Below are 72,089 nucleotides of genomic sequence, written 5' to 3' on the forward strand. Positions count from 1 at the left end.
TTGCCTCAGCAGTCCTTTGGGAAACGAAAACACTGGGTCATAAAGCAAACCTCAACAAACTTAAAAGAATTGAAATTACACAACATATATTCTCTAACCGTAATGAAATCAAATTAGAATTCAATAACAGAAAGATAATGGGAACTCACCAAACACTTGGAAATTAAACATATATTTTTAAACAATCATAGATCAAAGAAGTCTCAAGGGGAATTAGAAAAATAATTTGAAGAGTCCAAAAATGAAATTTCCACCTATCAAAACTTGTGGGGGAAGCGGATGTGGCTCAAGCAATTGGGCTCCCATCTACCATGTAGGAGGTCCAGGGTTCGATTCCTGGGGTCTCCTGGTGAAGGCAAGTCAGCCCACACAGTGAGCTGGCCCATGTGGAATACTGGCCCTTGCAGGAATGCTGACTCTTACAGGAGTGCTGGCCCACGTGGAGAGCTGGTGCAGCAAGATGACGCAACAAAACGACACAGAGGATAATATTCTTGCATCTATGCCAAAGACATACTGTGTTGATAATGGGACAGTATGGAAAATGTGTGCCAAATGTACACAATGGATGTGGTAACAATCAGATGATTATCTTATCTGTAACCAATGTTCCACCACAGTGTGGTGTGTTGATAGAGGAGTGTTGTTTGAGAATTCTGAAAAACATGTGCATGATTGTTTTATAAGTTTACAACTTCTGTCATAAAAAATATATTTAAAAAAATGACAGGGTGGGTTTGGGGAAAATACACCAAATATAAGATAAGGACTATAATTAGTAGTAAGATTTTGATATTATTCTTTCATAATTTGTAACAAACGTCTCACGACAATGCAAGGTGTTGGTGGAGAGTTGATGTATGGGTCTCCTGTATGATGTTAGACATGTTTACTTTGTAAGTTCACAACTTTTACTCTATACTTATTGTTTATGTAGGTTTGTATATAATGAGATAAAGATAATAATAGTAATGAGGGGTTGGGGGAAAATACTTTGGTTAGTAGTAATATGTTGACAATGCTCTTTAATCATTAGTTAAAAAGGTTTAACAACAATGCAAGGTATCGGTAATAGGGTGAGGTGTGAGAGTCCTGTATGATGTTACATGTTGGCTTTGTAAGTTCACAACTATTACTGTACACTTATTGTTTATGTATGTTTGTGTATGAGTGACATACTTCAATAAATTTTTTTTAAGTTACCAAAAAAAAAAAAAAAAAAAGACACAGGAGAGACAATAAGAGACACAGCAGACCAGGGAACTGAGATGGTGCAAGAGATTGAGTACCTCTCTTCTACTCCAGAAGGTCTCAGGATCGGTCCCAGCACTGCTTAAAGAGAAGATAAGCAGACATAGAAGAACACACAGTGAATGGATGCAGAGAATCGATAGCAAGTGCATAAACAATGAGGGGACAGTGGTGGAAACAAACAAACAAATAAATAAATCTTTTTTAAAAACTTGTGGGAGGAAGCTGAAGAAGCATTAGAGGGAAATATATATTATCAAATGCTTATATGAGAAGAGAAGAAAACTCCCAAATCAATAAGCTAAGATTTCACCTTAAGAAACTAGAAAAAATAAGAGTAAAACAAATGCAAGATGAGAAGAAAATCATAAAGAGGGAGAAATTGATGAAATAGAAAAAAAAATTGAAAAAAGCAATGAAACAAAAGATTGACTTGCTGAAAAGATCAATAAAATTGCTAAATCTCTAGCAAATCTGACAAAGTTACTTAAGTTGTTAAGAAAAAGTTGTTTAAGAAAAATAACAAAGATTACCAATATCAAGAATGAAACAGGGTATATCACCACAGGTCCCACAGACATATAAAGAACTTTGAAAAATGCAACAGAAAGAAAACAAGCACCCAATTTTTAAAATCGAGTGAGACTTGACCTTGGCCTTGGGGTCCTAGTTGGGACTCTTTCTTGGGCCAAAGGGAGGTCCCAGATATTCCAAACAAGCCTCACCATTGGCCCCACCATTGGTGGGATAACCAATAACAGCTGGGCCCCTCCCCTTAGTATTACCAAGGGAAGGAATAATGAATAACTTAAAAGGTGACCACAGAAGCCAAAGCCCTCTCTGCCTAGAGAATCCCGCACTAAATCTCAGTGCCTATTTCCGTCCTTCTCTCCCATTTCTCAGCAAGCTCTGTTCTTTCCCCCCATTTCCCAATAAATTCTTTTTACTGGTCTAACTAAAAAACAAATATTGAGTGAGAGACTGGGAACAGACACTTCCCCAAAGAGTATCCAGTCATAGCTTGGTACTCAACCGCTTTGAAACTCATTAAATTTGGTACTCAATGCATTTTGATGTAAAAATCTTGTCCTGATACTTGTTGTTTCTTTGGAACACAACACATAAGCTAGGACTGGATATCAGTTGCCTCATGACTCAGTACCCCTTCCAGCTGAAACAATGGGTTATGAGTTAGTCAAATGGTAGATCTTGCCCTATGAATATCCCATTGCTGTCTTATCTTAGCTTCTATGGTCATTTTGTGTATTTTTTCATTTTTTTTCTCATCATGGGTCCCAAGAAAATGAGCAGTGATAACACTGAGCAGAAAAGAAAATCACTTTGCACCATCATTGAGGGAAAAAAAAAAAGATATAATGAAAGTGGTATTCGCATTACTGATCTTGTTAGGGAATGCCTAGAACAATGGTCTCTACCATCATTAAGAATAAAGAAATGATGAAAAAGGCCAATGTTGTGGTAGGAGTTAAAGCAGTAACAAAACAGCATTCCCAAACACTGGAGGAAGTTGAAAAGTTGTTATTAATTTGAGTAAATGAGAAACAGTTAGTGCGTGACAGTGTATAGGAAGCCATGATATGTGAAAAGTGAAAGTGTTGCATGCCCATCTTTTGAAAAACAAACCAGAACTGATAGCTGAGAGTGTTGAAGTATTTAAGGCCAGCCAAGGCCGGTTTGATCATTTTAAAAAGAGGGCCGGCATCCATAGTATCATGAGGCATGGTGAGGCAGGGAGTGCTAATAAAAGGCTGCTGACAAATTCGTCAGTGAATTTCAAGATGATGTAGAGGCTGATGGTTTTATTCCCCACAAGTTTTTAACTGTGATGAGACTGGAGTTTTTTGGGGGAAAAAATGCCTAGTAGAACCTGCATCACAAAAGAGGAGATGGTATTATCAAGCCAGAATTTGTGGCCAGAAGCTGTGACTCAAGAGAGACCTTGAAGGGTTTGAGGCTGACCCCAAGCCTGCAGGTACAAAGGGTACAGTTGTGCAGGATATTGAATCCTTGGATCAATCCATGGGGCTGGAGGCCGATGCTGCTGATGTAGAGGAGTTAGCGAAGGAACATTGTAAAGAGCTCAGCACTGAGGAGCTGCAGAAACTACAGAAGGAGCAGCAACAAGAGGTGGCTGAAGAGATTTCTTCAGATGAGGCAGAGATGAGGGAGGATGTCTCCAGTTCCTTGATAAAAAGAAAATGTGTGCAAAGTAGGCAGAAGTTCAAAACTTTGTGGAGAAGTACTGTGTTAGTCAGCCAAAGGGATACTGATGCAAAATACCAGAAATCTGTTGACTTTTATAGAGTATTTATTTGGGGTGGAAACTTATAGTTACCAGGTCATAAAGCATAAATTACTTCCCTCACCAAAGTCTGTTGCCACATGTTGGAGCAAGATGGCTGTCAATGTCTGCCATGGTTCAGGCTTCCTGTGTTCTTCTCTTCCCAGGGCTCATTTCTCTCTGGGCTCAGCTGCTCCACTTTCTCCACAAGGCCAGCTGTTGACTCTCAGGTAAACAGCTTGTCTCTCTTTCTGGGGCCTCTGCTGTGTCTAACAGAGCCTTTTCTCCTTCCTCACATATCTGCTACTCTGTGTGTTTACTTCCCACACTCCAGGATCAAAACTCTGATCTCCCTTCTCTACACTGTGCTGTGGTTTCTCTGTGAGTCTCCGCCCACCAAAGTCCTACCAACTCATGTCCTACGGACATGGCCCAATCAAAGCCTTAATTCTTATTGTTTAATCAAGTAAAAGTGAAACCGCTGAATCCAATCCAATCTAAGATGCCCAGAGGGACAGACCAGTTCACAAACATAATCCAATATCTAGTTTTGGAATTCATAAACAATATCAAACTGCTACACTCCACCCTCTGAATTCCAAAAAGACATTACAGTATTCAAAAAAATCTTACTTCAGTAACAAAGTAAGTACAAAATCATATCATAATCAGTTTAAAGAAAAACAGTTTTTCTTAGGGCAAAGTCCTGTCTGGCTGTAGACCTTTGAAACTTATAAAGTCATTTATCTGCTTTCAATATACAAATGGATAAAGGATAAACATTTACATTACAATAAGAAATTGGAAGGGAAACATGAGTCATGGGTCCCCTACAGTTCCATAAACCTGCACTTCATTAGATGTCAAAATCTGGGAGTCAGTCTTAAGATGATGGTTTCTAGTGATAAACCTGAACTTCAGCCATGTGTCCAGTTACAGAAAGGAGGACTGTAATAGTCATGAATCTTTCGTCCTTGTTTTGTCGTGAGTATGAACGTATATGTGCACAAAATGAATTTGTTTTTCCCTAAATTTTTCCCTTATCAGATGACAAGTTGTATTAGTTTCATGTCATAATATTTAAGGATGTCAAATTTAAGATGAATATTATCCAAGGACTTGCACTCTATTTTGTAGGGAATTAATGAGTTTCCAGTTATATGCAGGAGAGTTGGACATTGTTAGGTGGAAATTTATATATGTATATGCATGTCTGTTATTGTTTTTACTTAGAGACTAGGTATGGTTTAAGGTAATGTGTATGGTTGCCGAGTTGCCAAGGGGTGGACTGTGATGGTTAGGATAATGTGTCAACTTAACCCGGTAATTGTGCCCAGTTGTTTGGTCAAGTAAGCACTGGGCTAACTGTAATACAAGGGCATTTATGGGCTTTAGTCTTCAGCGAGTTTACTGCATAGGTGGCTGATTATATCTACGATCAACCAGGGCGATTTTTGTGGCCAATGAGAACACTTTATCCAATCAGTTGAATGCCTTAAAAGGGGAAGTGATTTCAGCATTCAGGGAGAATTTTCCAGCTTGACTTTGGACAGCCAATGTCTCCTGGGAACTCATCAAGGACCTTCATTGGACTTTCATCCAAGGATTGCAGCCTGCCTGCGGAACCTGGACTTGTGCATCCCCATGGTGATGTGAGATACTCTTATAAAACCTCTTACTATTTACAGATACCTCCTGTTGATTCTGTTTCCCTAGAGAATTCTGACTAATACAAGTACCATCTGGACAAAGCTCTGACAAGCAGAAATGTGAATTTATTGAATGATCAAACAATTTCATATTTTCAAGGAATTGTGAAAAGAAGACAGAAGCAGTCCTGATTGGATAAGTTTTTAGTGAAGGTGACAACAAGTGTGTCAGAGCCTGTGGAGCAAGTTGAAAAAAGGCAGGAAAGAGAAAGATCACCCGAAGTGCATGCGCCGATGTTCTAGTGGAGGAGGACTCTCCTTCCAAGCAACACTCCATGTAACTTCTCCTCTTCACCGCTCTCCTCCCACCACCCCATTAGGCCATGGTCTCTTCTCAGTACAGGTAAAGTGGAAATTTTATTTTATTTAATCTAAGTATTTATTAATTTTTAGGTTTATTTTTCATGTAAAGTAATGATATACAACCTTATCTTCTTACATATTGCCTTAAAAATGTGCATTGTCTTTGGTTTGGGAACACATTAAATTTATTTACATTATTCCTTATGGGAAATTTTTTTTGGTACTCATGGTTTTTGGTACTTGTCATGCCTTCTGGAACCTATTAACAAGTACCAAGGTACAATTGTATATGGTTGGCAAATAAGTACACGAAAAGATGGTCAACATCACTAGCCATTAGGGAAATGCAAATTAAAACCATGATGAGATACCACTTCCCATCAATTAGAATGAATAAAAAAAATATGGACAATATCAAGCATTGGTGGGAATGCAAAATGGTACAGCCAGTCTGGAAAACAGTTTGGCAGTTTCTTATAAATTTAAATCTACAACAAATGATTCAGCAGTGCCACTTTTAGAGTATTTACCCTAGAGAAAATAAAATTCATATTCGCACAAAAACCTGTACATAAAGGTTTATGGCAACTGTATAGAGAATTACCAAAACCTGGAAACAATCCAAATGTCCTTCAATGTGTGAATGGGTAAACAGACCAGACTGTGGGTACATCGTACTATTGAATACTACTCAACAATTGAAACAACAACAAAAACACATTAGTTATACACAAAACAACTTAGATGAATCTCAAAAGCATTATGCTAAGGGAAAGAAGCCAGTTTCAAAAGACTTCATTTACATGGTACCAGCAAAAGATCAAAACTGTAGTGATGGAGAACAGATCAGTGGTTGCCTGGAGTTAGGGAGGGGAGGGGGTATAAGTAAAAAAGGGATCGCACAGGGGTTTTTTTGGACTGGTGGTTCTGTTCTTTACCTCGACCATGGTGTTGGCTGCACAAATCTATACATGTATTAAAGTTCACAGAACTTTACACAGGGAAAAAAAATCAATTTTACGATAATAATTTGAGAAAATAGCATTTTAAGGAGATGAATTTGGGATTATTTGCCTAGCCCTCTCTCAATGAAGTCATTTTCGACGTGTATATTCAGTTTCCCTATCAAGACAGGAACCTCAGGCCTGTGGCTTTAGCTGAATTTTCAAAAACACAGCTTTTTTTTTTAAACAAAAGGGAAGGGTGGGGAAAGATGTGATTTCCTGCAGAAGAGAAAAACAAAAAGCTGGGACTTTCTGAGGCTGTTTGGAAGGAGGGCCATCTGGGGAGAGAGAAGTGGAGGGTTTTCTGGGGGGAGGAGTTGCGAAGGGGTCAGAGGGGAAGAGTCTTCTCAGAGACTCAGATCCTCCAGATGCAGTAAACAAAGGAGGTTGCCAGACTCTGACAGTAAAAGACCGTTTCTAAGCAGAAGGACACTAAGTTGACATTCGTTTATTGGAATGAAGAACGGAAAGAATTTATATTCAGTATAGCCATGAAAGGACAGATTTAGAAACACAGAAGGAGAGAAATGAATACCATCTTTAGCTTGAGGAAGAGAGTCATTCACCAGCGGTTTTATTTTAGTTTTACTCTGCAGATGTTCTTATGACAATATGTTTATTAAACTTGATAATTAGCAGAATTCGAAAGCGGAAATAAAACGAAGAGATTTAATTTAAATCCAAAAAGCCTGGCTCCCTAACTGAATCCTTTCTTACAAGCCATCTAGTTGTGATTAACCCCGCCACCTAGTGGCAACAAAGGGTTTTCTTCTGAGAACAATAGAAGAGGGAAAAAATCAAGTTTTTCACGCAATTCTTCGAAAAACTATTTATTCATTGAACAATTATCTATTAACACTGTCCATGCTGGAGGTATAACTGTGAACAGGTTGCCTTCCTTAACCCATGGTGAAGTTGAGTTATAAGGGCTAAGAAATCACAACACCTTCTCTGTCCTCCCTCCGCAATCAGGGATGCCCCAAGCTGCCTGTTTTGCCGGAGTCAACTGTTCAGAATCATATCATGAACCCAAAGACCTCAGAATTACAGAGGGCAGGTGGGGTCTTTCTTCTGCTCACTGTCTACAACCAGTTTTCTCCCTGTCCTGCCTCATCTGCTCCAGAGACACACAGCTCAGGCACAGAAGTTCCCCATTCTGAGATGGGGTCAGATATCAGCAATTTCATGTGGTTCTAACATGAAGAATCCTTACGAACCATTAAGACAGACTACCCAATAGGAAGGTTGGCAAAAGCTTTACACACGTTACATAAAAGGAAATCCAGACAGCAAATAAATATATGAAATATGCTCAACCTCATCAATGTTCAGGAAAAAAGCAAATTAAAACCACAGTAAAATAACATTACCCATTCACCATATTTGGCAAAACTTTTACTTTTTTCTCTTTTTAAAGATTTATTTTTTATTTATTTCTTCCCCTCCCTACCCCGCCAGTTGTCTGCTCTCTGTGTCCATTCGCTGTGTGTTCTTCTGTGACTGCATCTATCCTTATCAGTGCACTGGGAATCTGTGTTTCTTTTTGTTGCATCATCTTGTTGTGTCAGCTCTCCATGTGTGGTGCCATTCTTGGGCAGGCTGCACTTTCTTTCACACTGGGCAGCTCTCCTAATGGGGCGAACTCCTTGCGCGTGGGGCTCCCCTATGTGGGGGACACCCCTGCATGGCAGGACACTCCTTGAGTGCATCAGCACTGCACATGGGCCAGCTCCACATGGGTCAAGGAGGCCCGGGGTTTGAACCACGAACTTCCCATGTGGTAGGCAGACGCCCTATCCATTGGGCAAAGTCTGCTTCCCTCCAGTGTATTTTTATTTTCTTGCATTGTGTCTTTCATAGCAATCAGATGTTATCTTTTTATGTATGTTTATGATTTCTTCAGTATTCCCCCCCCCCCAGTGTCTTCTTAGTATCATTTATCTCTTCCTTCACTTCATTAAATTGATTCATGATATTTGTTGGACATTCTTGATTAGTTGTTCCATGTTCTGCTTCTCCTGCTGTTTAGTTGTTCATTAGATTGAGCCATGTCTTCCTGTTTCTTAGTACAGCTTCTAATTTTTTGCTGGTGTCTAGGCATCTGTTTATCTTGATGGGCTTATTCAGTTGGTTAGCTTCTCTTTCTATTCTAGGGTTTTGTTTCATTTTGTTTTGTGTTAAGTGCCCTCTTTGACACTTGGTTCCACTTATTCTATATCCTTGTAGTTGTCCATGTTCCCCTGAAAAATATTAAGAACATAAAAAAGGAAAGAAGAAAAGAAAAAGAATAATTTTTTAAAGGATGGGAAAGGAACCATGAAAGAGCTGGGGGGGGGGGGATAATAAGAGTGAAAAATCATGAAAATAAAAGGAGTAAGAATTTAAAAGTTGGGATTAAAAAAAAAAAAAAGAAACAGAAAAAAATAAAAGGCCTGAAAGATGAGAAGAAAGAAAATGAAGACCAAACAAGAGAAAGTGGAACAAAAGAAAAACAATGGAAGAGGGAAAAATGAAGGAAAAGAAATAAAGAAAATAAGGGGGAAAAAAAGAAAAAACAAACCAGACCTCCTCACAGGCCACTAGCAACTGTCGCAGGCTGTCAATACTCACCAATCAATCACCCTGCAGCCCGCCTCCCCACAGGTAAGGTACTCGGGTGTGGAGGCAAAAAAAAAAAAAAGAAAACAAAGAAAAAAAAGAGTTACATAAAATGCAAAAAATAAAGAATAAAAAAATTAAAAACCTTAAAAAAAACCCACCTCAGTCTAAGTTCCCTGTCAGAGGCTGTTTGTCCCCAACTCCCCAGGGAGCCGGCTGGGTACCTGACAAGCTGCTGGATGGCTCTCTGGCTCCTTCTCCGGGGTGGCTTGGCACCTGGCAGCTAGTGGCCTGCCCTCCCCGCCCCCTGTCCCGCAGGCCGGCCGGGCGTCGACAGCTCACCAGCTGCGCTGCCTCCCCCCATTCCCCTCTCTCCCGCTGTGGAGCGCCTGTTAGCCCACCTCCATCTAGCTCCTCTCTCCCAGGGTGGGTGGGTGGGACAGCGCCCCTGATCAGCTACCCGCTCCCTCTTCCGGAGCTGCTTCAGCACTGGCATCATTCCTGTTGCCCGAACTGCTGAGATCTGTCTGCCCACCCTATCCTCCCCACCCCAGCCGCTGGGTGCGGGTCCCACAGCTGTTTCCCGGCACCTCCCCACCTCAGGAGCCCGCCGGGCGCCAGGACACACCTCTGGTGCCTGGGGGGAGGGGGTACGGGGGTCGAGGGGGGCGGTGGGGGGGGAGGCCTTTCCTCTCTCGGAGTGGGCTGAGCGCTCGTCTTCCAGTCAAATCCCTTCCCTGGCTTCCCCCTCCCTCTGAGCAGGCTGTGAGCTGGCCTGCGTGCTCTCCGGTCACGGCTTCCCTCTTCTCCCGCCAACGGGTCACCCCTCTCTCGCTGCCCTCTCCGATTGCTCCTGTCGTTCTACAGTTTCCCCTCTGCCAGGTAAACCTGCCTACCTTCCCGCAGTTTCTGGAGGAGGCATTCAGCCTGCTGTTCCCTACTCTATCACCCTGGATCTCTCCTAGGATGGATATATAAATTGTTGCAAACTCCCAGAGTAGAAAATAATACAGCAGTGGACAATCCAGAACTACATAAAACTGAGCAAAATATGCAAGACACAAAAGAAACATTCAAGAGTCAATGTTCAAAACAGGCAAATCAATCTACATCCTTTAGGGACACACACATAGATGGCAAAGCACTAGACTAGGGAAGGAAAGAAGTGATTTGCTCAAGACTCACTACATGGGTGGCTTCTGGAGGAAGGGAGAGAGGGGGTCAGGATTGGGGGATTAGGGGTGCTTCTAGAGCAGTGAGCTATTTCCTGGTAGTGGTTATCTTTGCTTTATAATTATTCATACAGCCATGCTTATACGTTTAATATTCCTTTGTATGTAAGCTATATTTCACAATTAAACAGAAAAATAAAGAAGTCAAAATTCTGTCAGTTCAAAGATCTTTAGAGGAATATTAAGGACCAAAGGAATGTGAAGTACATTGAAGAGGTGTAGTGACCTGGGTAGGTTTAGAATCTGACTTGAAAATTTCAAAAGGTATTGTTATAGACCAGCGATATCGACCAGACTCAGACTCTGAATAAAGTTCCAATTGAGAGCTTTATTAGCCGCGTGGCGACTGCCTCTCCTACGCAGAGGGGAGAGCAGCCCCGAGTCGCGGGGGGAGTTTGCTTATATAGGCTTTTAGGTTCAGGGCGGGGGGCAATAGCTCAACAAGCAAGCACGTACAGAAGCAGATGTTTGCGGTTAATCAAGCGCTGGGAATTCTATGAGGGGAGATAAGTGGTTGGGGAGTTTTTGTTATTTATAAGGGTCTGAATCAAGTTGGTCTAGGGGCTGACGACACTTTCTACTGGAGGCGGCCTTGAGATAAGGTTTTACAGTCGAGCAAGCTTGTTACTGAAGCGAGATACAGGCGGTTAGGGGGCTGTGGAATTTTCCTCTCGGGTGGGGGTGGTCACAGGCTCCTATTTCTCCACAGTATGACCCAAATCTAGACAGCCAGCTAAATGCCAGCCTCCTTTTAGTTGTAAAGTCCCTGTTTTAGACTAAAATAGGGCTCAGGGCATCCCATTAGTATCTCAGACTAGGATGCAGACACATCCCAGACAATATAGTCTAAATGTTATGAAATCTCCGCCAGCTGGGGATGCATTCCCCAAAACTGTGGGACTACAATTTAATTTAAAAGAGCAACCAAGTACAAGCAGCACTTACACAAAGAAAATAAAACCAATATCAAAGCTGTCCCTAATAGGTGTGAAGGCAGAAATAGTGGGAAACGAAGTAGGAGCAGCTAAGACTCGATATAAGGAACTAATTAAATGAAGAAATTCAGTAGTAGCTAGAAAAGCTCTGAGAGACTGGGTGAAGTCCCACTGCGTTACCGTCTTCATAAAATATTGCGTGGGTTGGGGGCCCGGGAACAGGTGAAGGCAATTTAGAACGGTGACGCTATCCACAATGAGCTTGAGTTTCCTATCTGTCCCTGCCATGTAGTGGCGGTTGCACTGAGTAGAGGGTCTGCACACAGAAAGTATTTATTGAACTTCCTCTGAGTGAATTCAACCCACCCTCACCCAACGCTCAGGCTACCAGGACACAAGGTGGCGCTATTTCAAACACCGGGCGGGAAGGAGGGACTTAGAGATACCCAGAGCAAAGCTCCCCCCTCATTGGCTATTAGAGATTAAAGGGCAGGCCGATTGTCCATTGGCTACGTGTGTATAAGACCCACCGAGTGAGCGGGCCCTACCTTCCCCGCGGTAGACCTTGAATTGGATTGAAGACTGCCTTCAGCAGGGCGGCTGGGGAGAATATCCACCAGACGGGAATTGGACGCTCGGAGCCGAAGCCAAGCTGGCGGCTTGGCGACTGGCTCGGGCAGAGCGGTGACTGTCCGCCCAACGGCTCCCCCAGGCCGGCGCCGCGGGACGTGGGCCAGGGGCGGCGCGCGGGGAGACACGGTCCTCACCTGGTGCCTCTGCCCTAGGTCCCCAACGCGCCTGCACGACGGCGCCACCTGGTCCTCCTCACTGCTGCAGCCCGGAGGTCTAGGACCCGCCAGCGCCCCCTCTGGAGGCAGAACGTGCCAGAGCTGCCCCTCCTCTCCGCTCCCTTTACATGGAACCACAGCACCTTAGGGTCAGGCTGATGAAAGGACAGGCAACTCTGCCCTGTCAGAAGTGCCCATGAAGAGTCAGGTGTAAGCAGCCGTGGGTAATCACTGTGCAGCCAGGCTTGTTTATACAGTAACTTCAATCCCACCTCGATGATGGAAGAGCTAGCTCTACAGTTGTTTCACAGACAGGCAAAGCTTTCCTCTTTAATCAAAAACCAGTCTGACACTCTTTCCTTGTAGCTGCCTTACCTTCCCAAACTAGACGGTAAACTCCTTAAAGCCAGGACTGTCTTACATGTATTTGTATTTCCCGCCACAACCTTGCCTGCAATGAGCGTTTGTTCTTTACCTGAGGACGTCACAGCTAATGGGTCTATTCACACATTACCCAACTCAACCTGAACTCTAGGTCAACACGGTTTCCCTTTGCCAGTTCAGAAAAGAGTAAGGCTTTCTCTTCATTCCATTACCAGGGAATAGGAATTGCTGAATTTCAGATGGTACAGAATTCCTTAGAGTTTCCAAATTCTTTCTTCAGATTAGTCTTGCTGGTGATTCTGGGCCTGAAGTTCGTTTTCTGCCTGAAGGCAGAGCACATGGGTTAGATTTATGTGCTCAAAATAGAGGATGAGGAAACCAATTAGGTTCTGCCCTAGAGACTTGATTTATGAGCCTTCTTCCTAATAGAGCATGTGGCCAGATCAGGAGACAAGAATAAGAGACATGTACTTAAAGTTGACTCTTAAGTTTCAGTCGATGATGTCCTTCCTCATTGCCACCGTGAGCAACAGAGCCAAGGCCTGGATTTCTTACGGTTTCAGGAGAGAACTCTGTCTCGCCACGGTGAGGTCTCTATGGAATAAGCTAAGAACATCAAGGAGAACTGGAGGGTTTCTCTCAGTACACCAGGGACCCTCATGCCAAAGTCAGAGTGTGTTCTTGCTTACCATTATTGCTTTTCTGGTTCCAAAAGGTGAAGCTATGTTCTTACTGATGAGTGCACTTTTCCTCTTCCATGCTCAGATTGGGGGACCTCGACCCAATCCTTGGATGGGAAACCCGAATTTGTAGATGTGCTGGATCTTTGGTTTGTCCCTCCAGATCTCCTTTCCCCTTCTTCATTCTGCCCTCTGGCCTGGCAGGCTGATCTTTCTGGCTTACCCTGGCAGGTGCCATTTGGGGGTGGGCAGAGAACGAGGTCAAAGTCTATGTTCTTCTGGCTTCCTCTATGCCATTCGAGAGTTTGGCACTGCAGCCTTCTTCTACCGATCTTACCAGGTGCCTCTCTCCTATAGCTGTATGTCTCCCTCTTGTTCTAGCAACCACAACTTCCCCTTCCTTCTTCAGGTCTAGGGGTGAAAATGACTTCTAACTGCTGCTAGCCTTGGGGTGCTTCACTGTCACTTGTTGGTTTCCCTTAACCTGCCCTCAGGTTTGTAAATAGTCCCTTCTTCAAACTCTCTTCAGTTCCCCTTTTGAGAGTGCCATTTGTTCCTGGCAGGACCCTGACTGACATGCTAAATTTTCTTTTGTCTTCAACTTAACTCTCCTTTGACCCTGTATAGTGAATCTTCATTCACTATACAAATATCTCTCTATCTATCTACCTACCTACCTATCTATCTATCTATCTACCTATCTATCTATCTATCTATATTTTTTTAGGATTTATTTTTTATTTATTTCTCTCCCCCCCAGTTTGTCTGCTCTCTGTGTCCATTCACTGTGTGTTCTTCTGTGACCACTTCTATCCTTATCAGTGGCACCAGGAATCTGTGTTTCTTTTTGTTGCATCATCTTGTTGAGTCATTTCTCTGTGTGTGCAGCACCATTCTTGGGCAGGCTGTGCTTTCTTTCATGCTGGGCGGCTCTCCTTATGGTGCGCACTCCTTGTGCAATGGCATTCCCCTACGTGGCAGGGCACTCCTTGCACACATCAGCCCTGCTTATGGGTCAACTCCACATGGGTCAAGGAGGCCCGGGGTTTGAACCTCGGACTTCCCATGTGGTAGGCAGACACCCTATCCATTGGGCCAAGTCCACTTCCCTAATAACTATATTAATATCTATAATATGCCAATTACTGTGCTAAGCACTGGTGATGCAGGCATGAAAGACAAAGTTTACAGTCAATAAACCGGCTATAAGTGCTATGATGCAAGTCAACACCAGGTGGGAGCAGAGCCTGGGGAGGGATGTGATCAAGAAAGCGTTCACAGAATGAAAGACAGCCAGGCAGAGATGCGGGTCAGGGGTGAAAATGTTCTAGCAGAGGGATGGTGTGCAGTGGCATCAGAGGAAGCTGTAAGTAGCTGGACACTGCTGGCAGGGATAACACAATTGGGCCATGGAAGTACATGCAAGTCAGTTTATCAAATTTATCAAAGCCTTCATATCCCAATGGGGAGCTTCCAGAGGACTTTGGCAGGTAAGTGATATGATCAGCTGCACATTGGAGAAAGGTCATTCTGGCAGTGGAAGAGGCAAGGGTGGACCAGTTGGGGTCTAGTGCAGGAATTTAGACAAAACGTAACAAAAGCATCAAATAAGACAAGAGCAGTGGAAGTGGGGTGTTGGGAATAGAGGAAAGATGCTCAGGAGTGGAACTCGCTGGTGCATGGGAAGAAGTCCATGCCTGGCAGGGCTCTCAGGTGGCTGGCTTGAGCTTTTGGGTGGACGGTGGTGGCATTCCCCTTAATAAGGGAAGCACAAAAACCTGTGGGGGCAATATAGTCTGCTGGGGATTTGCTGAATTTAAGGAATCTGTGGGATAAGGAAGTAAAAACGTCCATGAGGAAACTGGGGATATAGGTCTGAAGCTCAGAACAGTCTGACCTAAAGATCTGGATTCAAGAATCATTTTCAAGATATTGGAGGCATTTGCCTTGGCGCTATCACCAGGTTCCCTGTGGACACTCTGTAATTACAATCATTGTGTCGTCTTCATTTTCCTCTCTTTAGCTTTGGAGCCTGCTCGGGGTGGGCCTGGCTTGTTCTTTTACCAGGATAAACTCCTGGGGCTTGAAGCACAACTAACTCATTGGTACTCCTGGGCAGGGACAAGGGTCTGAGATTTTAGAGGTAACCTCTGGTGAACGGAATCTGAGTTAATACCAGAGAGATTCCATCAGCTTAAAATCAGAGAGTAAGCACCTAGGTACAAAAATATCTAATCGCTACAAAAGCTAAATTTTCAGACTGGGGGTCTACCTTCTAGAATAAATCATAATAACATTGAGATGGTAAAAAGCATACTCAAGTTCTAATATATTTTTGGATCTCTTTTAAAGTATGTATAAGCAAGGCATAGTGGTCTTTTTTTCTCAAACACCCACTTTCCCCCAACTTATTTTAAAGGAGTGCCTGGACTGGGTAAAGAGGGCAAAGGAAGTACAGGGCTCAGGACATGTCATGTTTGTAAAGGAAGGTCCCTATTGCCCTTTGAAAGACGTGCCTCCTTCTATTTCTCGATACCACCTTGCCACGGGAAAGCCATGTCCTTCAGAGAATGGCTGCTGATTTTGGAGCCAGAGAGACCCAGGTTCAAATCCTGGTTCTGCCATTTACTAGCTGTGCAACCTCAGAGATGAAGCCTACCTTGCAGATGTATCTTCAAGAGTAAACAAGATAATGCACACAAAGTCCTGGGCACAGTGGTGCCTTTGCTCTCGGGACATGGTGGGCATGGTTGTTAGTGTTCATTCCCTAGTCAAACCCAGAGCGTCCCCACTCTCCTCATGTAGAGAAGAGCAGATCAGTGGCCTCTGCTTGATCTCCTCAGTGTCACCTCCTTTGGGTTTCCTGCCAGCGTGGTCTGCCTCGCTTTGACATGGATGCACAAGCCCTAACCTGCACCTCACTTCCCCTTAGCACAGCTCACACAGGTTGAACTGTTAAAAAAGAACTTTACCAAATCCTAATGGATGAAAAACCAACCAGAGAACAAGGCATCATCAGATCTGGCATGTGGGGCAAGGGTCCTGGTCCTCTGGAGCAGGGGTGTGGGGGGTGATGTTTGCTACGCCTCGCAGCCTCGACTCATTATCGTCCTTTAAGCCTCATCCTGCCCTCCAGACTTTGATTCTGTGTCTGGCTTCTTGATCTAAACTACTTGCCTGAGCCCCAGCCAGCTCTCTATTGATGTGAATAATGCATGATAACATACTTTTTTCTTTTTCATGCTATTTATAAAATCCCACTGCTTTTAGCCAAAAAAAGAAAAAAGAAGGCTCCAAACTGGAAGAGCACCTGGGGCAAAGCTTTGGTCCTGTGATGAGCCTGTCAGTGTTTCTGCATTTTGAAGATGGTGGGAGTAGACTAGAGTCCATTATTTTTGAATAGCCTGAGGGCTTCCTGCCCAGACTGCTGCCTTCTGTGCAAAAGTAGGATGCATATGTCAAGAAGGCCCAACTCAAAGTGGCATCTGAGATCTTGCTCCTTTAGTCTCCCAATCTCCCTCTAGACCCATGTGCTAGATCCTTGCAAATGGGCATTTGCATTTACAGAAATAACCCCAGATCTGGCACTCATTACTTCAGCAAATGGGGAGCTGTACAAGTGACCTGGGGCTAAAAGGGAAAATCAAGAGTAGGGAATTTCAGGCAGCAAGAGTTAAGCCCAGAACTAGTTATCTGAGACTTTGACCTTAATTACCTGTTACAGTTTTGCTGCTGTCACCAATCTGCCCAGACCATCTTTTCTTGATATCTGACCTTGGGTCCCTCTGGCAATTCAGCCTCACCCCTTAAGTTTATCAACCCGGATAACCTGACTTCTTTTTCTACCAGGTAGCCTTTCTACCCTCCTCCCAATCTCCTGGCCCTACCACTCTTGACCTTCTAAACCCCAACCTGTATCGCTACATAATTCCAGATCTAGCACGTGGGCCTAGTGTAAAATGAAAATGCAGGGCCCCTTGTTCAAAAGTATTAAGAATTTCAAGACAGTGACAGCCGAGCGTGTAACCACATGTGGGGCCCGTCTAGCAGGGGGCCCTATGTGACTGCACAGGCTGCATCCCACGAAGCTGGCCCTGACCCCAACCATTCTCAGCGGTTCCTATTCTAAGGAGCCTGCACTCTCTGAGACTCCGTTCCCCAGTTGACAGCATCCTTTTTTTTCTCCCTTTCCCACCCTCCCTCTCCCCCTCCCCCCAGTTGTCTGCTCTCTGTGTCCATTCACTGTGTGTTCCTCTGTGTCTGCTTATATTCTTGTCAGCGGCACTGGGAATCTGTGTCTCTTTTTTGTTGCATCATCTTGCTACATCAGCTCTCCATGTGTGTGGTGCCACTCCTGGGCAGGTTGCACTTTTTTTTTTCATGCTGGGTGGCTCTCCTTACGGGGCACACTCCTCACATGGGGCTCCCCTATGCGGGGGACACCCCTGCATGGCACAGCACTCCTTGCATGCATCAGCACTGTGTGTGGGCCAGCTCATGACATGGGTCAGGAGGCCCTGGGTTTGAACCCTGGACCTCCTATGTTGCAGGCGGATGCTCCATCCGTTGAGCCAAATCCACTTCCCTGACAGCATCCTTTGAGATCGCCCTTGACCCCATGTTACAGGCGGATGCTCCATCCGTTGAGCCAAATCCGCTTCCCTGACAACATCCTTTGAGACTGCCCTTGACCCCATGTTGCAGGCGGATGCTCCATCCATTGAGCCAAATCCACTTCCCTGACAGCATCCTTAGAGATCGCCCTTGACCCCATCCATGTGGCCATCATAATACCAATCTGGGTGACCAGGCTTCTTTCTTAGAATGCCACCTGGAAATTAATCAAGACTGTTCTGGGTCTCTCCATTTCCTCCATCTTCCTGATCCTCAGGATCTGTTCGCTGATTCATTCTGAAAACAAAAACTGGGTACCCACTGTATGCCAGGGGCTGTCCTGGTCTCTTTCCATTTGAATAAAATTCAGGGACAGTCTCTGGCCCCCAGGAAGCCGTGGAAGAGGCAGACTCATGAACAAATAGGAAGCAGTGTGAGAAGTGCAATAAGGGAGGAAAAAGACAAGCACCCTACAATCAGAGAGAAAAAGACACAAAGATCAAGGGTTGAAGGAGGTGCCTTTTGTGCTGAGCCTAAAAGGAAGAGTTCGCTGGGTGAATTCATGGAGCCTTTTGGGCAGAGAGAACAGACCAGGGCAGGGGGGCTCCAGCAGCTCTGCGTGACAAGACGGCTGGCGCCTAGGTGGTGTAAGCTGGCAGCTGGCAGGGAGATTGGGGCTAGATGGTAAGGGATTTTTAATGCCAAATTGCTTCAGTTGTACTCAAGAGCCCATGGGAACTCACCAAAGGAGGGGAGAGGCGGTGGTCAGATCTGTGTTCTAGCAAAAGCCTGAAGAATACACTGGAGTGATGCAAGATGAGTGACAGGGAGTTAGGAAGCTGTTGCAGTTTCCGGGTAAAAATCATGAGGTTTAAACATAGACAACTGGTTCCCAAGGGGGAGGGTAATAACCACTAGCGCCCCCCACCCCCTGCCATGCCAGAGCTATTTGGCAATGTCTGAAGACATTTTTGTTTGTCACAACTGAGCAAGGGTCAGGAGAGGGGTGCTATGGCATCTCATGAGTAGAGGCCATGGGTGCTCCTAAATATCCTCTAATGAACAGGGCAGCCCCTCACACCAAAGAATAATCCCACCCAAAATATAAGCAGTGCAAGGTTGACAAACCCTGACATAGACAATGACAGTGAAGACTGTGAGACTGGGCAGAAGGCAAGTGCTGTTGAGGAATTAGAACTGAAAGATCTTGGTAGCCGATTAGAGCAGTGAGTACCAGTCTGAAGGAGACTGCAGTCTTTATTAGATTCTGGGTTACTTTATTACAGGCAGTGTCTGTAATAAATTATGCACTGACAAGGCCACCTTATCAGTAAAGAAGGCTGCAACCCTGGAGAGCAAGCCAGGTGTGGCTTTCCCAGGCAGATTCTAGCTCAGATCCTGCCTTCAAGGTGAGCTGGTGCTGGAAGCCCCAATTCCTAAGAGGATTAACCACTCACAAAGCAAAGAAGGAAAGGGAACGCTTGGGAAGAAAAAGAAAAACTTTCAAAAGATAGAGGGCTAAATGGGAAGACTTTGAATGAAACTACTTTGTTCCTAAGATAGATGTAAACGAAAAGGACTGTCCAATTTTAGGGAGCAGGGCAAGGAGAAGAATCTAGGACTGCTGATCCCCACTCCACTGCCATCTCAAGGCCCTTGCAGGGGACTTTGCACTCCCTGCATTCACATCCCACCCCCACCCCCACTCACCCAGGGCCTCCTAACAGCAGTTGTTGTAATTGTGATAATAATAACAGCAACTAACATTTACTGAGTGATTTCTAGGTATCAAAAACACCCAGTTAAATGTTTTAGATCCATAATCTCTCATTTGATCCTCTCAACAATCTTATCATACCCTTATCATCTATTATTCCCATTTTATAGGTGAAAAAAACTGAGGCTTAAAGAATTTATGGGATTTACCCACATTCCAGAACTAAAAGAGGTAGAATCTGGATTCAAACATAGGCCCTACGATGCTAAATCCCATTCCAGTAATTCTTCTGCTGTATTTCCTCCCAAAATCATGCCCAGCAAAGGCAGTGACTGTCATGGGAGAGTTCCACGGAGCTGCCTGCTGCCCTCAACATGCACCCAGAACTTCACAGTCACCAAGACACATCCCTACGCTACATAAGATCACACTTCTTTATTTTAAAGAGTTTTCAATGACTTTAACTTTTGCTTCTGGATTTTCTGCTCTCTTGCTTAATTGCCTTTGTTTTGGAAATCCAATGTAGATTTTATGAGGTAGCTCCTAAAGAGAACTCTGGGGAAGCAGCAATCCTGCTGCATCTCCTGGCCAACCCCCAGGACTTTGGACACAGCTTGGGGGAGGGCAGACTGTGGTATCTGACCTAGATATCCAAGGCTGGTACGGCCAGATGCTGTCCACCAAGGCACTGAGAACAACCGGAGCACCAAGTCCTGGCCTTTGGCCCAATCGGTTGTTTTGACTCCTGGTGAAGGCCTCGTGCACGCCCCTTCCCCAGCCATCACGTGCCTTGGAATCCAGTAGCAAAGGCTGGGAATAGGGACAGTGCAAGGGATGGCCCTGCTTCTACACTGGGACATCATCATTCGATCATGGCTCCTCCATCTTTGCAGCTCAGGCCAGAAAGCTTAGAGTCAGTCTGGGCTCCTCTCTTCTTGCACCCATCTGTCAGCAAATCCTATTGGCTCTCCCTTCCGAGGAGATCTATAATCTGGCCACTTCTCTCTTCTACCCCATCCCAGCAGCCATCACTGTTCGCCTACATTATACCATTGCCTGCACACTGGTCTCCCGCCTGCGCCGCTGAGCTCTTCACTCATGTCGTTCTATCTCAAAAGCATTGCCAGACTGCACTTGTTAATGCACAAGCCGGCTCACGTCACGCCTCTGCACAAACCCACTGAAGGCCTCCAGTCCCGCTCAGAGTCCAGTCAGAGGCCCTATGGGGTCCGGTCCACACCGGCCACTCCCTGATCTCACCTCCCACCTCTCCCCTCCTCTCCCCTCCTCGTCCCCTCCATGCTAACAACCTCGTGTCTCCTCACTCCATCTCGGGGTCCTTACACTTGCTGCCCCTCTGCCTGAAATGCTCCTGCCAGATATCCCCATGGCTCATTCCTTCACCTCCAACAGGTCTTTATTCAAATGTCACTTTCTCCATGAGGACTTTTCTAAACAACGTTTCAAAGCTCTCCCCTACCACACTTTCTAACGCCCCTCCCTGCTTCCCTTTCTCTCCTTAGCACTTACCACCATCTAACATGAGGCACCCACCCTTGTTAGACTGCTGACACTACCACTTCCAACACCAGTTGTGAGACATCTCTAGGACCGCTTGTGGCACTTTATGGCACCACTTCTGTTGGAGGTCCTGAGACCACCCGTTCGTCCAGTGCTTCTCAAAGGACTCACTGTACTAACCACACTTAGGTCACTGCATTAACCATACTTACAGCTAAAGTTTATTACAGTGACACAGTGAGGAGACCCACTGGAATAGTAAGTGGAAAAGACACGTGAGGTGGAGACCAGGGGTCTGAACACAGCCTTCCTATACCCTCCCTCCAGCAGATAACCCGGCCGCCCACCACGTCTGCCAGGGAAGCCCATGTGACACTCAGGCCCAGGGTTTACACTGGGCACTGGTCACGTAGGCACATTCTCTACCGACTATGCCTGCCAAGATTCTGACTCCCGAAAGGAAAGCAAGTGTTGGCCATAAATCACATTGTTTATGCACACAGTCTAAGAGGCTGGAACAGGAAAGGAACATTGCAAAAGTCAAGTTCCCAGGTGCCAGCCTGGATCAGCCCTGGCACAGGGTCAGCCTGGCACAGAGTCGGTGCTCAATAAAATATTTGTTGAGTGAATGAAGGAATACCAAAAATGAAACCACCAACCAATGGTGGTAGCAGGCTTGGCCCTTGGAAACATTTTCCCATATCAGGGTGGGCTTGCTCGGGGCCCCCCTGTGATCTGCATCCCCACTGGATCTGCATTTGGAGAATGATAGGATTTTTTCTTTGCAAACCAGTCTTCCCTAATCAGCTATGGAATTTAGGATGTTGGCTTCATTTGCTTAAAGATGACTTCGCTGGCCAACCCCACACAGCCTCTAGTCCGGAAAACTGTGGCACTATTGCCTGTGGTTCTGTGGAAACAATTCCCACCCTCTAGAGCAGGGGTTCTTAGCCTTTTCCGTTCCACGGACCTCTTTGCCAGTCAGGTGAAAATCACAGACCCCTTACCAAGTCCACATTATACTGTGTATTATTTAATAAATATATCACACCCGCACCAACACGTCCCTATAAAAATAATGTTTTTTTAAAATTTCAATTCATGCTCATGGACCCCTGGTTAAGAACCCCTGCCCTAGATTATGTCAAATTATCTCTGGATGTGTTGCAACGCTCTGAAAACAATTATCCCAAGTTAGCAGTGGGAAGGCTGTGGGCTCTGACCTCCAGCTTGCAAAGGCCTGGCTGATGCCGAATCCACCCTCAGGTAACGCACTGGACGTCCTTTCCTCCTCTGCTGTTCCTCCAGCACAAAGCCACCAGTCCTGCCCCTTTAAGAGAGGCAGGCCTTGTAGATCTTCAGGGACACAATCTTTGCCCAAGTGTTATCTATCCTTTTCACCAATTGTTAACCCCAGGAAGGGAGGAACCATACCTCAGAAATCAAGGTCATCGGCAACGGGAGGGACCAGTAGCCAGACATCCAACAGGAGCTAAGGAAAAGAAAGGGTGGCGACCCAACAGAGCCAACTTCCAGGGATTTTACATCTCAGTTCCTTTGGCCCTAATGTGCCCGCACTGAGGCGAACACCAAGGCTGCAGCCTAGCTTTCCTGCCCAAGGCCTCCACTGGTCTCAGTTTCCTTGGGGTGTCTCTTTTATTCAAAGATTTATTTATTTATTTTCTCCCCTTCCCCTCCTCCCCCCGCTGTTTTTTTGCTGTCTGTGTTGTCTTCTCATTTTCTCTTCTCTAGGATTCACCAGAATTCGATCCTGGAGACCTCTGATGGGGAGAGAGGTTCCCTGTCAATTGCACCACCTCAGTTCCTGGTTCTGCTGCGCTTCACCTGACTTTCCCCTTGTCTCTTTTTTGATGTGTCATCATCTTGCTGCGTGACTCATTTGCGTGGGGCACTGGCTCACCCTGTGGGACACGTGCGGGCACTCATACGGACACTGGCTCACCGTGTGGGCACTGGCTTACCACACAGGCACTCACACAGGCACTGGCTCGCCACGTGGGTACGCTTTCTCTTCTTCTTTTTCACCAGGAGGCCCCAGGGATCAAACCCAGGTCCTCCCATATGGTAGGTGGAAGCTCTATCACTTGAGCCACATCCGCTTCCCTGGGGTCTCTCTGAAAGGCTTCTTTCCCACCTGGGTCTCCATTGCACTTCTGCTATTCTCTCTTCTCCACCCCACATCTGTGGAAGTACACCAGGGGCCTGCCTCATCTCACTACTCCTCCCAGGTGTCTTCTCTACCTCTGCCTTCCTCAGCACAGCCACTCGAACCCTACCTGATTCCCCGTGCAGACCCTCCACCTACCTCTCAGCATGCAGGGATTCCATCACTCATTCTCAGTTCCGGGCCTCTGCTCCTGCTTTCCTCTAGCTCAGAATATCCTCTTCCTCCTGAGACCCTCTGACCCTGAGACCCCACTTGGGTGCTTCTCAGACAGCAGCACCCTGGGCCCCAGGGCTCAGAATTCACTCCCCTGCCGCATGCCAGGCACCCTGTGTGGTCAGCCATGGGAGGAGGGGCAGAGGCCCTGGTCTGGGTGGCTCACCACCCCCGGGGCATTGCCTTTGGGACCCTACGGCCTGGCTCTCAGGATCACTCAGGTGCACTCCTTCTGTGCTCCCTTGTGATAGTGTTTATCTTTTCATGTACATGTTTATGTACATTTTATATACTCCTTGAGAGAAAAGTATGAAATACTTGTCTGCTCTACCTCTGCCTGCATGCAGAATGACCCTCACCCCCACGATCTTGCATCCTCCAAGCATTAGACCTCTGTTGCATCCAGCAGCTCTCAATTCTGGCCATAATAATCCTCAGAAACATCACCTTTCCTTTCTGACCTTTCCTTTAATTTATCTGTGGACATCCATTGCAGAGTTGAGTTAAATATCCACCTCAGTGCATGGACATTGTCACCTGGCCCACTTGGATGGGTGGCTGGCTGGCTGGCTGGCTGGCTGGGTGAATTTATTTCCTTACCTATTCATTCCCTGCCCCCCTTGCCCAACCCCACACAACCATTCTAATGTGTTTAGTGAATATCCTTGTATTTATATCTGTTCCTGAAAATACATCAAGCTGCTTTGCATGCACATGTTTTAATCTATGTGAACATATTTTGTCCTGTAATCATCTTGTTTCTTACTAGAGATCCACTGGCTTTGCTGTGTGGACACACACCCCTGGGTCTGACAGCTGCCAGCACCCTATGGTGACACTGACCATATCCTGCCAGTCCACCCTCCTGGCACAGACACCCAGATGGCCTCCAACTCTCCATCTCCTCAACAAGACTGCGGTGAAAATTCTTGTCCAAGTTCCTTTGGTCTTGTAGACCCCTGGAGAATTTCTTTGGGAAATGTACTAAGAAGCAGAATTACTGAGTCCTATAGGGAGAACACTTTCATTTGCCCTTGTCCTGCCTGAGTGCACCCCCAAAGATGTATCTCCTATATCACCAATCTCGAGCCCTGCAGGAGGCTTCCAGTTTCCCCACCTCTCTGCCAATACCTGGCATTGTCCAGCTTTCTCATTTCTGCCAATAATTTTATCTCATTGTTGAGTAATCTACATTTCTCCAATAACCATTATTGGATCATTTTTCCTTATGCTCTTTGACCCTTGCAGTTTCCTGTTCCATAAATTGGCTTGAGATTCTTTTCCCAGACTTCTGGGAAGATGGAAGAATAGAGAGGCAGGAGGATTACTTCTTTCCCAGAAAAAATAGCTAGAGGATGGACAGAGATTGTCTGGAGGACTGCTCTGGGGCTCAGGACACCAGGGGAAGGTGAGACACTACCCAGAAGAGAGAGGGGCAAAGGAAAGAAGTCTCAGCTGGCTGAAAAGTCCTGCGAGTAGAGCTGTAAAAGCAGCAGCAGGCGCCCTTACCCCCACCTACAGAGCACATCGAAAGGGGAGAGGGAGGGACACAGCCTATAGTAAATTCAGATTTTGGCCAGTGAACTTGGTCTGCTGCATTGGAGAGTATGCACACTTTCAGGCCAGGTGAGGGCCATGAAGTTGTTTGCCGTGAGAGCCAGCAGGGAGCTGAAGACAATTTGCCTTCTCAAACACCCTCCCTACTGTCCTGGGCTGGTTGCTGAAGAGGCAAAGGGAAGGAGGAGGTGGCCAGCCAAGGGTGGAGAACAGCCTCTGAAAAAGTTTCTTTGTGAGGCTTGGCCAGCCCTGAGGACATTGTTTCTGTACCCCCCATCTGCCTGAGGAGTTACACTGAATGCATTCCCGCCTTAGCACCTGAGGCCTGAGCTGAGAAGTCTGCCGATGTGCACCATCTGCTGGCCAGACAGAAAAGTGCATGAAAAAGAGAAAATAATAACGAATAAATAAAAGAGGCAAGCAGGTGCCTTTACTGTCCCCCTCTCCAAGGCCTTGGAAACTGATCTGAACCCCATTACTGGGTCCTTCACCCTGGTTTGAGCAGTTAAACAGGGGAAATCCTAAATATCTGGAAGGAGTTGAACTGCAAGTCAAAGAAGAGTGATAGCACACAGTGCTTAACAGTAAATACCTAGGCAAGAGAGAGAAACTGAACATCAGAGTAAATGCAGCATCAGAATCAGATACCTAGACACTAGTAAAAAATTACAAATATTAAGAGAAAGGAAGATATGACTCAGGCAAAGAAAGAAATGAAAGTTTCAGATGAGACATAGGACTTGAAACAGCTAATCAATGAGGTTCATACAAATCTCCTAAATCAAATCATGGAGGTAAAGGACATCATGGCTACAGAAATAAAAGACATTAAGAAGATACAATGTGAGTACCAAAAAAATTGAAATCTTGGGTAGAAAAATAACAGAGCTTAAGGGAATGAAAGACACAATAAGTGAGATGAAAAATACAAAGAGGGACACAACAGCAGTTTTGAAATCATGGAAGAACAAATCAGTGACACAGAAGAAAGAACAGCTGAAGAGAGAAAGGAACAGAGAGAAAAGAATGGAAAAAAATTGAGCAAGGGCTCAAGGAGTTGAACGATAACACAAGGCACACTAACATATGTGTTATGAGGTTTGAGAAGGAGATAAGAAGGGAAAGAGGGTAAAAAGAGTGTTTGAGGAAATAATGGCTGAACATTTCCTAACTCTCATGAAAGACATGAATATACATGCCCAGGAAAGATAACGTACTCCAATTAGAATAAATCCAAAAAGACCTACCCCAAGATACATAATGTGAAGAACGCCAAATGCCAAAGATAAAGAGAAAATTTGGAAAGCAGCAGGGGAAAAGTGAAACATCACATACAAGGGACATCCAATAAGACTCAGTGTGGTTTTCTCTTCAGAAACCATGGGGGCAAGAAAGCAGTGGAATGCTATAATTATAGTACTGAAAGAGCAAAACTACCAGCCCAGATTTCTTTATCCAGCAAAACTGTTCTTCAAATATGGTGGTGAGCTTAAAATATTCACAGATAAACTGAAACTAGGAGAGTTCCTAAACAAGAATCCAGCTCTGCAGAAAACACTAAAGAGCGTTCCGCATCCAGAAAAGAAAAGAGAGAGGCTTGGAGGAGAGTATAGAAGTAAAGACTATCAGAAAGGGTAACAAAAAGGGTAAAATATGACACATGAAAACCAAAGAATAAAATGGCTTAAGTAAGTAATGCCTTTACAATAATAACATTGAATGTTAATGAATTAAACTCCCCAATCAAAAGACATAGGCTAAGAGCATGGATAAGAAAATTAGTCATCCATATGCTATACGCAGGAGACTCACCTTAGACCCAAGGATGCAAAAAGACTAAAAGTGAAAGTTTGGAAAGAGATATTTTGTGCAAATGGTAACCAAAAGAAAGCAAGAGTAACTATACTGATATCCAACAAAACAGACTTTAAATGCAAAAAAGTGGTAAGAAATGCAGAAGAGCACTATGTATTAATAAAAGAGACAATCCACCAGGAAGGAGTAATGGTCATGTATCGATGCACCTAACCAGGGTGCCCCAAAATTCGTGAGGCAAACTCTGGCAAAACCGAAAGAAGAAACAGATGTTGCTACAATAATAATTGGAGACTTCAACACAACACTCACATCAATATATAGAACAACTAGACAGAAGTTCAAAAAGGAAACAGAGAACTTGAACAATATGATAAACAAGCTGGATTTGACAGACAAAAACAGAACAATGCACCCCAAATTGGCAAGTGCTCATGGATCTTTCTCCAGGATAGACTACATGTTAGGCAACAACATCACTCTCAATGAATACAAGAAGATTGAAATTATACAAAGCACCTTCTCTGATCATAATGGAATGAAGCTGGAAATCAGTAATAGTTAGGAAAGGGGGAAATTTGCAATTATATGGAGACTAAACTCTTAAACAATCAGTGGGTCAGGGAAGAAATTGCAAGAGAATTTAGTAGGTCTCTCTAGACAAATGAATACAAGAATACAACAAAACTTATGGGATACAGTGAAGGCAGTGCTGAGAGGGACATTTATATCCCTAAATGCCTATATTAAAAAAGAAGAAAGAGCTAAAATCAAAGAACTAACTGAACAACTGGAAAAACTAGAAAAAGAACAGCAAACCAATCCCAAAACAAAGCAGAAAGAAAGAAATAACAAACATCAGAGAAGAAATAAATGAAATTGGGAACAAAAAACCTACAGAAAATCAATAAAACCAAAAGCTCGTTCTTTGAGAAAATCAATACAATTTATTAAACCTTAGCAAGACTGAAAAAGAAAAAGAGAGAGAAGATGCAAATAAATAAAATCTGGAATGAAAGGGGGACAAATAATAAAAGGATATTATGAGAAACTATATACCAAATTAGACAACCTAGATGAAATGGAGAAATCCATAGATATATACAAACAACCTACATTAACTCTCCAAGAAATATAGGAACCAACAAATGAATCCCAAGCAAAGATATTGAATCAATCATCAAAAATCTTTCAACAAAGAAAAGTCCAAAACCAGATTTTTTTTTTTCCAAGACCAGATGTTTTCACGGTAAATTCTACCAAATATTTTGAGTAGAATTAATACCAATCCTGTTTAAATACTTCCAAAAAATTAAATAGGAGGGAAAATTACCCAACACATTTTATGAAACCAACATCACCCTAATACCAAAGCCAGATAATGATACAAGAAAAGTAATTTACAGACCAATCTCCCTAATTAATATGGATACAAAAATTCTCAAAAATAATCCTTGCAAATTGAATCCAACCACATATATAAACAATCATACATCATGGTCAAGTGGGTTTTATTCCTGGTATGCAAGGGTGTTCAACATAAGAAAATCAATGAACATAATACATCGCATTAACGAATCAAAGGGAAAAAACTACATGATCATCTTAATTAAAGCAGAAAGGCATTTGACAAAATCCAGCATCCTTTCTTTATAAAAACACTTCAAAAGACAGGTATACAAGAAAAGTTCCTCAACATAATAAAGGCCATATGTGAAAATCCCACAGCCAACATTGTACTCAGTGGGGAAAGGTTGAAAGCCTTCCCTCTAAGATTAGGAACAGGACAAGGATACCTACTGCCACCACTGCTATTCAACATTGTGCTAAAATTTCTAGCTAGAACAAGTAGGCAAGAAAAAGAAATAAAAGGCATCTAAATTGGAATAGAAGAAGTAAAATTCTCCCTATTCGCAGATGACATGATCCTATATCTAGAAAATCCCAAGACTTCTACAACAAAGCTACTTGAGCTAACAAATGAGTTCAGTGAAGTGGCAGGATACAAGAGCAACACACAAAAATCAGTAGCATTTCTATACAATAGTAATGAGCTAGCTGAGGACGATATCAAGAAAACAAATTCCATTTACAATAACAAAAAAAAAATCAGATATCTAGGAATTTATTTAACTAGGAATGTAAAGGATCTGTATTAAAAAACTACAAAAGACTGCTAAAATAAATCAAAGAAGACCTGAAAATGGAAGGACATTACGTGTTCATGGATTGGAAGACTAAATGTCATGAAGATGTCAATTATACCCAAATTGATTTATAGATTCAATGCAATACCAATCAAAATCCCAACAGCCTACTTTACAGAACTAGAAAAGTCAATTACCAAAATTACTTGGAAGGAAAAGGGGCCCTGAATAGCCAAAAACATTCTAAAAAATAAGTAAAGTCAGAGGACTCACACTGCCTGACCTTGAAGTGTATTATAAAGCTACAGTGGTCAAACAACATGATATTGGCATTAGACACATTGGTCAATGGAATCAAACTGTGAGTTCAGAAATAGACTCTTACTTCTATGATTTTTGATCAGCCTACCAAGTCTACTTTTCTGGAACAGAACAGTCTCTTCAAAAAATGATGCTGGAGAACTGGATAGCCATAACAAAAGAATGAAAGAGGACCCCTATCTTACTCCCTATACAAGAATCAGTTCAAAATGTATCGAACATCTAAACATAAAAGGCAGAACCATAAAACCACTTGAAGATAACATAGGGAAACACTTAAAAGACTTTGTAGTAGGTGGGGGTCTCTTATATCTATACCCAAAGCACGAGCAACAAAATTAAACACTTCTGTTTGGTTTTCTGACTCTGTGAAGAGGGTAAAACAACAGCCTACTTAATGGGAGAAAATATTTGGAAATCAAACATCCAAAAAGGATCTAATATCCATGATATATAAAGCAATCCTGGGAAGCGGACTTGGCCCAGTGGATAGAGTGTCCGTCTACCACATGGGAGGTCCGCGCTTCAAACACTGGGCCTCCCTGACCCATGTGGAACTGGCCCACGTGCAGTGCTGATGCGCGCAAGGAGTGCCGTGCCACACAGGGGTGTTCCCCCTGTAGGGGAGCCCCATGTGCAAGGAGTGCGCCCCATAAGGAGAGCCGCCCAGCACGAAAGAAAGTGCAGCCTACCCAGGAATGGCGCCACACACACACACGGAGAGCTGACGTAGCAAGATGACACAGCAAAAAGAAACACAGATTCCCGTGCCACTGACAACAACAGAAGCAGACAAAGAAGAACACGCAGCAAATGGACACAGAGAACAGACAACTGAGGGCAGGGAGGGGAGAGAAATAAATAAAAAATAAATCTTTTAAAAAAATAAAAATAAAGCAATCCTACAACTTAACAATAAAAAGGCAAATGACCCAATTAAAAATGGGCAATAGAACTGAATAGACATTTTTTTAAAAAGAAATACAAATGGCAAAAAAAGAAACACTTGAAAAAATGCTCAGCATCACTGGCTATTGGGGAAATGCAAATCAAAGCTACAAAGAGATATCATTTCACACCTATTAGAATGGCTACTATTAACAAAACAGAAAACCGCTAGTGTTGGTGAGGATGTGAAGAGATAGGAACGCTTATCTACTGCTGGTGGAAATGTAGATTGATACTGCCATTGTGGAAGTCTGTTTGGTGGTTTCTAAGGAAGTTAGATATAGATCTACCAAGTGACCTGGCAATACCACTACTAGATGATGAATGTACCCAGAAGATCTGAGAGCAGAGACACAGACATCTGCACATCAATGTTCATAGCGACGTTATTCACACCTGCCAAAAGATGGAAACAACCCAGGTGTCCATTAACTGAAGAATGGATGAATTGTGATATATACATACAATGGAATATTATGCAGCTATAAGAAGAAAGGAATTTGAAGCATATGACAACATGGATGAACCTGGTGGGGTGATGTATGGCAGCTCTGTATGCTGTTACACATGTTTGTTTTGTAAGTTCACAACTTTAACTATACACTTTTTTATGTACATTCACGTGATTGATATATTAATACTTCAATAACTTGTTTTTAAAATGAAAAAAGAAAGAAACCATGTGCACTTTAACTATCTCCACCCTTTCCCTCATATCCCCCAGACCTAAGTAACTTTTAATCTACTTTTTGTCTCTATTTGCCTATTCAAGATATTTCGAATAAATGGAAACAAATGATATGTGGTCTTTTGTGTTGGACTTCTTTCACTCAGGATAATGTTTTGGTGTTCATCCATGTTGTGGCATATATAAGAACTTCATTCTTTTTTATGGCCATATACTATTCCATTGTCTGGATATAACACATTTTGTTTATCCATTCATCAATTGACAGACTTTTCAGTTGTTTCTACCTTTTGACTATTATGAATAATGCTGCTATGAACACTTGTGCACATGTTTTTGAATGGGCATATGTTTTCATCTCTTGAGTATTTCCACCTTGAGTAATTTCCTCTTGAGTAATTCCACCTTGGAGTGGAATTGCAGGTCAAGTGGTTACTCTATGTTTAATCACTTGAAGAACTTCCAGGCTGTTTTCCAAAGCAGCAGCACCATTTTACATTCCCACCATCAGCATAGGAGTGTTCCATTTCTCCGCATCCTTGCTGACATGTGTTATTATCTGACTAGCTATCCTCGTGGGAAACAGTGGTGAAGGGAGAGGGGAGTTTCAGGGATTCAATAAAACCATAGAAAACATCTCAGCCACAGCGGCCAGAGCTCCATGCACTTCCTCCTTTTTTTTAAAGATTTACTTTATTTATTCCTCCCCACTCCAACCCCTGCCTTTGTTTGTACTCGCTGTCTGATCTCTTGTGTCTGTTTCTTGTGTGTTCATCTTCTTTTTAGGAAGTACTGGGAACCAAATCTGGGATCTCACATGTGGGAGGGAAGCACTCAATGGCTTGAGCCACCTCTACTTCCTGCTTGTTGTGTCTCTCTTTGTGTTTCCTTGTTGTGTCTCTTCATTGCATCACCTCATTGCACCATCTTGTTGCGTCAGCTTGCCACACTAGCCCATTGCATTAGCTTGCTGACTTGCTTATTTTCTTTAGAAGACACCGGGAACTGAACCACCCATGTGGTAGGTGGGTGCCCAACTTCTTGAGCCATGTCTACTTCCTTCACTGTAGTATTTTTTTTCTCTCATTGTAATTTTTATTTGCATTTCCCTGACTAATGATGTCAAGCATCTTTTCATGTTCTTATTGATCATTTGTTTATCTTCCATGGAGAAATGCTTCTCTAGATCCCTTTGCCCATTTTTAATTGGTTTATTTATCTTATTATTATTGAAATGTAAGTGTTCTTTGTATATTCTAGTTACCTTATCAGATATATGATTATATATGATTTGCAAATGTTTTTTCCAATTCTATTCATTGTCCTTTAATTCTCTCAATACTGCCCTTTTTTGTTTGTTTTTTTGTGTTTTTTTTGTTTGTTTTTCAATACTGTCCTTTGAAACACAAATTTTTTTTTTATTTTGATGAAATCTGATCTATCTATCCTTCCTGTGCATTTGTGCATTTGCGCTTTTGGTGTCATATGTAATAACCCCTCGCCAAATCCAAGGTCATGAAAATATACCCCTATGTTGTCTTTTTTTTTTTTTTAAGATTTATTTATTTATTTAATCCACCCCCCCCCCCCCCGGTTGTCTGTTCTCTGTGTCTATTTGCTGCGTCTTGTTTCTTTGTCCGCTTCTGTTGTCCTCAGCGGCACAGGAAGTGTGGGCAGCGCCATTCCTGGGCAGGCTGCACTTTCTTTCGCGCTGGGCGGCTCTCCTTACGGGTGCACTCCTTGCGCGTGGGGCTCCCCTACGCAGGGGACATCCCTGCATGGCAGGGCACTCCTTGTGCGCATCAGCACTGCGCATGGGCCAGCTCCACATGGGTCAAGGAGGCCCCGGGTTTGAACCGCGGACCTCCCGTGTGGTAGACGGACGCCCTAACCACTGGGCCAAGTCCGTTTCCCCCTATGTTGTCTTATAAGAATTTATAGTTTTAACTCTTACATGTAGTCTTTGATCCATTTTGAATTAATTTTTGTATATGGTGTGAGCTAAGGATCAAACTTCATTCTTTTGTATGTGGTTCCTTCTGCTTTTGACTTTGTTAGTATCTTCTCCCAATCTGTCCTCACTCCATCAACTTTGCCCATGGTGTCTTTTGTGGAACAGAAACAGATCACACTTCTCAGTTTCAGGTTGTTCTTAGCACTCCCTTCTCAGCCAAAACCCCTAAAGTCTCTGAGAAGTTGGTGAGCCCATGAGTGAGAATAAGCAACTCTCCATCCTTTAGACCAATAAGGGGGAAAGTTCTAAACTTGACCATTGTATGAATCATCATTTTAGCATTTAAAGCTAATCCTCCTTTTTGGAGACACCAAAGCCCATTTGGAATTGCAAACAAGCTCCGTGTTGACTAACTGATTCCTTTCTTCATCCAGGTAGCTGCCGATAAACACAACTTGCAAAACAAGTTGCAGGAAGGATGATGATGAGAAATACAAAATCCACATAAACACGAAAGAATACGCAATCCCTGTGCCGTGGAGACTTGGCCACCAAGGGGATAATGACCTCTTAGTTCTTCTAAGCCATGCACTAGTCCCACCTCTGTTCTTGCAGTACCTGAGCTCACCTAGGGCTGTGTTTGCCCTTCCCACCCAACTAAGCAACTTCAGGACGGCTTCCCTCCAGCGCAGGTGCCCCCTGCCAGCCTCCCTTTCCCTCCTCTCTCTGGGCTCTCACTTCAGCCACCCTGAACTGCTTTGTCCCCAGTTGACTCCTTCCTTCCTGAATCCCGTCAGAGCCCCAGAGGTGGTTAATAAGATTTCTTCTGGAGTCTCAACTCAGTGGCTTCTCTTGCCCCAAAAATTCTGTCTCTGTTTCCCTATTCCGCAGACAGGTCAAATCTCTGTTTCTCCTGTTGTGCTGGTCTCTACCAGCCTTGGTCTGTGTTTCTGTTTCAAGGGAGACTACTTAATAGTCAATTTCCCTTTTTCCTTATCTCTGGCGCCTCCAACTCACCCCCTGCTTTAAGAGATAATGGCATTTCACAGTCCGTAACTGCAGAAAAGTAAGCACAGTTTCCTGGGGAAGGTCCCCGGGTGACAGGAGGCACGATAGGGAAACAGATCTAGGACATGGGTGTTGGTGGGAAACAGAGGTGAAGGGAGAGGGGAGTTTCAGGGATTGGATAAAACCAGAGAAAACAGCTCGGCCACAGCGGCCAGAGCTCCACGCACTTCCTCCTGCAGCCGCCCTGCTCGCCGTGGAAACCCCGGAGCGCAGGTCCTCACCTTGGTCAGCCCAGGCCTCGCCCTGTCCCTCCCCCCAGGGCGGGGTTCGGTTGATCCTTATAGCTTTGAGAGGGCCGGTCAGGGATCGGAACTCAGGGACAAAGCCTGGCAGCAGAGGCAAGCCCAGGTTAGAGACGACAGGTAGGTCCTGATGGGATTCCTGGGGAGAACGGCTGAAGGGGAGGTATGCAAGGGAAGAGGGAGTGGGCTGAGGAGGGCAGGAGAACGAAACAAGAGGGAGGAGGCCAGGAGGCAAAGGGCAAGAGCCCAGAGGGAGCCACGGAAGGTTCCAGGTGTCTCAGCTGCAGCCGGAGGACAGCAGTCGTAAAATTGCCCAGGGGTGTGGGGTGAGGACGGTAGGTGGATGCCAGTCCAGGGATGCTCGAGATGCAATTTGGGGTGGAGAGGTCAGGCTTCGTGTTTCCTGGTGCGGGAACCTCGGGGGCCGCTGAGCCGCCCTCTTCCTTTATGGGTCGTTGCCATCGTCTCCCCACTGCCCATCGGCACAGCTCGCTTGCACATAGGAACAGAAGATGGCACTGGGGCCGGCCAGGGGGAGGTTGGTTAAAGGAAGAGTCACAAGCTTCCGTTTAGCCTCAGACCACAGTTCTCTTCCACGGCTCTGTCCTCTTTAGGAAAGCAGGAAGAAATTCAGGGATATGAGGTTAAAAAGTGGGAGGAAAGTCAAAACTTACCAGTAGGATGAGCCCTCAACCTGCTCGCTGTTTCTGGACTCCCCTAGTGTCTGCTCACCTGCTCCTTCAGGATGGGCCCTGGAGAGAATGGACCCTGCCGTGCGCCCCCCAGCCTTCCCAAGGTGTCTGAGGACCAAGATACAGCAACCGGGGATATGTCTCCATGAGGGTCACATGCCTGAGCCAAACCTGGGCAGCACCCGAGCTCTGGGCTGGGCGGGGTGGACAGTGGAGGGAAGGGCTTCTCAGGGGGCTTTGCACCTAACACCGGCAGAGGTAGCCAAGGCAGGAAAAGCCACATGAGAACAGCTGCGGCATCCAGTTGCTGACCACCTGACCAGGTGACAGAGCAGTCCTCCGAACGCCCTTCGCTGAGCTCCAGATCAAGAAATGCTTGTTAGTGCCCCAACTAAATACAAAGTGCTGATGGGGCCGAGGGGAGGAGTAAGCCAAGTTAGGGAGGGCCAAAAATAGAATGTTCCTTATAGGTGCCAGGCCTTAGCCAAGTTTGAAAGGAGCTGAGGGATAGGAACTTGGCATGGAGAGTCTGGATGAAGTTTAGCTTCTCTGGAGAGCTACGGCCTCGAGCTGTGTTCCCAACACCGTCTGTGAATCAGATGTGTGACATGTGCAATACTTTTTCCAAAAAACAAGAGCACTCCTAGTGATCAGGTTCTCCCTCCAGGCTTGGACAGCCTGTTTAGTTTTGAGTATGTAAAACTAAAGTGTTGTTCTAAACACTTTGCATTTACTATCTGATTGAATTCTCTCAACAACACTAGGGGATAGGTACTGTTGCTATTATTATTATTTTTTTTCCCTTAGGAGGTACCGGGTGTTGAACCCAGGACCTAGTACGTGGGAGGCAGGTGCTCAACCACTGACCTACATCTGCTCCCTGGTTATTTCTATTTTATCACTGGGAAAAGTGAGGTCCAGAGACTTTAAGCCACTTGCCCAAGGTTGCACAGCTAGCAAGTGATATGTGACTTGCTAGGACTCAAAGCCAGGCGTCCTAACTCCAGAGCCTACTCCTAAAACTTCTCCACTAAATTTCAAAAACGTGTCTACAGAGAACATATTTCGTTTTGAAAAAAATGTGGTTTTGCTGATAATATGGTGACTCACCTCTCCATGACAGCATCAGCACTTTCCAGCCTATGGATGGGGTACAGCCTCAGGGGGGTTTTGCCATAATCTAAACTGCCATAATCTAAGCACAAAGAGGTAAGAACTTGGAATACTGTCTGACTAAGAAAATGTACACAAAAGGGGAAGAGGCGGGGGTTTACAAAGGTGAGAATACCCATAGGACAGTAAAAGCACTGGTGGGCAGGCCAGCAAGGAGGGAGAAAAATCACAACGGGCTAAAAGCACAGACAAGGACTAGGGTGGCAGTGGGAACTGTGTGTGTGGCCGGGGAACTCAGCTGCCACTCAGGACTTTGAAGCAGGGAGAGGGGAAGAAGCTCAGGCCGTAGGGAGACTGCGAGGTTAAGGGACGTTGTTCTCCAAAGCCCTAGCCTGATGGAAACCCATTTCCTCCCATAACACAACTAATTTCATCTCCTCTCCACCTTCCAGAATGATGGGTCGAGAGACCCTGGCACTTGGCTGGAGCGTGGCTGGGATCCTGGTGCTGCAGGTGTTGGCAGCAGCAGAGCACGCCCCGTGGACCGCGCACGGCAAGGCTGGGGTGTTCGCAGATCTGAGCGTCGAAGAGCTGAAGGCCGTGCACCAGTTCCTTTGGTCCAGGAAGGATCTGAAGCTAAAGTCCTCCGAGGCTTTGACCATGGCCAAGAACTCTGTATTCCTCATTGAGATGCTGCTGCCCAAGAAGCAACGTGTGCTGAAATTTTTGGGTGGCGATGAAAGGCGCCCTGTCCGGGAAGCCCGTGTTGTCATCTTCTTTGGAGACCAGGAGAAGCCCAATATCACTGAGTTTGTCGTGGGGCCTCTGCCGAGGCCCTCTTACATGCGAGCGATGGCCCCCAGGCCTGGGCATCACCGCTCCTGGGCGTCCAGACCCATCTCCTTGGCTGAGTATGCCCTCCTAAGCCAATTCCTGGGGAAAGCCACCGAACCCCTGCACACGTTTTTCCTCAATACCACGGGCTTCTCCTTCCTAGATTGCCAGGACCAGTGCCTAACCTTCACCGACGTGGCCCCCCGGGGCTTGGCTTCCGGCCAGCGCCGCAGTTGGCTTATCATACAGTGCGACGTAGAAGGCTATTTCTTGCACCCCACTGGGCTGGAGCTCCTTGTGGACCATGGGAGCACAGACCACCGCGACTGGATGGTGGAGCAGGTGTGGTACAATGGAACGTTCTACAAGAACCCAGAAGAACTAGCCAGGAAGTATGAAAACGGAGAGGTGGATCCGGTGATCCTGGAGACTCTACCTCCCAAGGGCAAGGAGAGCGACGACACAGAGAAACCACCCCTCTTCTCCTCCTACAAGCGACGTGGGGCCTCCCTCACCCCCATCACGGTGAAAGGCCCCCGCGTGGTCCACCCCCAGGGCCCCCGCTACCGACTGGAGGGCAACGCCGTGCTCTACGGGGACTGGAGCTTTGCCTTCAGGCTGCGCTCCTCCGCGGGGCTGCAGATCCTGAACGTGCACTTCGGGAGTGAGCGCGTCGCCTACGAGGTAAGCGTGCAAGAGGCTGCAGCGCTGTATGGAGGACACACGCCTGCAGGCATGCAGACCAAGTACCTGGATGTGGGCTGGGGCTTGGGCAGCGTCACTCATGAGCTAGCCCCTGGCATCGACTGCCCGGAGACCGCCACCTTCCTGGACGCTTACCACTACTACGACACCGACGGCCCCGTCCACTACCCCCGAGCTCTCTGCCTCTTTGAGATGCCCACAGGGGTGCCCCTTCGGCGGCACTTTAATTCCGACTTTCAAGGGGGCTTCAACTTCTATGCTGGGCTAGAGGGCCAGATGCTGGTGCTGCGGACAACTTCCACGGTCTACAATTATGATTACATTTGGGACTTCATCTTCTACCCCAATGGGGTCATGGAGGCCAAGATGCACGCCACCGGCTACGTGCACGCCACCTTCTACACACCCGAGGGGCTGCGCCACGGCTCCCGCCTGAGCACCCACCTCATTGGCAACATGCACACTCACTTGGTGCATTACCGCGTTGACCTGGACGTGGCAGGTAGGACTTGGGTTTGGAGCGACCCGAGCCCCTCTGTCTTGGTTGCCTAAGGCTGTCGAATCTAAGGACCAACAAACGGGTGCCTCAAAACCACAGTAATGTGTCCTCTCACAGGCCTGGGGGCCAGAAGGCCAAAACCAAGGTGTGGGCAGGACCATGCCCCCTCCAAAGCCACTAGGGAAGGGTCCTTCTTTGCCTCTGTCACCTCCTGGTGGCCCCAGGCGTCCCTCAGCTCAGGGAAGCCCCACTCCAGTCTCTGTCTTCATGGGACTGTCCTCTCCCTTGTGTCTGGGTCTCTGTGTCCAGCTCTTTCCATAACACACCAGTCATAGCAGGTTTAGGGCCCACCCTCACCCAGGCGGACCTCATCTTAACTTGACTGCATCTGCAAAGACCCTATTTCCAAATTAGGTCAATTCATAGGTACCAGGGGTTAGGACCTGAACTTTACTTTTTACTTTTTTTTGGGGGGGGGGAGTATTACAATTCAAACCACAACACCCTCCTAGTCAAGCATCTAGCTCAGAGAGATAGCTTACATTCTCTATAGGAGACACCACTAAAAGTCTCTCCTGGTGGCATCAAATCATGAGTATTTGCCCCGGTTGCTTCTGGGAAACCTGCAGTGCTAGAACTTTCTGTGCACCTGAAAAATGGTGCAAGTTAATAGTGCCAAAATTTTACATTGGGTGCCAAAGCGTGAACATGCCCTTGGTGTAAGGCTTCAGCTCAGAATTTGTGCTGGGGCTAGAGGATGGTTAAAGAGAAATGTGTACACAGGGGTGAGGGATAAGTGTAAGACATAGCACTTTCAGGCAGAGTGCAGTGTTGTCTGGAAATACTCGTTGAGTCTCTTGGACTAACGGTGTTGCCGTAGAAAGCATAGCATGGGAAGCTATGGTGTCATGGCAGGATTTAGCCTGCTGTGTCAAATCACATGACGTAACAAGTCCACTAGGGCCAGATGGGCATTGGACTTCCAACCATGCCCTCATTCTCCCCTTTGGGCCCCAAAGGGCACTGGACACCAGCCTGGAGAAGGAAGAGCTGCCCTGCTCTCTAGAGTCACAACCACGGTCAACGGGCTTGGGGTGTAGCTCTTCAGAGGAACTGCCCAGACTGGCTTGCTGCAACCACTGTGACCAGCCTGTCTTCTTGGTCCTCCTGCTCTTTTTAGCCCCTTCTTTCTCCCCACACACCCAGCTCAGTGTAGGCCCCGGATATCCTCTTCATTCCTGCTGGTTGGCTGTTGGCTCTGGTTTGTGTTGGAGAGCCCAGCGCAGAACAGGGAAGTTTCAGTTCGGGGAGCTTGATCCTCATTCTCCCTTCCCCTACACACCTCCAGGCACCAATAACAGCTTCCAGACACTGCAGCTGAAGCTAGAAAACATCACGAACCCCTGGAGCCCGAGTCACTACCTGGTCCAGCCAACTCTAATGCGGACGCAGTACCAGCGGGAGCGCCAGGCAGCCTTCCGCTTCGGACAGACCTTGCCCAAGTACCTGCTCTTCACCAGCCCCGAAGAGAACCGCTGGCACCACAAGCGCAGCTACCGCGTGCAGATCCACTCCATGGCAGACCAGGTGCTGCCCCGGGGATGGCAGGAGGAGCGGGCTGTCACCTGGGCCAGGTAAGGGCAGGATGAGGGGCTCCTCAGCGCTCCTGTGTGTCTCCCTGGTCTGTGTTTCTGTTGCTCTGTGATTCTGTCTGTGTGGTTGTGTGTTGTCTCTGGGTGTATCTGTGTGTGCATGTCTATGTTTCTGAGTGTGTTTGTATGTGTCTTCATGAGTGTGTGTGGGTGTCTTTGTGAGTGTGTGTCTAAGTTTCTGTGCATTTGATGGGGAGGGTGGGGAAAGGGTGGGGAGAACCCCACGCCGAGCACTGAACCTCAGCTGGCAGTGGCTGCCTTCCCACTCCCAGGAGATGAGCTCTCATTTGGGGGAAGTCAGTAACTTCCTCCCATCAGTAACCTGAGGCTGCTCTCTGGAAGGGGCTGGGAGTCTGCCCCAGCACCAAGTCACATGCTTCTCCTCCGCCCTGGCAGGTACCCCCTGGCAGTGACCAAGTACCGGGAGTCTGAGCTATTCAGCAGCAGCATCTATAACCAGAACGACCCTTGGGACCCACCTGTGGTCTTTGAGGAATTTCTTCGCAACAATGAGAAAATTGAAAATGAGGTATTGGCTGTCCCCAACTCTACCCAGCTCCGGCCCTGCCTTCTTCCAGCCCCAGCCCCAAGAACACTCTTCTCAACCAATGGAGGATCCTAACCACCCTCTGCCTGAGCCTGTCCCTCATTCCAGGACGGAGAGTGGTGAATTGCCATGGAAAGAACCCTTTTAGAGGTCGTTACAGACATGCCACTTTCTTTAAAATGGGGCTTGAGGGATTTGAGGGAAATTTCTAGACACGACTGAAAATGCCCAGAGGCCAGCGTGGACTCTGGTGACCAATACTCAGCACCGCCCTGGCCCCTAAAGCCCACTCGCCTTCCTCCTCCTCTGAACCTCCTCATCACTGCCCATTCCCTTTCTCCCACAGGACTTGGTGGCCTGGGTGACGGTGGGTTTCCTACATATCCCACACTCAGAGGACATTCCCAACACAGCCACACCAGGAAACTCTGTGGGCTTCCTGCTCCGTCCCTTCAACTTCTTCCCAGAGGATCCATCCGTGGTGTCCAGAGACACTGTGATCGTGTGGCCTCGGAACAATGGCCCCAACTACGTCCAGCGTTGGCTTCCTGAAGAGTCTGGGGACTGTGGGATGCCTTCTCCTTTTACATACAATGGAACCTACAGGCCTGTGTGAAGGGGCCGCTGCCCCCAACTCCTCCCTGAAGCCTGAGCTCCGCACAGACAGACAATAAACCCATCAGAGCTCAGCTCTGTGTGCTGCTTCTTGGGGAGGGAGGCACTTGCTTGAGGGATGCAAACAGCCATGCATGTGGGACACTAATATACAGATATAAAAGCATTTAACCTTGGGCTACATTTACACTTGGCCTACTCTAATCCACAGAATGCCCTCCGTTACTAACGCATATGGAAATCATTGAAATACTAATTTTTACCTCTAAGATTAGCTTTAAAATATATCTAAGGCTGACAACTCACTCTTGTGGAGGTTGTGGGGAAACTCTTTCATTGCGGATGGGAGTGCAAAATGGTGCAACCCGTAGAGAAGACAATTTGGAAAATCCTATTAGAATTACCCTTTAGCATACCAATCTTATTTGTAGGAATTTATCCCAGAGTTCTACTTATAAGCACAGGAAAAATACATGTACAAGGTTATTCATTGCATTGTTGTTTGTAATTGCAAATGTCGGGTAAGAACCCAAATGTCCATCTACAGGAGAGACCAACTGAATAAATCATGGCACATCCATACGCTGTAATACTAATTTTTTTAAAAAAGATTTATTTATTTATTTATTTCTCTCCACTCCCCCCCCCCACCCACTCGTCCCGGTTGTCTATTCTCTGTGTCTATTTGCTGCACGTTCTTCTTTGTCCGCTTCTGTTGTTGTCAGCGGCATGGGAATCTGTGTCTGTTTTTGTTGCGTCATCTTGTTGTGTCAGCTCTTGGTGTGTGTGTGGCGCCATTCCTGGGCAGACTGCACTTTCTTTCGCGCTGGGCGGCTCTCCTTACGGGGCGCACTTCTTGCGCGTGGGCCTCCCCTATGGGGGGGACACCCCTGTGTGGCAGCGCACTCCTTGCGCACATCAGCACTGCGCATGGGCCAGCTCCACACGGGTCAAGGAGGCCCGGGGTTTCCTGGGGTTTAAACTGCGGACGCCCCAACCACTGGGCCAAGTCCGCTTCCCTGTAATACTAATTGATTGTAAAAGAAATATGAATGAGGATGTTCTCTATGTACTGGTCCAGAAAGGTCTTCAAGATATATTAAGAAGATAAAATAGGTACAGAGTGCTATATATAGTATGCTAACTTTTGTGGAAGTAAAGAAGGAAAGATACATATATATATATACATTTTTTCTATTAGCTTTAAAAGATACATAAGAAACAAATAAAAATGGTTACCTTAGATGATCCTTAGGGAAAATAGGGTGGATGAGGACAGGGATAGGATCAGGATTTCTCAGTGTAAAACATTTCTATACGTTTTTATTTTTTAATCATGTGAATGGATTGTCTACTCAACTAATTAAAATTTAAAATTTAAAAAGGAAGGGAGGAAGGAAAGAGAGTGATAGGGGAGGGAGGGAAAAAAGGAAAAAATGAATCTCCTAGTGCTGAGAACTAGTACCATAGTAGCTGACCAGGAAGGATGTGATAGAAAGAATAATGGCCCCCAAAGACATCCACATCCTAATTCCCATAACCTGTGAATACGTAACCTTACATAGAAAAAAGAAAGCACTTTGCAGGTGTGACCGTGAGCTGAGGAAATAATTCTAGATTATCAAGGTAAAACTCAACATAATCACAAGGGTCCTTGTAAGAAGGAAGCAGGAGGTCAGAGAGAGATGCTGTGCTGTTGGCTTTTCAGAAGGGGCCACAAGCCAAGGAAGCTGGAAAGGTGGCCTCTAGAAGCTGGAAAAGGCAAGGAAAAAATTCTCCCCTAGAGCCTCCAGAAGAAATTCTTTTGACTTCCGACTCCCAGAACCGTAAAATAATAAATTTGTTATTTTCAGCCTTTAAGCTTGTGGTAACTTGTTATAGCAGCAATAGGAAACTAATACACTGGGTATGGAATTTCCTATCCTGAAATGCTGTTGATGGAGGAAAACAGAACAAGTGAATGGACAGAGTAATCTTAACTGTCCCTCCCAAGTCTATGGGCCCTGTATTCTGCTCAGCACTCTGTCACCCAAGGCAAGCCCCAGGACCAAGAGGGTTGAGTAATCAATTAAAAGTTTCAGGGCAGCCAAACCAAACCGGGGAAGTAAAACTGGTTCTTGGTTTTTAAACAGTTAAAATAGTTTCAACCTTTCTCTCCTCCAAAAAGGCAGAAAGGACTGGTTTAAGAGGGCTCATATTAGCGTAGCGTTGGAAACCAGAAGGGTTCCCATAGGTAAGTGGCTCCTTTACATAAGCAGAGTTGTAGGTGTATGAGTATTGCCACCCCAGCTGCCTGGGGTACAGCTGGAAAACCAAAACCCATCCCTTACTTTCCTTGTGTCTTTTCATAGTATGGTTACTTGTGTTCTGCATTTGGTGGGCTTTCAGCAGTGCTTGTTGAATGACTAAGTGACAGCCTAGGAAATATAAATTCTAAATTAGACATACTCCTCGAAACCAGAGGGCTCCTTTCACCCACCCTCTTGAGTTTTTGTCCTCTGTCCCTAATAATGATTTTGACTTTGGCCTTTTCCTTAACTACAACAGCATCATCTACCCATCCAACCCCCATTAAAGAGGATGGTAAAAGAACTGTGCCTCATCCCTGTGAAACTAATCCTGAAAATCCCAGGGACTTCCCTCCCTTCTCTTGCAGGTTTGGTTCACTGATGGTTCTAACAGGTATCATTGTCCCAATGCCTTCTTCTCTAGTCCTTGGTTTCTACTTCTCATAATTTCTGTCATTGCTCATCCTTCCTTTAACTATTGTTTAAGCTCCAGCATGTGACTGGACAGGGGTACAAAGATGAGGAAGACAAAGGCCCTGCCCTCAAAATGTCCACAGTCACACTGCAGAGATGACTCAGAGAGACAGTACAATACAGTATGATGGGCGCTATCATGCAGAGATGTGACGTCTCTCAGGTGGTCACTTTTTAAAAATTAAATCTAATCAGACCCTAGAACTGTTAGCAGACCCAAGAAATGTCATACATGGCTTGGACTTTGTTAATTCATTTAACAATTATTCATGATGTGTCTACTGTTATCCTCAACTGTGCAGCATCACCTGGACTTGGAAGGCCACCTGTTCAGGCACATTAATTCCTCCTGTGTACATTTTACATCTGTAGGTGCCCTGGCTCAGGCAGTGGACCTTCCCAGGTGGGAGACAGGTGCCCAGAAGACAGGCCACTCAAGAATCGCCCTGTGATGGTTAGGCTATTGTGTCAGCTCGGCCAGGTAATTGTGCCCAGTTGTTTGGTCAAGCAAGCACTGGGCTAACTGTAATACAAGGGCATTTACGGACTTCAGTCACCATTGACTTTACTGCAGTGGTAAATCATAGATAACTGATTACAATTACATCAACCAGGGAGATTGCCATCAGCAGTGAGTGATGCTGTATCCAATCAGTTGAATGTCTTAAAAGGGGAAGTGATTCCAGCCTTGAGTGAGAATTTCCCAGCTTGTCTTTGGACAGCCAACATCTCCCAGAACTCATCAAGAATCTTCACTGGAATTTCACTGGAGCCCCTGGTTGCAGCGTGTGGAACCTGGACTTGTGCATCCCCACAGTCACGTGAGAGACTCTGATAAAATCTCTTACTATCGACAGATATCTCTTGTTGATTATATTTCCTTAGAGAACCCTGACTAATACACCCCCTTATCAGCCTGAACCTCTGAAAAGATGGACAGTCCTAAGAAGCCCCAAGTCGAATTTCATCCAGCCAACTAAGGGACCTATAACTGTTAAGAATAACCTCCCAGACTTCATAAGGACTAACAGTGGGATAAGTAGGGCAAGATCTCTATGTGCTGGAGGAATCCAGAAAAAACTATCATAAACAAAGAAATCCTGGGGCTTTGAGCAACCTTGCTTTGATTGTGCTAGGCCATCTTTGCCTAAATCCCTGAGTGGCCCAGTGGGCCAAGACCTCCATTGCTATGCTCCTCTGTCTTTGAGAATCCAGAAACCTTCCTCTTGACATAAGCTCCCTCCAGAACTAGACACTTACCTTCCTAATATATGAGCAGGCCTTAGCTAATATTCAAGCCAGTAGCTTGCGATGATGTGAGCTACTGCCTACCAGAACCAGAGACATAATTTGTGGGTCCAAGTCAAATGTAGGGCCCCTTGTTCGAAAATTAAGAGAGCAGTAATGTCATCAACTGGTGACATACAACATCCCCTGAAAAAGTGTTCACAGAGATTCAGCAAATAAAAGGACAATTCCCACTTGCTTAGAACTTGGAAGTATGGTAGAGATTGGAGAAGGGCTCTACGAATGCTAAGTTGAATAAAGAAAAATATGAGGTAGGAAATGTCCACCCTGGACCCACTGGTCCATTGCCTTGCCCTCACTCGGTCCCCTGCAGCTTGGGGAGTTGCTTAGAGGCAGCAGCTCAGATCCCTACCACCTCCTACTGCAGACAGCTGCATTAGAACCCCACCCATATCCAGTGACAGGCATCCAAGTCCACAGAGATCCAGGGCAGAACAGCTGCGAGGAGTGCTGCACATAAAAGGGACCCCAAGAAAGAGAGAGAGAGGGAGAGAGAGAGACTGTGGTAAAACTGTAACTGAAAAGTGCTGTGCTCACTCAATCCAGTTTGTGTTGACAAGATCATTTAAACACAAAATGGACTTTTCGGAATGAACACCTTTCTGAACTGACCCCATCTTGCCTCTGGGTCAGGATACCATAATGGGAAAGGGACTTAACTGAACTTCTATAAGAGACGAGGGTCCCCAAAATGAAAAGAGTAAAGAAAACAGGGCACTGACTAAGGGAGATAATTTACACAAACCGAAGTTGCTGGGGAGAAAATTCTGCACACACACAAATTGAACAGATCAAGATTCCTGGAGAAGGAACAGAGGAAAGGAAGTTTTCTCCCAGAAGTGAAATAATTACACAAAAAATGCAGAATTAAAAACTGTACCACATATGAGGGAGTATGGGATTTTTCCTTTAGAGTGATGAAAACATTCTAAAATTGACTGAGATGATGAAATGACTGTGATGAAAATAAGAGCCACTGAGTGAACACTTTGAGTGGATTGTACAAAGCATGGGACTGTATAACCCAGGAAATCCAGGGGTGGAAAATGGACCATGGTTAACAAGACAAATATGAAAATGTTCTCTCATGAACTATAACAAATGTATAATACTAATACAGGGTGAAATAATCAGGTGGGTTGGGGAAAAATACACCAAATGTAGGATATGGGCTATAGTTAGTAGTAATATTTCGATGATGCTCTTTCATAGTTTGTAACCAATGTTTCATAACAATGCAAGGTTTTGGTGGTGGGATGATATATGGGAGCCCTGTATGATGATTTGCATGCTTATTTTGTAAGCTCACAGCTTTTACTATACATTTATTGTTTATGTATGTTCATGTATGAATGATATATTTTTCAATAAAATTTTATTTTAAAAAATTTGTTCCACAAATGCAGGGCAAGAATTAGATGGTTACGGGCTGAGAAAATTGAATCAGTTGAACATGGGCAATTCTAAAGGTCTAGAATAAGTTGGAACAAGCATCAAAGAAGAGCCTTAACACAATGCCAGTCAACAATAAAACCTCAGACAAGAGTTAACTTATCAAGATAATCAGATGCCTAGACATCAACAAAAAATTATAAGCCATACTAAGAAAGAGGAATACATGGCTCAATCAAGGGGGTAAATTAAAACTTCAGAGGAGACACATAATTTGAAACAATCAAAGAAGATCAAACAAATCTCTTAAATTAATTCAAGGAGATGAAGGAAAATATGACTGAAGATATCATGGATAGTAAGAAGACGCTGGGTGAGCATAAAGAAGATTTTGAAAGTATGCCAAGAAAAATAACAGGTCTTATGGGAATGAAAGTCACAGTAGGTGAGATTAAAAATAAATTAGAGGGTAGCAGATGTGGTTCAAGCAGTTGAATGCCTGCTTCCCACATGGGAGGTCCCAGGTTCAGTTCCTGGTGCCTCCTAAAAACAAACAAACAAAAAAACAGCAACAATCAAAAAAAAAAAACAAAAAAAAAAAAACAAGCCAGAGGAGCTTATATGGGGTTGAGGACTGGCTCCCCACATTTGAGGTCCCAGGTTCAATCCCCAGTCCCAGTACCTTAAAAGAAAAAAAACGTTAGAGGGGAGCAAGTGTGTCTTGATAGTTGAGTATGTGTTTTGCATGTATAAGGTCCTGGGTTCAATGCCCAGTACCTCCCAAAATAAACAAACAAATACATTAGCAGAGTTGAACAGACAGAAGAAAGGATATGTGAGCTAGAAGACAATACCCAAAATTGAACAGGTGGAAGAACAGAAAGAGAAAAGAAGGAAAAAATTGAGCAAGGTCTCAGGGAATTGAATGACAATATGAAGCACACAAGCATAAGGAGAAGAGAAGGGAAAAGAGGCAGAAAGAATATTTGAGGAAATAATGGCCCAAAATTTCCCAACTCTCATGGAAGACAAATATACATGTCAAGAAGCACAACATATTCCAAACAGAATAAATCCTAATATAGCTACTACAAGATACATACTAATCAGTTGTCAAATGCCAAAGATAAGGAGACAATTTTGAAAGCAGCAAGAGAAAACCAATTTGTTACATACAAGAGGTCCTCAATAAGACTAAATTCTGATTTCTCACCAGAAATCATGGAGGCAAGAAAGCAGTAGTACATATTTTTAAGGTAAAGAAAGGGGAAAAAGGGCAGCAGACTTGGCCCAGTGGTTAGGGCGTCTGTCTCCCACATGGGAGGTCCGCAGTTCAAACCCCACGCCTCCTTGACCCATGTGCAGCTGGCCCATGCACAGTGCTGATGCACGCAGGGAGTGCCCTGCCACGCAGGGGTGTCTCCTGCATAAGGGAGCCCAACGTGCAAGAAGTGCATCCCGTAACGAGAGCCGCCCAGTGCAAAAGAAAGTGCAGCCTGCCCAGGAATGGTGCTGCACACACGGAGAACTGACACAACATGATGACACAACAAAAAGAAACAGATTCCCATGCCGCTGACAACAACAGAAGTGGACAAAGAAGATGCAGCAAATAGACACAGAGAACAGACAACTGGGGGGGAGGGGAGATAAATAAATAAATAAATAAATCTTTTTTAAAAGGGGGGGTGCCAGTCAAAATTTCTTTTCTTTTTTTTTAAGATTTATTTATTTATTTAATTCCCCCCCCACTCCCCTGGTTGTCTGTTCTCTGTGTCCATTTGCTGCGTCTAATTTCTTTGTCCGCTTCTGTTGTTGTCAGCGGCACGGGAAGTGTGGGCAGCGCCATTCCTGGGCAGGCTTGCACTTTCTTTCGCGCTGGGCGCGTGAGCAGGGGAAGCAGCACCCCTTTTGCTGACTAATACACACCCAGGTAGTGGTGTTCCTGGGGACTACGGAGACACCCAGGTCCTATGGTCATGGCAGATGGCTCTGAAGTTCAATGACTTGCCAGTGGGCCCTACTTTGGAATTTGTGCTACTGGAGTGTGATGGAGTTGGACTCAAATGTGACTTCTGTACACATGCCTCTTCTGTCACTTTCACTGAACCTGTGGTTGGCACTGGGGTTGGTGTATCCTCAGGAGACTAGAATGTCTGGACAGTTTATTTGCCAGCTGGGTTCTGAGCCTCAGCAGAGTTGCCACGCCTACTCTCAGCTTATTGGATTTACCCAGGTGAGCTAACAAGGAGATGAGTATGGTCAACCACCACACCAAGGAACCGAGAGAGTCTACAACTGCAAGCAGGAGAATCCCGAGGGATCTAAGACCCCTCTCAATTTAGAAGTGGAGTGGGCATCACCATCCTAGGGTCCTTAGGATGGAGGAATAAAACATGGACTAGAGTGGACTTACTGATATTCTACTATAAAAATATTGTGACGAGTAATAGAAGAAATTTTAGCATCAAGGTGGAGAAAGTGGCCACAGTAGTTGCTGAGGGCAGGGAGAGGGTAGAAGAGATGAGACGTGGGGACATTTTTGGGATTTTGAGTTGCCTTAATGATATTGCAAGGTCAGATGCTGGACTTTATATATCCTGTCATAACCTACTGAATATACTTGGGGAGAGTGTGAACCAAAGGGTAAACTATTATCTGTGTGGTGCAGCAGTGCCCCAAAATGTATTCACTGAGTGAGATGAGGGTGCTGCAATGATGAGGGAGGTTGTTGGAGTGGGAGGAGTGGTGTAGGGGAGTGGGGGATATACAGGAACATCTTATATTTTTTAGTGTAACCTTTTTTTTGTGATGTATATGTCTTCAAAAAAATACAATTTAAAAAAAAAAAAAAAAAAAAAAAAAAAAAAAAAAAAATACAATTTACAAAAATGATGTGGTGGGGAGTGGGGAGTGGGTTATATGGGAAACTCTTATGTTTTTTGTCTTTTTTTATGTTTTTGATGTAACATTCCTTTTGATCTATTAATTTAAAAAAATTTTTAAAATAAAATAAAAAAGTAAAAAAAATAATAGTTGGAAACTTCAATATACCACTCTCATCAATAGAGAGAACACCTAGACAGAAGATCAATAAGGAAACAGAGAACTTTAATTATGTGATAAGTGAACTAGACCTAATAGACATATAGAGAAAATTGTATCCCAAAACTGCAGGATATACATTCTTCTCAAGTGTGTTAAGCCCCGGCCAGCGGGGCAGGGAACGGGGGCTCGTGGCTGCGTGGAGGAGAATGGTGAGACAGGAGACGTGAGGAATGACAGCGAGACAGGGTGAGGATCAAGCTGCAAAGTTTCATTGCGAGAACAAAGCATTTATACTCTTGGGAAGGGGAGGGGTAGTGGGAGGGATGGCGGTTAGGGATTGGCTATTGCTGTTGCTGGGGTGGAGTGGCAGGGTTTAGGGATTGGTGACTGCTGTTGCTGGGGTGGAGTGGCAGGGTTTAGGGAACAAAGGAGCAGGGAGGGAGAAGAACCAGGAAATGGGCTCCGCTCTGGCGGCCATGCCATTGGCATTGCTGATCTCAGCGTATGCCCGCACCAATTGTCCCCAACACAAGTGCACATGGATCATTCTTCATGATAGACTGTATGTTAAAACAAGTCTCAATAAATTGAAAAAGATTGATATTATACAAAGCATCTTCTCTGACCACAATGGAATGAAACTGGTAATGAGTAACAGGCAGAAAACTGGAAAATCTACAAATACATTTAAGTTAAATAATACACTCAATCAGTGAGCCAAAGAAGAGATTGTGAGGGAAATCAATAAGTATCTTGAGATGAACAAAAATAAGGACACAACATATCAAAACTAATGGTATGCAGCAAAGGCAGTGCTCAGAGGGAAATTTACAGCCCTCAATACTTATATTAAAAAAGAAGAAAAAGCTAAAATCAAAGACTTAACTGCACACCTGGAGGAACTAGAAAGATAATAGCAATTTAATCTCATAAAAGCACTTTCTGCCCCCAAAATGAGATAAATATTAAATGTATATGCCAGTTGTGGTAAATATTTCATACTAACTAAATTCGAACTTAGGCAAATTAGAGCAACTATACACCTGACCCTAAGTTATCTTGGCGGTAAACTTTTTTCTTTTACTAAAAAGATATGATTACCTAAACATTTCTCTTAACTAAAGTTTCCTCAAAGACTTATCCTAAACTTTTGGCCACTTACCAGCTGTTTATCAGAGCATATGTATTAATTATCTCATTAATCTCAATCTCACCTCTTAAATTTCCCTCTGCCTCTCCCAGTTAGGGGAAGATGTTTGTAATTTGTTGCCATAAATGTGATTATTGACTTGCTCTCTTGAACTACATTGTGCCCTGGGGCCACTGCAAGCTCCATATCCTATAACCCAAAATTTCTAATAGTTGAAAGTCCAAGAAAAACCTGGCACTTAAAGAAAACATATCAAGCGTAGATGTCTGATCAAGGATTTGGCCAGGAATTTGAAAGTATCCCTACCAAACTCTCATGCTCATTTGCCATAGTATCCAAGGATCCATTTGCAAAAGTCACTGTATCTCCCATCTCTGCTTGAGTTGATTCCATGTTATAGTTATCTACTGCTACATAATAAACCACACCAACTTAGTGGCATAAAATAAAGTTTATTATGCTCATGAATTCTATGGGACAGGGATTCAGTAGTACACACTTGAAATGACTTGTCACTGCTCCATAATGTCTGAGGCTTTGGCTGAGAGGAATCTTCTGGAAGCTCTTTCCCTTATGCTTCTGACACCTGGGCTGGGATGACTTGAAGAAGGCTGTGCTCAGCAGAGGCTACAGACTGGGACACCCACACATGGCCTCTGCGTGTGTGGCTTGGGCTTGCTCACAGCATGGCAGCCTCAGGGTAATTAGACTTCTTACATGGAGACTTGGGTCTTCAAGAGTGAGTATTCTAGCATACAAGGAGCTGGCTGGCTTTTTATGGCCTAGCTTCAAAAGTCACATGGTGGGGGAAGCGGCTGTGGCTCAATCAGCTGGGCTCCCGTCTACCATGTGGGAGGCCCTAGGTTCACGTCCCAGGGCCTCCTTGTGAAGGCAGGCTCACCCGCACACCGTGCAGCACCGCCCAGCCTGCAGACACCGTGAAGAGCCGACTCAGCAAGGTGACACAACAAAGGAGGGAGACAAGCAAAAACACAGAAGAGCGTGCAGAAAATGGACACAGAGAGCAGACAGCAAGCAAGCTGCAAGGAGGGAGGGGAAATAAATTAAATAAAGACACAGAAGAAAGAACACACAGCGAATGGACACAGAGAGCAGACAGCTCACAAAAAAAAAAGAAGTCACATGGTGGGACTTCTGCCATACTCTGTTGGTCAACGCAGTCACAAGCTCACCCAAATGGAAAGGGAGGGGACAGAGATCCTGCATCTCAGTGGAAGAAGGGTCAAAGAATTTGGGACCATGTTTTAAAACTGTCATATCCATGACTTACTTCCCATATTACCAAAGCAACCCTCCATCTTCTGAAGCTGTAAAAATGTTTCAAAGATAGTCTTAGTTCCACCCTCTCAAAACAACCTTCTGAGCACAAGGGCTTAGGGCATTAGTGCTTGTCATTACTGTAATCAACCTGGACATTAAAAAAGAAACTCTAATATTTTCCGAAAACAGCAGCACCCTCCACCCCCCAATGCTCTTTGTCCTCTAAGAAAGCAAAGTGCCTTCAAATGTAACTGCCAGAGCTGCCTCTGGAAACAGCAGAAACTTTTCCAGTTGTCTGGGTCACATCTTTCGACGAAACAGATCTGATAATTGGAAACAAAATGAGGGCATGTGGGGTCTGATCAGTGCTAGGGCGACCTTGTCTGCCTTTTTTTTTTTAATTGACCTCTCTTTTTTTTTTTTCCTCTATTTTTTTAAAATGTCACATTCAAAAAATATAAGAGGTCCCCATATACCCCCCACCTCCCTCACTCCACTGCTGCCACATCAACAACCTCTTTTATCATCATGGGACATTCAGTGCATTTGGTGAATACATTCTGGAACACTGATGCACCACATGGAGAATGGTTTACACTGTAGTCTGCCTTGAACCCCACTGCCCTCATTTGCGGGTTCCTGAAATCAAATTGAGCAGACCAGGGTAAGAAAGTAAGTTCCATATATATCCCTGTTCTTTCTGCCAAAGACATAAAATTTAAACTCCACCCTTTCTTGTAAAATGCTCTTCTAGGCTGTTCAGACTCATTCTTTCGGTCTCACCTATCCCTCACCAGGGCCTACTCCCGCACCTGGACCTAATCTAGGACGTTATAACTTTCCCTCCTCCCAAGACCAAGACTGCCAATTGGATTTTTCTTTTCAGCCTTGCAAGATATTATAAAAATTGGATTCCTAGTTTTCCTTTGATGGCTAGTTTTCCTTTGATGGCCGTTATTGACTTGCTTAGGGCTGGGTGGATTGAGCTCCTTGTTTGGAACAGAACTGGCCAAGATTCCTTTATGGAAACGAAGCATAGTTTGCTCAACACTCCCTCTCTGGGACACCCTGATGACAAATTACCTTTTTTTAAATACAGATATTATTGACTATAGGGGCAGTTCCTACCTTAAAGATAATCCAGAAATCTATCAAGTTGAATAAATTATATTTACAGAAGGAAAATACTGTCAGAAATAGTAAAAAGTAAAGTAGCAAATTAAAGTCATAACAAACAAACCAGTCTGGGCAACTTTTGGGGAAGAGCTGTGTACAGAAAAGATGGGGGGTGGGGTTTAAAAAATGAATTAATAAAATAAAATTATAAAAAGAAAAGAAAAGATGGGGGCAGGGGAGGTTGGCTTAGAATTCTTTCTGCTAGACCTAGAGAGTAGGAATGATAGGGACAAGGGGAATGTAATAGAATAAGCCTTGTTTTGCATAGTTTGTCCTGTAATCCCCCAATTTAGTTTTTTTTTCTTCTTCTTCCTTGCAACAGTAGCCACAGAAGACAAATCATTATTAAAACAGGGGAGCAGATATGGCTCAAGCAATTGAGCACCTGCTTCCCACATGGGAGGTCCTGGGTTTGGTCCCGGTGCCTCCTTAAAAACAAAAACAAAACAAGCAAACAAATGAAAAAACCAACTTAGGGAAGCTGATGTGGCTCAGTGTTTGAGTGCCAGCTTCCCACACACAAGGTCCAGGCTCAATCCCCCGCCCTGGTACCTTAAAACGACAACAACAAAAACATATTTAGGAGGAAAAAACATTTATATAGGGAGCAGGTATAGCTCAGTGGTTGAGTGCATGTCTCCCATGCACAAGGTCCAGGGTTCAATCCACAGTACCTCCTTAAAAAAATAAGTAAATAAATTTTAGAAACAGATATATAGCTTTGGAAGGGGGTAATTGAATAAAACCCAATTACCAACTTTCAAAAACTCTAGTAGGTAAAAGAAAATGTTCTGGAAAACAATGGAAAGATCTTCCTGGGCCAAATTAAACAATTTAGCATATTTTCCAGTCTGATAGTATGCTTTTGAGGTTGTTCATAACTTTAGGATATCTTGAAAGTGAAGGGGTTTCAACTGCTAATGAAGGAAAAATAAAAAATAAAATAAACATTTATTGTGTGAAGAAATGACTAAATATTTTAATGTTATAGAGGTTTTAGCTATAATTAAAATTCCTGGTCATTCTTGGACAAATACAGGAGAAAATACTGGTAAACATGAGGCAAATGCAGCTGCAAAAATGCAGCAACAAATCCCATTCCTGTTTCTGTGATGCCTTTTGAACCAAACAACTCTATTAGAAATATTAAAAAGGAAAGGAGAATTGCTGGCTGCTTTTGTAAGCTGCAATTAAATCATGGCTTGGTCCTTCCTAATTTATCTCCAGAAATCTGTTTTGGAAATTATTCATAATGTAACTCATTGAATACTGATAAATTGGTAAACTGAAGAAAGCAATATTTCTGGAAACCTTCCATGAGCCATGACTGCTAAGTATAATACAGGGAAGCAGATGTGGCTCAACAGATAGAGCATCAGCTTACCATATAGAAGGTCTAAGTGTTCTATACTCAGGGCCTCCTGGTTCGTGTGGTGAGCTGGCCCATGCGCAGTGCTGCTGCACCCAAGGAGTACCAGTGCATGCAGGGATGCCCCCATGTAAGGGTGCCCGCTGTGCAAGGAGAGCCACCCGCACAAAACCACAGCCTGCCCAGGAGTGGGGCTGCACACACGGAGAGCTGACACAGAAAGATGACACAACAAAAAGAGACACAGATCCCCATGCTGCCTGATGAGAATACAAGCAGATACAGAAGAACACACAGGGAATGGATACAGAAAGTAGACAATGGGGGTGGGGATAAATAAATAAATAAATTTTAAAAGTATAGTACAAGCATACAGTTTTATTCAACTTCAGTATATTCTCCCTAGGATTATGCAGGTACGGATGAAATAAGCTGGCATCATATCTATTGGATCTTTAGAATGATGAAAAATATGTTTGTATTTAATGAAATTAGTTATTATGTTGACAAACTTTATTTTAATAATAATTGTGTTTTGTAGGATTATGAGGATAGTTCAAATATCTTTTTGGTAACTTAAAATTATGCTTTATTAAAGAAAAGAGTGTAGTTTTGTCCTAACATAAAGTGGCTAGTTTTCACAGAGCGAGAAGCAGAAATACGTAAAATAAGACCTGAATGGATATCAAAAGTTTAGAGGGTTTATGAAATTGAATTTTGTTTGTTGTAGTCAATGCTGACTAAAATTTAATAAGCTTACTTTAAGGGAGTATGGTTTTGCCCTGAAGTGAATTAACTGGTCTTCACAGAATCTGAAGGAGGAATGTACGGGACAAAACCTAAATTAATAAATAAGGTTATTTCACCAAGTGCAATGAATGTCTCATGATGATGGAGGAGGTTGTTGATGTGGGAGGAGTGGGGTGAGGGGGGTGGGGGGTATATGGGGACCTCATATTTTTTGAATGTAACATTAAAAATTTTAAGACAATATAAACAAATAAATAAAGTTATAGAAAGTTTATGGAAATGATTTTATCAGTCATGGTCAATGTTGACTAAGATTTGACAAGCTTATTTATCAAATAGTATACTGATGCAAAACTAGAATTTGTGTTTTTTTTCTGTTAAAGTGACAAGGTTTTATTAGATTACTGGTCTGTTTTTAGTAAAAGGTTATAAGGGTTTTTTCCCCCTGAATAGTCAATATAAAAGGCAGAGAGTCTGTGTCTTATAAACTTTTTCTTTATGTCAGACTTGTCATATCCTTGGTGGTTTAAGAAAAAACAAAGACTACGTCTTATCAAAATAATAATCGTTGGTGTTTATATTAACTTTATCATACGTCATTATCTTAGAAAACATGTCTTCTCACTTCTGAAGGATTAAGTCTTTTTTTTACAATCAGGTCTCCTATTTTACTCTTTTGTTTTCACTTTGGTTAAATAAAGAACCAAATGTTGTTTCACAGTGACCCATTTTCCTGGTTAACGTAATGTTCAAACCTAACAACTTTTGACATTTTGCCTTCTCAAAATCAAAACTTAAAGGATATATTTTTATTTCAAACTGCTGCAAGTGTTTTTTCACCTTATAGAAAGTGAAGTGCTAAAAAATGGTTAAGTTTGTTTAATATGTTATGAGTTGCATTGGATGTGCTTAGGAAGTATTATAAAAATTAAAAGGAATTTTCTAACTTTTTATTAGTTGCATTTGTATGGCTAAAATGTTATTCATATACATGTTTAGAGATTGTATAAAATTCCCAGAGATTTGACAATGTTCACATGGTCCCTCTTATGGCCTCATACTGATCTGCATAGTATTAGACAACAGTTTAGTATTGTTAGTTATGGTTTTAGTTATTTTTGAAATGTTATATGTCACAGAAACAACCAAATTTCCTTGTCAGTTACATTGCTTTACTCTGACGCTTCTCTAAAGGTGCAGGCAGTCAACTGCAAGTTGGAGTTTATCTTCAACAAAAAGGAACTTTAAAAGAAAAGAAAGTCAAGTATATATATGATGTACTGCCTGTTAATTATCATAACCCTGGTAAAAGTGTAAAGGTGAAACAGGAAAAATCTTCTGCTATGGTCAGTAGTTAATAACCACAATGCAAGTTAGTTGTCAAATGTTTTTATTTTTTAAATAACTTCTTTTGGAAGATCCTCCTAAGGGAATTAGGGCCTAGACTGTGAGCTCTTGCAGCAGTCGTATTTGTTCCTGGACTGTAGTTGTTATTTATAAATTCTGAAGATACTTTGCTCTTTGTGTGTAACCTAGTTGCTCCCTGGAACTTGGGGTGTCTGTGTGACACCTGAAACTCAGAGTTGGAGTTCTCCAGCACCGGAAATATAATGAAGGAGCTTCATTAATTCTAGAAAATGTTACCATGCAACAAATTTAAAGAAGCTGAAGAAGGGATCAGATTTCAAGTGGGGATATGAATGGGGCTGATCTGGTTAAGACTAAGGTGAATCAGAATACAAGATATAGGGTGATATTGTCTGTATTTTAGGACTTTAATTTCAGTGTGAGACCAAAAGGGTGGAAAAAATTATTTTATCCAAAAATTTAAATTTTCTGTGGAACACTATCTGATTTAACCTGTCTGGCCAGTTATTTAGGTAAAGAGGAAAGGACAAGTGAGTTTATATGGCTACAAGTCTCCAAAAAAGAGCCAGGAGGTCGTCAGAGGGGTGATGCTTATGCACAACTCAGCAGGGTACCAGAGACAGCCAAGGTAGGTGGAAACCCAGGTGCTGGTTCTCCTGAGGGCTGCAGAGACCCACAGGTTCTATGGTCGAGGCAGATGGCTCTGGAGTTCAGGGCCATGTCAGTTTGCCCTACTTTGGAGTTTGTGTTCCTGAGTGTAATGGAGTTGGACTCAGATATGACCTTTCTACACATGCCTCTTCTGTTACTTTTACCGGACCTGTGGTTGGTTTTTGGGTTGGTATATACTCAGGACACCTGAATCTCTGAACTGTCCATGTGACAGCCAGGCCCTGGGCCTCAGCAGACTTGAGGCTCCTATCCTCTGGTTTGCTGGACTTATGATGGCCAACTAACAGGGAGGTGAAGAAAGTCAATCACCACACCAGGGAGCCTAGAGTGCCCACAGCTGCAAGCAGGAGAATTGCATCCATCATCCATGTGGAATCTAAGCCCCCTCTTGATGTAGAGGGGACTGGACATAACCATCCCAGGTCCACAGGATGGAGGAATAGAGTATGGATTAGAGTGGACTTACTGGTGTTCTGCTGGGGAACTATTGTGAATAGTAAGGGAAGAAATTGTAGTAGTGATGTGGAGAAGGTGGCCACAGTGGCTGCTGATGGTAGGGAGAGAGAAGAGATATGGTATGGGGGCATTTTCAGGATTTGGAGTTGTCCTAGGTGGTGCTGCAGGGACAGTTGTTGGACGCTGTGTGTCCTGTTGTGGCCCACTGGGTGGACTGGGGGAGAGTGTGGATTACAATGTGGACCACTGTCCCTGTGGTGCAGTGGTGCTCCAGAATGTATTCGCCAGGTGCAGTGGATGTGCCACAATGATGGAAGAGGTTGTTGATGTGGGAGGGGTGGGGTGGTTGGGGTGGGGGTATATGGGGACGTCATATTTTTTTAATATAACATTTAAAGGAAAATAAAGAAGAAAAGAAAAAAAGAGTAAAATAGAAGTTAACATGATTGTAAGAAAAAAGCTTAATTCCATTTTATCTAACATGAAACCTAGGATAGGGAATGAGATCTTAGTATTCTGTACAAGTTAATGTATTACCCTGAGGCTTTTCAGATGATTTAGGCCATGAAATGAAAAAAATATTTATAAGGTCTCTCCTGAGACTGGGGAAAAGAAACCACAAACTGCCCCCCCTGGAGGAATTCCTGCTGTTCTCTCAAGCAATAGGGACTCCCAGTTTACTAAAACTGTAATCAAAGAACTTTGCAAAGTCTAAATCTTAGATCCACTTCTTTTAGAAAACATAAATTACCCCCATTTGAACTTATAACAGGGAGACCTATTAAAATAAACTCTGGAATATGTGAGCCCTGCCTAATAGGTGTTCCAGTCCAGTTCCTGGAGGGACATGGGTCAGGGCTGCTGTGAGAAACAACCCTGAGTCAGATATAAGCTTTTATGGGACTTACAGAATGAAAATAGCACTCCATAAAGAGGTAGGAAAATGAGGGGCAATATAAAGGCTCTCAGTACAAAGACGTATCATAACAAAGTTTCTGCTAGGGTCACATGAAGCACATACCTGGGGTGTGGTGATATTACTGTAGGAAGGCAGTTACAGCCTGGAGAAAATTTCAGTCAATGATACCATCTGTACGGTCTTTTTATTCCTTTCCTCCAGCTTGTTACTTTTTAACTTATGTCCAGGTCATGCAGATGGCTATGTGCTATGAGCTTTGTTTCCTTTAAGGAGGGGCAGTCCACCCCCACACAGCAGCTGAAGTTGAGACAGGACATGCATTGCATCCACATTCCACAGCGACAGTATAACAGACAGCAGAATAACAGGAGTCCTCCACCAAAGGCTAGTAGACCTACGAAGACATGGTGCCAGGGCCGAAAAAGGGAATTTAACCAGTTAGATAGGGGATCAATGTGCTGTGTGTTCTTGTATATGATTTAAACCTTGTGAAATATTATCGGAGTGATTAGGAAGATAGACACAGCATTGAACATTAATGAATCTCCTTATAAGACAGAAAAGTTCTCTTTCCAAATTTGTTGATGGGTCATACTCTGCTATGCCAGCAAGGTGTTTCACACTGTCCGATTTGCAGGAGTGACAGTCCAAGGAAGGCCAGTAGCACCCAGGACTGTATTAGCTAGGGCGCTAGAGGCAAAAAGGAAGATATCTATGGGGAACAATACGGGGCAGATCGTGCTGATCTAACAGTATGCAAGCAACATTTCCATTAGTAGATAGAGTCCCAGGTAGGGGAGTCCTATGTAGAGGCTTCTAATACCATACATTTCCCCCTTCTAAATTCTCTGAGTTTTCTACAGTGACCTCAAAAACTAGTTTAGACATAAGGAGAGTCCACATATACACACATAGGGCCCCAGCTATTTGCTGTCCTGATTGCTTGCCTTTTTACTTGCACCTTTTAGCTTTCAGGGAACCATTGGGGAGGCCTTTTTGTTTGGAGTTCTCCAGAACTTCTTTTGAGCCCAGGACTTTCAAACTGGACCTTGTGGCCAGGGTCTTTGGCACACTTTATTCTGATCAGCTGCCTTCCTTGTTTTCTGTACTCCTCTGCCTAAACGCCCTCCTCAGAGAGTTTACACCCTTATTCTTAAGAGGGAGCTGAAAAGTGATCGTCATTCTTCTGTAGCAGCTTCCTGCTGATCAGGGGCAGTTGTCCTGCCTGATGGGGTGTGAAACTCTCTGGCTGTCCTATTGAGGTTGAGGGAAGGTGGGTCTGGCACTGTGATTGGAACTGGACAAAATACCTGCATAACTAATACCTTGTTCTGGAAGGAATTGGTTCTGGAAGAAATAAAGTTAGAAAATGAATTAAGACTTTTAACATGTTTAATGTTTTTCTGCATATGATTTATTACAGAAGAGATATCATACTTATCAGGTATATAGGCACAGCATTTAACACTAATTAATGCACAAGTTCCTCTTTGAGCTGCAGTTAATAGATCTAAGCTTCAGGCTTGTAATACCATACATGTTAATAAGATTTTTTTCATAGCCTCTAAGGACTTTTTCTTTACTTACTGAAATTTGGTAATTGGATTAATTACCCTCAATTTAAGGCTGTTAAAAGGTCTAAATTGGGGGATTACAGGACAGACTATGATTTTTAATTCCCCCGTTTAGTAGATATGAGTTTTAGGCTAAACTTACATTTCCCTATTTTGTCACACCTAACCCTTCCCCCATAGTTCTCACAAAGAGAAGGAGGCCCTAGGGATACTGGGTAGGTCAAAGAGCTTAGGAATTACTTTTTCCTTTTCTAACTTTAACTCTTCTTCTAAGTGGCCCACAGAGGTCTTTGCCACTTGTTCTGCCTCAGTAGCCACCTGTGAGGCTCCTAACAGATCAGGCTACAGCCACCGCTATCTTGTGGTCTCCCTTCTTCTTATTTAAGTGCAGCTGCTCTGCTACCTCCTGCACCACAGTCAGCATACCTGCTGGAGTTTTTAGGGTGTCCCTGTACTCTCTTGGTGGTACCCACTCATCCAGGAAGGCAGCCACCCCTTTCCACATGGATTTCCCCTGTGGATTCACCCCTCCTGGAGCTCATGCCCACCACTGCTGGTGGTCCTTCGGTCTCCTGGCTTGCTTTCTGATTGTTCCAACCCAGCTCCTGGAGGGCATGGGTCGGAGTTGCCATGAGACCAAAGAACACACCTGGCACTGAGTCAGATGTAAACTTTATCATGTCTTATGGGCAGGAGAGAGTCTCTGGTGACAGGGGTCCAAAGAAGGAAGGTAGCGCTCCGCAAAGAGGCAGGAAAATGAGGGGCGATATAAAGTGTCTCAGAACAAAGACATCTCATAACAGAGTTTCTGCTAGGGTCACATGAAGCACGTAACTAGAGTCTGGTGATGTTATTGTAGGAAGGAATTGTACAGCCTGGAGAAAATTACAGTTGATGATACCATCTGCACGTTCTTTTCCTCTGAGGAGGCTTGTTACTTTTTAACTTCTGTCTGTATCACACAGGCTTTGTTTCCTTTAAGGAAGGGAAACCCAGATCCTGGGCTCCCACAGAAAGAAATGTGCTAGGAAGCCAAACCCTCGATCTTGAGGCTTGCACTTATGAAACTTATTTCTTTAATAATGAAACCAGGGAAGCAGATTTGGCTCAACTGATAGAGTGTCCACTTACCACATGGGAGGTCCAGGGTTCAAACCGAAGGCCTCCTGACCCATGTGGAGCTGACCCATGCACAGTGCTGATGCGCGCAAGGAGTGCCGTGCCATGCAAGGGTGTCCCCCACATAGGTGGGTCCCACGCGCAAGGAGTGCACCCCATAAGGAGAGCCGCCCCATGTGAAAAAAGTACAGCCTGCCCAGGAGTGGCACTGTGCACACGGAGAGCTGATGCAGCAAGAGAATGCAACAAAAAGAGATGCAGTTTCCCAGTGCCACTGACAAGAATAAAAACAGACACAGAAGAACACACAGTGAATGGAAACAAAGAGCAGACAACTGGGGGTGGGGAGGGGAAAGGGGAGAGAAATAGATAAATAAATCTTTTAAAAAAATAATAATGAAACTAAGCCTAATAATAGTTAATACCTAAGAGTCACTCTGTGAAAACCTCCTTGTTGCTCAGATGTGGCCTCTCTGTAAGCCAAACTCTGCAAATAAACTCAGTACCTTCCCCACTACATGGGACCTGACTCCTGTGGATAAGCTTCCTTGGCACCACTGGACTAATACCAAATATTGATAAGCAATGCTTTCAGAGAAAATCTTGATCAAAAGGGGGGAAAGAAATAAAAACAAAATAAAGTTTCTATGGCTAAGAGATTTTAAATAGAGTCAGGAGGCCACTTTCATGCAGGCCTCAGCCAGATATTGCAACCTGCCACAGTATGCAAAACCCAAGCAACAATGTTCCTGAAAATCCTAGGGGCATCTGGACACTATAACCCAGCCACATGGCTACATAAAACTAACACCCCAGGCTCTATTTATGAATCTATAAAAAAATATATTTTCCCAATGTGACAGCTATATTCACTTGTAAGTTCCCTAATCATGATCCTTCTATTCCTTTTATTTACGCCTGTAAGTGTTAATTTATGTGTTAAATTTGTTTCTCAGAGACTTAAAGTCTCCATTGTTCCTATACCAGTTAAACCCAGCACCCAGGGGTTACAGTCTTTCCAAAAAAGACAACCAAGAACTCCTATCTTCAACTCCAAGCAAAACAATTCTATTCCCCTACCCCTAATGTGAGCACCCCTCTCCAGCATGAAGAAGCCAGATGCCTCATCACCCAGATCCTTCAACACTGAGGAATCACCAACAAATGGGATAGAGGGGGAGGATTGTAACCCAGAACTATTTATACCTTCTAATCTTCTTATGTACAGAAGAATACTAAACTGTAACCCAGGAGTCTTCCCTTGTATTTACCAAGGACTAGATAATCTTGTGCCTAACCCCTTAACCTGTTTTTGTAACTTAGTGTTCTGTAATCCTGCTAAACAACCCCTCATGTTTATTGAGAAAACCTGCATCATCCCACCCCAGTTCTAGTTTTTCTTCTTCTAGATAAAACAGTTTCAGTCGGAACTGGCCCTCTAGACATACACAGTAATACAGCACCTTAACCTTCAGTGACCTATACTCATTATAATACTAAAAATCACATCCATCATCATGTCAAGACTGCCATTTTCTTGTTTGACGAGTGCGGCGAATGTGCCACAATGATGGGGGAGGTTGTTAGGGTGGGAGGAGTAGGGTGGGGGGATGGGGGGTATAAGGGAACGTCTTGTTTTTTTATGATGTAACTTTTTTTGTGATGTATCTTCCAAAAAAATGCAATTTACAAAAATGATGGGAGTGGGAGGTGGGGTGTGGGTTATACGGGATCCTCTTATTTTTTTTAATGTAATATTCTATGTAATCTATTAACTTTAATAAAAATAAAAAAAATAAAAAAATAAAGTTCATTCTGGAAAAAAAAAAGACTTCCATTTTCATACACGTGTCCTGTGACTAAGCATGCAACCCGTCTGCACGTGCTCAGCCAAAGTACCACCCCAGATTCTGTCACCTCAGACCGAGGTGCTCATTATCATAATCACACCTTTTAGCAGAATACTTGGAGACCCTCAGAGTCTTTCCAGTTCAGGGAGACAGGTCTGAAGTTTGGCTTTTTTCTCCTGTTCCCTTACACAGCACTCTGTAATACAGCTTTTTCTTTGAAACCCCAGTGTCCTGGGTTGGCATTTGTGTGCATCAGGCACTGGCAACACTAAGCTATGTTTTCCAACCCAGTCTTAATCATTAATAAGGTTGGTGTTTTGATTTTGTGATGTCCAGGGACAGGACAAGAAAAGAAAACTGCAGACAAATATCTCTTATGAATTATAGATGCAAAAATCCTCAACAAAATACCAGCAAGCTGATGTCAGCAGCAAATAAAAAGGGTTATATTCTATGATCAAGTGACATTTACCCCAGGAATGCAAAATTGACTTAACATCCAAAATCAATTAATGTAAAACACCATATTGGGAAGCAGATGTGGCTCAAGCAATTGGGCTCCCCTCTACCATATAGAAGGTCCAGGGTTCAATACCCAGGGCCTCCCAGTGAAGGCAAGCTGGCCTGTGTGGCAAGCTGGCCCATGTGGCAAACTGGCCCACATGGAGTGCTACTCCGTGCAAGGAGTGCTTCACTTTGCAGGAGTGCTACCCCATGCAGGAGTGCTGGCCCACACGGAGAGCTAATGCAGCAAAACACAACAAAAAGAGACACAGAGGAGAGACTATACAAGATGCAGCAGACCAGGAAGCTGAGGTGGCATAAGAGAATGATTGCCTCTCTCCCACTCCGGAAGGTCCCAGGATCAGTTCCCAGAGCCACCTAATGAGAATACAAGCAGATACAGAAGAACACACAGCAAATGGACACAGAGAACAGACAATGGAGGGAGAGGGAGAAATAAATAAATAAATCTTTAAAAAACACCACCACCATATCAATAGAATAAAGGACAAAAGCCACAAGATCATTGAAAAATTCAGTGTCCTTTAGTGATAAAGCACTAGGAAACAAGGAATAGAAAGGAACTTCATTAACCTGATAAGAGGCATCTACAAAAAAACACAGCTAACAACATCTTATAAGAAAAGGCCAGGAACCCAGTACAGAAATGGGCAAAGTATATAAGCAAGAAAGTCATAAAAAGAGAAACCAAATTGATAACAAATTTATCAAGAGATACTCGAAATGATCAAATTTTAAAACTTCATGAAGCTGAATAATGCCAAACAGAGGCAGGATAATATCAGGAAAGGTGAAAAAAAAAAGAGTCTACTGCTATTTGGAAGAGAGACTGGTGCAGACTTTCTGTAACACAATCCAAAAGTACTTAGTTAAATTGAAAACACATCTATCCTATGATTCAGAAAGCCCACTCCAGGGTATATATTGCCAGGAGAAATTCTTACCCCCAGGACTATGTAGCATGCGTACAAGAATGCATCACAGCATTCGTTGGAAACAGTAGGAAGTTTGGAGGCAAATTCGGTATCCATCACTGGGGAAACAGATAAGTAGAATGTACTGAATGCACACCAGGAAGAATTATAATTTTAACTATTGTGCAGTTGGGTCCTCTGGGAAGATGACACTGAGGTGCTAAGACAGAGTTGGGTTTACTGGGGAGCAGCACCCCAGTAAGGGAAGGGAAGGAAACAGGGTTGAGCATAGGCAGTTGAAAGACCATGAGGCAGACCTGACAAAGTCTCTGCCAGATCAGTGGAAAGCTCTGGTGGAAAGAGGACCTAAAAGAGGTGGAAATGGCCAGGCTCTTGTACCACCACTTTGCTCATTGACTGGGAGCTGCCTGGAGAGTGTGACATGGCTCAAAAGCTAAGTCAGACCCCAAAGGAGCTAACAGCTAGTGGCTGTCAGCTAACCAAACTCATCTCAGCAGGATCCTTTCCTGAAGAGAGATTTGAGTGTCCCATCAACAAGTCTCCCACCTAGAGAGACGTAAAGAACCATGGAGATATAAAGTAACATTCATAGATGTTTAGAAAATAATATCTAGTGAGAAAAATGTAAGATAGAAAAACGTTTATAAATAAAAGTTTATAGCAATATTTCATAGCAAATTAAAAACACATATATGCTGAAAGCTGAATCAGACACTTGCACACTGATGTTCATAGCAGCATTACACACAGTAGCCAACTCAAGTGTCCATCAAGAGATGAATGGATAAACAAAACGTGGTCTATCCATGCAACGGAATATTATTCAGCCATAAGAAGGAGTGAAGTCCTGATACCTGCAACAACATAGCTGAACCTTGAAGACATCATGTTGAGTAAAACAAGCCGGACACAAAGGACAGATATTGTACAATATCACTTATATGAAATGTCAATAATAAGCAAATTTATAGAGATAGACAGTAGATTAGAGGTTATCAGGAGCTGGGGGAGGGAGAAGAAGGAGTTATTACTTAATGGGTACAGAGTTTCTGTTTTAGATGATGAAAAAGTTTTGATAATGGATGGTCTTGGTGGTGGCACATTATAACTGTAATTAATGCCACTGAACTGAATACTTCAAAATGGTTAAAATTGAGTCCTCAGGACTGGGAAAAGAACTATGGACAAAAATTAACCTACTAGTGTTCTATTGTAGACTTATTGTGATTCTAGCAGTGGAAGAAAAATTAACAATGTTGTTGTGGAGGCAGTGACCCGTGTGTGTTCTGTGGTTAGGGAGAGGGAAAAAAATGTGTAATGGGGGGCATTTTTGGGACTTGGGAATCATCCTGAATGACACAACAATGACAGACACAGGCCGTTATATATTAACCCCATAACCTACAGAGTCAAACAGGAGAGAGTGTAAACTACAGTGTAAATTATAATCCACGCTTAGTAGCAATGCTCCAAAATGTGTTTATCAATTGCAATGAATGTACTGCACTGATGAAAGATGCTACTACTGTGGGCAAATGTGGGAGGTGTGAGGAGCGTGGCATATGGGGATCCCTTATGTATTTTCTGTCACATTTATGTAATTGAAGTATCTTTTAAAAAATAAAAAAAAAAAGTGGGGAAAAAAAAACTCCCCAAAATGAAAAGCCCAGGACCAGATGGCTTCACAGATGAATTCTACCAATCATTCAAAGATGAGCTAATATCAATCCTGCTGAAGCTCTTCAAAAAAACTGAACAGGAAATAACACTACCAAACTTGATCTATTAAGCCAACATCACCGTAATATCAAAACCAGATAAGAAAGTTACAGACCAGTTTCTCTAATGAATGCATCTAACTGCAAAAATCCTCGACAAAATACTTGCATTTCAAATCCAAAAGCATATTGAAAGAATTATACACTATGATCAAGTAGATCTTATTCCAGGTATGCAAGGGTGGTTCAACACAAGAAAATCAGTTAGTGCAATAAACCACATTAATAAATTAAGAAAAATCACATGATCCTCTCAATTGATGCAGAAAGGGCTTTTGACAAAATACAGCATCTTTTCTTGATAAAAACACTACAAAAAGTAGGCATAGAAAAACGCTTTCTCAACATGGTAAAGTGCATATATGAAAAACCCACAGCTAGCACTGTGCTCAATGGTGAAAGACTTTCCCACTGAGATGGGGACCGAGACAAGGGTGCCACTGTCACCCTGTTATTTAATATTGTGCTAGGAGTTCTAGCTGGAGCAATTATTCAGGAAAAAGAAATAAAAGGCACCCAAATAGGAAAAAAAAGAAGTAAACCTTTCACTATTCACAGATGATATACTCCTAGACTTAGAAAATCCTAAAAACATCCACAACAAAACTCTTAGAACTAATAGTCAAGTTCAGCAAAGTGGTGAGATGCAAGATTAATATGCATAAATCAGTAGCATTTCTATACACTACTGAGAGCGATCTGAGGAGAAAGATAGAAAAAAATCCATTTATAAGAGCAACTGAATGAATAAAATATCTAGGAATAAACTTAACCAAAGACATAAAAGTAAACTACAAAAACATTGCTAAATAAAATTGAAGAAGACCTAAATAAATGGAAGGACATTCCGTGTTCATGGATGGGAAGACTAACCATCATTAAGATGTCAATTCTACCCAAACTGATTTACAGATTCAGTGCAATCCCAATAAAAATCCCAACAGCCTTTTTTGCAGAAATGGAAAAGCCAATTATCAAATTTATTTGGAAAGGTAAGAGGCCCCAAATAGAAAAAAAATGTCTTTAAAAAGAAGAACGAAGTTGGAGGACATTCACTTCCTGACTTTAAAACATATTACTTAGCTACGGAGGTAAAAACAGCATGGTACTGGCATGGTCTTTAAAGACAGACGCATTGACGAATGGAACTGAATCAAGAACTCAGAAATAGACCCTCACATCTACAGTCAAGTGATTTTTGACAAGGCTGTCAACCCACTCAGCTGGGCCAGAACAGTCTATTCAATAAATGGTGCTGGGAGAACTGGACATCCATATCCAAAATAAAGGAAGAGAACCCCTGTCTCACACTTTATACAAAAATTAATCCAAAATAGATCCAGGATAATATAAAAGCTACAACCATAAAAACCCTAGAAGAAAATGTAGGGAAACATATTCAAAATCTTGTGGTAGGTGGTAGTTTCCTAAACCTTACACCCAAAATAGGATCAATGAAAGAAAAAATAGACAAATGGGACTTCCTCAAAATAAACACTTTTTTTCTTCAATAGACTTTGTCAAGTAAAAAGGCAGCCTACTCAATGGGAGAAAATATTTGGAAACCACATATCCGATAAGGGCTTGATATCTATGTTATATAAAGAGACAACTCAACAAAAAAAGACAGGCAAACCAATTTTTTTTAAATGGACAAAAGACTTGAATAAACATCTCTCCAAAAAGGAAATACAAATGGCCGAAAAGCACAGGAAAAAATGTTCAACATCACTAGCTGTTAGGGAACTGCAGGTCAAAACTACAAGATACAATTTCACACCTAACAGAATGGTCATTATTTAAAAAACAGAAAAGCACAAGTGCTGAAGAGGATGTGGAGAAGGAGGAACACTTCTTCCTTGTTGGTGGGAATGTAGAATGGTGCAGCCTCTGGAAGTTTGGGAATACCTCAGGAAGCTGAATATAGAACTGCTGCATCATCCAGCAATCCCGTTACTAGGAATATATTCAGAAGAACTGAAAGCAAGGATGCGAACAGACATTGGCACACTGATGTTCATGGCAGCATTATTCAATAATTCCTATTGCTAAAATATGGAACCAGCCCAAGTATCCATCAACTGATGAATGGCTAAACAAAATGTAGTGTATACTTGCAATGGAATACTATTCAACTTTAAGAAGAAATGAAATCAGGATGAATATGACAACATGGATGAACCTTGAGGATATTATGTTGAGTGAAATAAGCCAGATACAAAAGGACAAATATTGTAAGGTCTCACTAATATGAATTAAATACAATGAGTAAACTCACAGAGGCAAACTCTAGAATATAGGTTGCTAGGAGGTAGAATGTGGGTTGAGAATGGGAACTGATGCTTCATGTATGTAGAATTTTTAATAAGGTTTATTGTAAAAGTGTGGAAATGAATAGAGTTGATGGTAACACATTATGGTGAGTATAACACTGCTGATGCATAAATGTGATTGTGGCTGAAAGGAGTAGTAATGCCAATTGAATGGAAGCTAGAGAATAGTCTAGGGAATGAATAACAGTGATTTCAGCGGTGGATGAAAATTGTGGTTAATAGTATAATTATAAGAATTTGTTCTTTTACAAGGTGTTAAGAATATGGTGATACACGGGAAAATTACAACAACATAATTTATGGATGATAGTTAATAGTAATGTTGCAATATATTTGCAGCAATGGCAAAGAAGATATATCAATTCTAAGGACAACTATAGGGGAGTATAAGGGATATGAGGTTTTTCCTTTTGGAGAAATGAAAACATTCTAAAATTGTCTGAGGTGGTGACAGCACAATTATGTGATGAAAATGAGAGCCACTGAGTGTACACTTTGAGTGGCTTGTATAAAGCATGGGATCGTATAACACAGGGAATCCAGTGATGGAAGATGGACTGGGATTAACAGAACAAACATGAAAATGTTCTCTCGTGAACTATAACAAGCATATAGGGTGTCATTAACCAGATGGGTTGGAGGGGGAAACACAGCAAATGTAAGATATGGGTTATAGTTAATAATAATACTTTGATGGTGCTCTTTCATAGTTTGTAACAAATGTTTCACAAAAGCGCAAGGTGTCAGTGCTGGGGTGATGTGTGGGAGTCCTGTAAAATAACTTGCATGTTTGTCTTGGAAGTTCACAGTTTTTACTATACAATTATTGCTTATGTATGTTCATGTATGAATGATATACTTCAGTAACATTTTATATTAAAAATTTTTTTTTCAGATTCTGCTTTTTCATATTCTCGATGCCTTAATCTGTAAACTGTTTCAAAGTGATCCTGCATGAACAAATACTGTGATGGGACTATTTTACCAACTCTCAACCGTCCGGCTTTGAGAGCTGGCGCCTAAGGACAAAATCCTTCCTCTATGTGATCCAGCAGTTATGAGTTTTACTAAAAATAATGAGTACCGCTTAGAAGGAAAGTGAGAAAAGAATCACTATTTTAAAATCTGAAATTCCATAATTAATAAAGACATGTAAACAAATACACACTAAATAACCTTTCCTATTTCGTAGGAAAGCATATGAATTCAGGCTATATGTTCAACACTTTAGAGGTTTCTCCTGAGACGGGGAGAGGAAAAGGGAATTACAAATCAAACAAAGAACACCTACCCCCGCACCCCACCCCTGCTCCCGGCCCCAAGACCTCCCATCGGAGTAGGCCGTGCGTGAAGGCTAGGATTCACGCAGCACCCTGCACCTGCAGTCCACCAAAAAAAAAAAAAAAAAAAAGAATATTTTATATTTTAAAAAGCAAAGGGCCTCAGACTGATCCTGTCCTTATTTTACTCCTTACTTCATCCTCTACTGACTAGTGCTTTGCAGGGACCAATTTTCCCCAGGCGCGTTTCCCGGCGCCTCCGCGGGATGAACACTAGGTGGCGCCCGCACCACCTCCGCCCCCTCCAGCAGTCCCCCAGTGCCTGTGCCAGAGCCTGACCTCGGCGGAGCCTGCTCTTTGCACCCCTAGTTTCAAATTCAAGATCCAGAGAGGGGCACCTGGGGAGGCCTGGGAAGGATGGGAGGCTAAAGACACAGCACCCAAAAGCCTGCGTTGGACGTGATCCTCCCCGATTTTCATTTCTTGACCTTCCTGAAAGCTGTCTCTTCTCCAAGACCCCCGGCACTGTTAACGTTTTATTCCTCTTGAGGTTTCGCTCCCTAACTTCTTCCTTGCCTTCTCACCAGGGGTCTAGTTCTCCTCCAGCCATTCTAAGATCCCAAAGAAGCACCTTTGTCGCCTTGCAGTTTAATTTGTTATTTCTAGGTTGACAGGTAAAATTGTTCCCAATTTTACAGAAAAGGAGACGAAGGCTCAGCGAGGTCGCCTGTGATTGGTCCAAGTCACACATCTGGTAACTCTGAAAATTAATATTCACGGAGCGCTTTATTTAGCAGGGCTATATGTGTGCCAGGCGCTTTATTTAGCAAGGCTATATGTGGATTAGCTCACTCGCTGCTCCCCCAGCCTTATGAGATTACCTCCATATAACAGATGAGGAAACTAAAGCTGAGAGCTAAGCCCCGCCCCCGGTGAGCGCGAGCCCCGGCAGAGAGGGCAACTTGGGGTCATGCTCTGATCATTGAAAGGCCTGCTGTTCTCTTGACTCCCGCTGAGGTCCCTTCCTTCTAACATGTCTGTTAATAATAGCATTTTGGCTATTGACTTGTAGAGGGGAAATTCAAGTCCTAAGTGGAGCGGGAGGCTGGGATCCTGGAAAACAGAAGGCTGTGGACCTGTGGAGGTGTCATCAGCAAAGGGGGGGAGGGAAGTCCCTAGACAGAGCCCACCCTCAGTGCCCACTGGGCACCAAGAACATAAGAGTCAAAGGAAAGAAGAAAATTAAGAGGTTTTAAATGGAAATACAGGAGAAAAGATACATCTTGTTAAAAAAAGATTTATTTATTTATTCCCCTCCCCCATTGTTTGTACTTTCTGTCTGCTCATTGTGTGTTCTTCTTCTTTTTAGGAGGCACTGGGAACCGAACTGGAGACCATCCCATGTGAGAGGGAGGTACCTAGTTGCTTGAGCCACCCCCGCTCCCTGCTTATATTTCCTTGTTGTCTCTCTTTGTGCAACATCTCCTTGCATCATCTTGTTGTGTCACCTCTCTGGGCCAGCCCATCGCATCAGCTTGCTGTCTTTCTTGTCTTTTAGGAGGCACTGGGAACTGAACCCAGGATCTCCCAGGTGGTAGGTGGGCACCCAACTGCTTGAGCCATATCCACTTCCCTAAATGCATCTTAAGAAAGAGCTGGGAAGACTGGAAGTGTAACTGATAGATTTAAAATATATCCACAAATTCTTGGAAACTCTTCCCTTCAAAAACTGGACACTAATTCTCCTCCCTTTGAGATGTACTCAACTTTGTGACTTGCTTCTGGAAAAATGTGGCACAAGTGATAGTCGTAAGAAACACCAAGTCATAAAAGACATTGCAGCTTCAGCCTCTCTCTCTTGGATCATTCGCTGCCATGTCAGGAGAACGCTTAAGCCGTGCCTGTGGAGACATCCTTGTGGTGAGAAACTGAGGCCTCCTGCCAGCAGCCACGTGGGGACCATCTCCAGAGCAGATCCTCCAGCCTCAGCCAAGCCTTCGGCTGACCGCAGCCCTGGCCATCTTAAGTGTAATCCCATGAGGGACTCAGCCAGAACCACCCAGCAAAGCTGTTCCCAAATTCCTGACCCATAGAAACTGTGTGATAATAAATGTTTGTTGTTTTAATGTAAGTTGCGAGGTGATTTGTTACGCAGCAACTGATAACTAATACAGCTGCCACTGAGAATATTTGTCTTTTGTGTAAAAA

The 72,089-nt window shown here is 43.8% G+C and overlaps 1 protein-coding gene across 2 annotated transcripts; it reads left to right on the forward strand.

Moving 5' to 3' along the window:
* The first annotated feature begins 5,081 nt into the window (after positions 1 to 5,081).
* On the forward strand, positions 5,082 to 41,418 carry AOC1 (amine oxidase copper containing 1). Of its 2 annotated transcripts, none has more exons than XM_058297574.1 (5): positions 5,082 to 5,605; positions 36,437 to 38,025; positions 39,371 to 39,656; positions 40,071 to 40,203; positions 40,568 to 41,418. In XM_058297574.1, the coding sequence occupies exons 1-5, from the start codon at positions 5,586 to 5,588 to the stop codon at positions 40,835 to 40,837; spliced, it is 2,298 nt and encodes a 765-aa protein (XP_058153557.1). In that variant the 5' UTR covers positions 5,082 to 5,585; the 3' UTR covers positions 40,838 to 41,418. The 2 variants fall into 2 exon arrangements, with proteins under 2 accessions (XP_058153557.1, XP_004458323.1); XM_004458266.5 differs by lacking the exon at positions 5,082 to 5,605 and adding an exon at positions 34,062 to 34,299.
* Positions 41,419 to 72,089: the final 30,671 nt, after the last annotated feature.

This window comes from Dasypus novemcinctus, chromosome 5 (genome assembly GCF_030445035.2).
Source record: "Dasypus novemcinctus isolate mDasNov1 chromosome 5, mDasNov1.1.hap2, whole genome shotgun sequence".
Classification (NCBI taxonomy): Eukaryota; Metazoa; Chordata; class Mammalia; order Cingulata; family Dasypodidae; genus Dasypus; species Dasypus novemcinctus.

What these genes read in the sequence shown, in the direction of transcription:
- AOC1 (XM_058297574.1), top strand. Translation starts at nt 5,586, where the DNA reads ATGGTCTCTTCTCAGTACAG. An exon ending in CGTTGACCTGGACGTGGCAG is followed by an intron (nt 38,026 to 39,370) that starts GTAGGACTTGGG and finishes ACACACCTCCAG; the next exon opens with GCACCAATAACAGCTTCCAG. An exon ending in ATGAGAAAATTGAAAATGAG is followed by an intron (nt 40,204 to 40,567) that starts GTATTGGCTGTC and finishes TTTCTCCCACAG; the next exon opens with GACTTGGTGGCCTGGGTGAC.